The sequence below is a fragment of the Salvelinus namaycush genome, chromosome 13 (assembly GCF_016432855.1).
Source record: "Salvelinus namaycush isolate Seneca chromosome 13, SaNama_1.0, whole genome shotgun sequence".
Taxonomy (NCBI): domain Eukaryota; kingdom Metazoa; phylum Chordata; class Actinopteri; order Salmoniformes; family Salmonidae; genus Salvelinus; species Salvelinus namaycush.
The window spans coordinates 7,268,756-7,340,844 of record NC_052319.1 but is presented as its reverse complement, the minus strand read 5'-3'; positions in this window follow the sequence as shown (position 1 = coordinate 7,340,844).

The following is a 72,089-nucleotide window of genomic DNA, read 5'->3' as shown; positions in this document are numbered from 1 at the left end:
TGGTAAGGCACACCTGTCTATATAAAAAGGTCCCACAGTTGACAGTGCATGTCAGAGCAAAAACCAAGCCATGAGGTAGAAGGAATTGTCCATAGAGCTCAGAGACAGGATTGTGTCAAGGCACAGATCTGGGGAAGGGGACCAAAAAATGTCTGCAGCATTGAAGGTCCCCAAGAACACAGTGGCCTCCATCACTATTAAATGGAAGAAGTTTGGAACCACTAAGACTCTTCCTAGAGCTGGCCGCCCAGCCAAACTGAGCAATCGGGGGAGAAGGGCCTTGGTCAGGGAGGTGACCAAGAACCCAATGGTCACTCTGACAGTGCCTCTGTGGAGATGGGAGAACCTTCCAGAAGAACAACCATCTCTACAGCACTTCACCAATCAGGACTTAATGATAGAGTGGCCAGACAGAAGCCATTCCTCAGTAAAAGGCACTTGGCAGCCCACTTGGAGCTTGCCAAAAGCCACCTACAGACTATTAGACCATGAGAAACACGATTCTCTGGTCTGATGAAACCAAGATTGAACTCTGATCTGAATGCCATGCATCACATCTGGAGGAAATCTGGCACCATCCCTACGGTGAAGCATTGTGGTGACAGCATCATTCTGTGGGTATGTTTTACAGCAGCAGGGACTGGGAGACTAGTCAGGATCAAGGCAAAGATGAACAGAGCAAAGTACAGAGAGACCCTTGATGAAAACCTGCTCCAGAGCGCTCAGGTCCTCAGACTGGGGTGAAGGTTCACCTTCCAACAGGACAACGACCCTAAGCACATAGCCAAGACAACGCAGGAGTGCCTTCGGGACAAGTCTCTGAATGTCCGGGCTCTGGCTGGGCCACTCAAGGACTTGAACCCTATCGAACATCTCTGGAGAGACCTGAAAATAGCTCTGCAGCGACGCTCCCCATCCAACCTGACAGAGCTTGAGTGGATCTGCAGAGAAGAATGAGAGAAACTCCCCAAATGCAGGTGTGCTTGTACCGTCACACACAATTGTTATAAATTATTTAAAAATAAACAGTTTTTGCTTTGTCATTATGGGGTATTGTGTTTAGATTGAGGGGGAAAAAATGTAAATTCATACATTTTAGAATAAGGCTGTAACCTAACAAAATCTGGAAAAAGTCAACGGGTCTGAATGCTTTCCAAAGGCACTGTAGATGGATAATAAAATAAATAAATCTGTCCATATGTAAGAGCCTACTCCCAAAGTTTTTCAAAAAATTATAAACCGCCAGTTTCACTACGCAACTGTTTAAGCTAGGACCTCAAGTAGGAGCAATGTCAAAAAAGATAAGACCGATAACTAAGCAATGCACACTGAAGTGAGCCCCCTTCAGTCGTCAGGGATATTAGTTTAAGCCCGGCTAATGGCCCAAGCAGACTGAGCGAGTCACAGCCCTGGACAAAAGGAGAAGATCGGCTTGGTATCAGCTCCATTCTCTTAAACCCGAGGAAACAAGAGGAGTCGGGGAATACACCAGCTAAATCACTCCACCGGAACAACCAGCCACGGCCCAGTAACACTGCTTCTGTGCTTATGCCAAATTGATCATGAGGGAATGGAACAGCAGAGAATCCGCTCTGTGATTACTATGTTACTTCGCTCAGAGGTTAATTGGAGATTTTGTGCGGGAGAGATGGGATTGGGTGTCTGAGTAACACTTGATAGTATAAGGAAAATACTGTTATTCTAGTCTGCCTGTCAGTCTTAAAATATAAAATCAAAATGCAGTTTTGCCGTAATAGCGAAGTAACAAAGTCTGTGGTGCCAGCTATGCCCGTGGTATGCCTGCTTCTAGTCTGAGTGGCAGTCGTCAAGGCTAAGTACGCAGTGATGGAATCGGCTAAACTTTGCTCATTGAGATAGTAAATGAATGATAGGAAATGAAAGAGACTGGGTGTTATGTCAGAAGTTAATGGTTCTCTGAAGAAAGACAGATGGCTTCGGAATGTGTTGGGGGGGGGGGTGAGAGGAGAGCAACGTGTGAAACAGGGGAGACAGATGGACATCCGTAGATTAGATGGAGGGGTTGAGGTCAGGAGGTAAAGGACAGATTCTTTTAAGGGAGTAATAAAAGGTGTGCTATCCTGTTAACCTCTTTATTAGCTTCCTGTGGAGCCATAAACTGTAAGGATGGGAGAAGGAGGAGTGTTTTAAGTAGGAGGTATATAACTGTGATGTGAGAAATGTTTTGCTGTCTGATTACAGCTGTACAGAACCTTTGGGAAGAATTAAACTTGGGTAAAGCTTCTCTAGTGTCCGTGGGTTATTTACTCTGAAAAATAAGAACCTAACAGTAGTCAGTGGCAAACGACCCAAACAGCTCTCGGTGTGCGCACACACCAACACACTAGGCGTTCGTATGACACCAGGGAGAGCTCGTTTTAGGCTAACTATTAGCACTTTGGCTGCATTTTTGTCTCGAGCTTGGGAACTAACGAGTCACCCTTTTATTTACCCACCACGGTGAGCACTGAATTATAACAGCGTAGCCAGCGCCACGTTAAGCAGCCTGCCTTTCGAGACTGCTGCAGATTAGAGGCAGCATGTATGCTGTAGTTCACCCAGAGAGAAGAGATGCAGTCTACCTGTGTGGAAAAAGAGAATGCTTTATCAAAGCAATGGGCCTTCTCACTTGCTGGTTGGCTGATCCAGTCTAGTGTTGAGATGGACTAGGTCAATGTCCACGAGGGAGAATCCCATTTTCACTCGCTGTTCTATACTATGCATCACTTTTTGTGTACTGACGCATGTTGCAAGTTTGCATTTGGCATCTTCTCAAAGGACATGAGAAGATATGGAATGACACTAGCCAGTTTAATCATAAACAAACTGCATAAGTGTGGAGAGACATAATTACGAGGGTGGGGGAGCAAGTGTGAGATGGAGTGCCATGGTGAGGAGGGATGTAAAAGACGAGCGGGCGCTTGGCTTTAGCAAAGCACCAGCACTGCGCATCTGTCATCAAGATCCAAGAGGCTCATATTTTTTAACTTGCAGGGCCTTTTGTGCTGCCTTCTCCCAGCTGAGGAGTCACAGCAAAAAAAGCTCAAATCCCATGCTCTCCCTTAGCCAGAGAAATCAATCACTTCAAAACTCTGGGAGGCCTACATTTGGTACGAGATTAAAACAAGCTTTAGAGTGAACGTTTCAACTTTTATGGACGTGATTTGGACATATGTACAGTCCAGCAACAATCACAACAATACTGGTTAAATCAATATGGCGTATAGGCTATTGCATAACAATCCCAGTCGGAAAAAGGGTACAGCATTCACATTAAATATTTGGGGGTTGTACCCTTGTGCAGCAAGAAAGAAAAACAGCCTTTGAAAGTTTAGCTTTCTATTCCGCTAACCAAGACCTCCACAAGACACTTACAGTCCCCATCCAACCAGACAGAGCTTGAGAGGATCTACAGAGAATAATGGGAGACACTGGCCAAATACAAAAGTGTGCCAAGCTTGTAGCGTCATAACCAAGACTCTAGGCTCAAATCGATACCAAAAGGTGATACAACAAAGTACTGAGTAAAGGAATACTTTGAATACTTATGTAAATGTGATGTTTTTTTAAAGTACATTTGCAAATATTGCCATACAGTCAGTGTGGTGTTGGAGAATGACTGATATTCCCTTTTGACATTGCCATTTCCTTTGAGTGTTTGCTGAGGCATTAGTGTTCTTCACATGGCGAGTTGGCCTTCTCTTGAACTAAAACTAAGCCATGTGATGGACACATGGAGAAAGGACTTCAAGCCTAAGGTAATGGTAATTCCTCAAAGCACTAATCTAACATTTACTATGAAATGCTGGTCATCCAATACAGAATAGGTCAAGAGGAGAAACCTTCACCCAAAGTCACAATGAGAGCTGTCCGTAAATCTCGCTCACCACTCAGTGCCAATGTAATGTCACCGTGGCTCTAGGCCTTTCCGAAGAGCAGGGAGGGGGACAACGCCCAGACGTCAGATGAGACATGCACTAAGCCATCGGGGCGAGGTCTGACTTTGCAAGTGCACACTAAGCCATTGTGTGTCAGACAGACAACTTTTTAAAAAGGTCAACTGCCCCTTAGAACCAACTTCTCTGGTTTTAAACGTCCTACTTGCCACCGATAGGAGTCAGAAACATTCATTCTAGTGTCAAAATTGGACTGCAAAGTGTAAATAGGAAGAGGTTTGTCATAAAGTCAGTCTTGTCCAAGTAAGTGAGTTGGCCATGACTTACTGGAGGGTTGGGTATGGATTACGATCATGCCCAGTGCCCACTAACGACAGAAGCAGCAGTGCTTGTTGTGCTCCATAAGCTGTGCATGCTCTTTCCAATCATAGCAGCCAAAACCTCCAGACAGGGAGACAGACCTGCCCAATATGCAGACAGACTTGCTCACATAAGACAACAAGTTGCCAATGTTATGTTGAAATAACCCTTGGCCCTAAGCCCTTCATGAAGTGACCACTTGCAGATATATGTTTGACAGTGTCAAATCGCGAATTGAGACGATCAGTGCGCACTTGTATCCCAACCAACTGCAACGTGTGAATATTCCAGAACCCATTTGTGAGCATCTTGTGTACCCCTGCAGCCTGTTTTTAATGGGATTCCTTATGGAATACTGCCAGACAGCTGGTAATAGATGTTGAGAAAGTTGTAATAAACTACAACGGCACCGAATCACGTGTTGCCACTCGCCAGCGACGTGATAAGTTGATTGTGGCCTGGCTGCTCAATGTGCCTGCTAGCTACGACTCGTTAGATTTATTGACAGAGAACTTGGCTAGGTAGGAAGTGATTTTGGGCATTGATAAACAGCGTGTAGCTTGTGCTTTATTTATGATAGTTTGCCAGCTTGCAGATGAGGTTGTAGACATATTATTGTTCTCAGAAATCAGTCCTGAGCGTGCAGCCAGACTTTCGACTCGATAGACTGCATCCGGTGCACCGACTAGTTTAATGTACTTTTTTTTTTACTTAGGAAATAGTGCACCAAACACACTTTAGCTGGATGTAAATTTGTGCGACTAAGAACTCATCGGCAATAACGTATAAATGACAGATTTCATGATTGATCTTATATTAATTCTGACTATTTTAAGGGAGTGGCCATGTTGTTGCTACTACGGTGACAAAGGATTAAACCTATTTTAAAAATCAACTCTTCAATTTCATTGAATATAGCTATGATCCCCCCCCCCCCTTATACACTGCTCAAAAAAATAAAGGGAACACTTAAACAACACAATGTAACTCCAAGTCAATCACACTTCTGTGAAATCAAACTGTCCACTTAGGAAGCAACACTGATTGACAATAAATTTCACATGCTGTTGTGCAAATGGAATAGACAAAAGGTGGAAATTATAGGCAATTAGCAAGACACCCCCAATAAAGGAGTGATTCTGCAGGTGGTGACCACAGACCACTTCTCAGTTCCTATGCTTCCTGGCTGATGTTTTGGTCACTTTTGAATGCTGGCGGTGCTTTCACTCTAGTGGTAGCATGAGACGGAGTCTACAACCCACACAAGTGGCTCAGGTAGTGCAGCTCATCCAGGATGGCACATCAATGCGAGCTGTGGCAAGAAGGTTTGCTGTGTCTGTCAGCGTAGTGTCCAGAGCATGGAGGCGCTACCAGGAGACAGGCCAGTACATCAGGAGACGTGGAGGAGGCCGTAGGAGGGCAACAACCCAGCAGCAGGACCGCTACCTCCGCCTTTGTGCAAGGAGGAGCACTGCCAGAGCCCTGCAAAATGACCTCCAGCAGGCCACAAATGTGCATGTGTCAGCATATGGTCTCACAAGGGCTCTGAGGATCTCATCTCGGTACCTAATGGCAGTCAGGCTACCTCTGGCGAGCACATGGAGGGCTGTGCAGCCCCACAAAGAAATGCCACCCCACACCATGACTGACCCACCGCCAAACCGGTCATGCTGGAGGATGTTGCAGGCAGCAGAACGTTCTCCACGGCGTCTCCAGACTCGGTCACGTCTGTCACATGTGCTCATGTGCTCAGTGTGAACCTGCTTTCATCTGTGAAGAGCACAGGGCTCCAGTGGCGAATTTGCCAATCTTGGTGTTCTCTGGCAAATGCCAAATGTCCTGCACGGTGTTGGGCTGTAAGCACAACCCCCACCTGTGGACGTCGGGCCCTCATACCACCCTCATGGAGTCTGTTTCTGACCGTTTGAGCAGACACATGCACATTTGTGGCCTGCTGGAGGTCATTTTGCAGGGCTCTGGCAGTGCTCCTCCTGCTCCTCCTTGCACAAAGGCGGAGGTAGCGGTCCTGCTGCTGGGTTGTTGCCCTCCTACGGCCTCCTCCACGTCTCCTGATGTACTGGCCTGTCTCCTGGTAGCGCCTCCATGCTCTGGACACTACGCTGACAGACACAGCAAACCTTCTTGCCACAGCTCGCATTGATGTGCCATCCTGGATGAGCTGCACTACCTGAGCCACTTGTGTGGGTTGTAGACTCCGTCTCATGCTACCACTAGAGTGAAAGCACCGCCAGCATTCAAAAGTGACCAAAACATCAGCCAGGAAGCATAGGAACTGAGAAGTGGTCTGTGGTCACCACCTGCAGAACCACTCCTTTATTGGGGGTGTCTTGCTAATTGCCTATAATTTCCACCTTTTGTCTATTCCATTTGCACAACAGCATGTGAAATTTATTGTCAATCAGTGTTGCTTCCTAAGTGGACAGTTTGATTTCACAGAAGTGTGATTGACTTGGAGTTACATTGTGTTGTTTAAGTGTTCCCTTTATTTTTTTGAGCAGTGTATATTAGTGTAATGAAGTGAAAGAAATTGGCAGATTATTATCAATGATTTACCAACATCTGTAACAAGCTCTCCAGTGTAGGAAATCCTCATTAGTACCCTAGTTTATAGAAAGAGCAATAAGCAGTAGTAGTACTGACCCTGAGAGAACCCCAGTAGGTCTTCATCCCTACTGATGCTACTGCATTACGCCACAGTCTATTTCGTGAGTAGTCTGATATCCTGTTTGAAGTCACTGGCATGCAAAAAAAAAAAAAAACATTTTAGGACAATGCCCAGCTACCATAAAAAGAGCTAGTCTAAGCTGGGAACACGAGAAGTCTGCACTCTACATTATCAGTTGTTGCATTTCGTCAACAAGACAATAAATAAAACTACCTCAAGTGAATTGGTGGATATATTCACATATTTCAGTCTCTGCATTGTGTGTTTATTCACTCTCGATTCTAGTTTATTTTTTTTAAAGGCTAGGAGGTGGATTATATTTCTAAAAAGAAACAGTGGGTGTCTGAAGCTGTTTGGTTAGCCTAGCAGTGAGCAAAGCTCTTTACTGCGCTACGACAGTGAATCATAAGAGGAGCCATTTGGCTTTGGATCATGACTCGCTAATCCCAAACAGCTAACCGGTAATGAAACTGAGGCACCCGGACGGTCAAACCCCAGGCAAAGTGCGTTATCCTGCCATTTAAAGGCAAACACACCTTCCTCGGCTTAACCAAGTACTAGTTATACTCATTTACCAGGGTTATCCCTTTACATTGAGGGATGTGGTGCGTGTATGTCCAATGTGTAGTGTGAAGGTCACTGTGGAAGCCTCGTCGTCTCCACCTTTACTCCCCAATGCCCTTTCTGTTCAATTGTGACACCGTCTATCTAGGCCATCAGGTTCTGCTGGGGTAGAGCGGTGTCACCTCTCCTCATTAAACGATAATCACCTCATTAAGTGGCTTTTGTATGATGTGCTTTGTATTCTGATACAAATCATGCACACGGTACCTTGCCCTTTGCCTGGATAGAGCACCGAGAACTGAAAGAAAGGGCTAATACTGCTCTGGTCAACTGTCCTTGTCACAACTAACTGATGAGGAACCTGATGGAAGCATACAGTTTGCATCTGTAAAAGGGCCACTTACAGGTTTTCCATTTACCCTTTTGCTGTAGGCCTAATTCAGAGAGCGATTAATTTCATTGTGATAAAACTGCATAATGTTAACCGTATTACACTTAGTAGAATGAACAGTAATATAGAACTACATTAGGTTGTGTGAATTGTACATGGACGATAAGTAGTTGCGTTCTTGTGACAACGCCTTCTAAGTTGCCCTTGAGGAGATTTAATATAGTCGTATTGTATTCAACACACATTGCTGGCTAAAACAAACGCAAACAACCATACCTACAAGCGAAAAAACATTATTGCCTTTGGTTGGAAACTATCAGCTCCTTAATTTAAAAAATGTCCTAATAGAAAGCCCAGCACTGCAGATCACACATTAGAACGTGAGAGATCAGTTAAAGGTGCTAAAATATTGCATACTCCTCCAGTGCTGCAAAGTAGTAACTTAGGCACAGCTTTAAACACCACTAGATCTGTGACAAAGAAGCCGTTGTCTAGAGAGTCAAGCTTAGAGGCCCTGGTGGTGAAAATGGAGGGGATGGGTTGTTTGGTCTCCATGAATTTGACGCTCATTTAGCACCTTTCAATGATCTCTAGCTACGGCCAGCGCTGATTCGCCATCGCGTTAGGTTTGTTAAAATAAAGCCCATGGTGCCTCCCGAGTGGCGCAGCGGTCTAAGGCAATGCTTGAGGCGTCACTACAGATCCAGGTTCCAGATCCGGCTATGTCGCAGCCGGCCGCGACCGGGAGACCCATGAGGCAACGCACAATTGGCCCAGTGTCGTCCGGGTTAGGCCAGCCGGGATGTCCTTGTCCCATCGCGCTCTAGCGACTCATGTGGCGGGCCGGGCACATGCACGTTGACATGGTTAACAGTTGTACAGTGTTTCCTCTGACACATTGGTGCGGCTGGCTTCCGGGTTAAGCGAGTAGTGTGTCAAGACGCAGTGTGGCATGGCAGGGTCGTGTTTCGGGGGACGCACGGCTCTCGCCCTTTGCCTCTCCCGAGTCCGTATGGGAGTTCCAGCTTTGGAACAAGACTAACTGCCAATTGGATATGACGAAATTGGGGAGAACAAGGGGGTAAAAAATAACAAAAATTAAAATAATAATTAAAATAGAGCCAATTGTGCGTGAAGATGTCAGAGACCAGGGGGGAAGGGAATGAGGGCGACACCATAGGCCATTGGGTTGATTACGTTAGCAAGTTCCATGCCTAGAATAAGACCTTCATATAGCCTTCATATAGTGCAATACTTTTGTCCAGAAACTTATGGTTCCGGGCAAAGGTAGTGTACTATAGAGTACTGTCTGTCATTTGATATGTGTTTACGTAAAGGTTATTTAAAATGGGCCCAATGCCTTCTCTCTGATGGGCTCCGATCATTGCTAAGAAGGACAAACAAAAAAAGTTGCTTGGAGCCATCTTCCTTTCAACTAGACATGATACTTTTCAACATTTTACTTTACCATAGTTAACTTAAAATCCTGCAGGCAGCCTATGAGTCTTGGTGCCCTTGACCGCAGGAGAAGAGAATTTGAGGCCGGTGCAGCTCGAGCTGAGAAAGCAACAATAGCATTTGTGAACCAAACTGGGCTCAGAGATTGACATAACCTAGAAAAACAAACTACAGAGCGTACATGAAAGACCTGGGGAAAGGGGGGGGAGGGGTGCTGTCAAACCCTTGAAACGAAAACATAAGTAAACTCGGAGCTATAAAATCGATAAACGTTCTAAACCAGGCGGACAAGATATATCGGTAACGAAACAGGAACCGGCTGCTCGTCCGCAACGCACTTCTCATTCTTCTGACAAGGTTTATTCTCCCCATTACATTATCACAGCCAATTCAGAAACAGTATCTCCTCATTGTGACATGACCCTGAAAACACACAGATAGAGGGAGAGCAGCTGGAGAGCACCAAATAAACTGAAATGACACAGAGAAGCATCAGGATTGACCATCACAATAATATCCTTTAGACAGACGTCATGGTATTTTGCCTGTAAGAAGCTAATTCATACAGTCCCATTTCTAACACAAATAAACCTTTTTAATCTCTCCTAAACTTGCCGACATGTGCACGAATGGGAGTATGTATGAACACATACATGTCCTAAGCAACATCATAAGACTAATAAAAAAATGTATTTTCAAAAGAACAGCATATTTTGAACATGAAATCAATAGTTAGAGCCTTCAGAAAGTATTCATACCCCTTGACTTCTTCCACATTCTGTTGCGTTACAGCCTGAATTCAAAATCGATAAAATCATTTTATTCTCATTCATCTACACACAATACCCCATAATGACAAAGTGAAAACATAGTCAATTTTTTTGCTAATTTATTGGAAATGAAATACAGAAAATCAAATTTACGTACAGTAAGTATTCACACCCCCGAGTCAATACTTTGTAGAAGCACCTTTGGCAGTGATTACAGCGGTGAGTCTTTCTGGGTAAGTCTCTAATACCTTTCCAGACATGGATTGTGCAACATTTCCCCATTATTATTTTCAAATTTCTTCAAACCTCTGACAAACCGATTGTTGATCATTGCTAGACAACCATTTTCAGGTTTTGCCATAGATTTTTACATAGATTTAAATCAAAACTAACTTGTTCACTTCGGAACCTTCACTGTGTTTTTGGTAAGCAACGCCATTGTAGATGTGGCCTTGTGTTTTAGGATATTGTCCTGCTGAAAGGTCAATTCATCTCCCAATGTCTGGTGGAAATCAGACTGAACCAGTTTTTCCTCTAGGATTTTGACTGTGCTTAGCTCCATTCCGTTTATTTTGTGTCCTGAAAAAAACTCCACAGTCCTTAACAAATACAGACATACACAAAATGGAGCCACCACTATGCTTGAACATATGGAGTGTGGTACTTAGTAATGCGTTGTGTTTGCGCCAAACACAACACTTTGTATTCAGGACAAAAAGTGAATTGCTTAGCCAATTTTTTTGCACCATTACTTTAGTGCCTTGTTGCATGTTTTGGAATATTTTCATTCTGTACAGGCTTCCTTCTTTTCACGCTGTCAATTAGGTTACTATTGTAGAGTAACTACAATGTTGATCCATCACAGTTTAATAGCGGTGATGGGGAAAAATGAACTAAAGTCACCATTGGCCTCATGGTGAAATCCCTGAGAGGTTTCCTTCCTCTCCGGCAACTGAGTTAGGAAGTACGCCTGTATCTTTGTAGTGACTGGGTGTATAGATAAAGTAATTAATAACTTCACCATGCTCAAAGGGATATTCAGTGTCTGCCCCCCCCCACCATCTAACAATAGGTGCCCTTCTTTGCGAGGCATTGGAATACGTCCTTGGTCTTTGTGGTTGAAATTCACTGCACGACTGCTGGGCCTTATAGATAATTGTACGTGTGGGGTACAGAGATGAGGCAGTAATTTTTAAAAATCATGTTGAAAACACTATTGCACACAAAGTCAGTCCATGCAACATATGTGACTTGTTAAGCAGATTTGGACTTTGACATTATGGGTTATCGTTTTGGTCACTGGCCTACACACAATCTACATTTAATCAATTTTTAAATGTATGCTATAACAACATTTGGAGAAAGTCAAGTGAAGGCACTGTAGGTTGTTCATTAACCATTAAAAAATATACTTACCCTGATCAGTAAACTCATATTTTTAAAGTAGGCTAATAATATAAAAACAGAACAGAATAAAATAAAATACAATTAATATTTTTCCAACACTTGTGTCTCTTTCCTACCCTCACTCCGCTTTGTTACGGAGCAGGATCTTACATTGAGAGCATCCTCATTATGATACCAATCTATATTTTCAAAAGCATGGGAGTCTCGTGTTCATATTTCACAACCTCCCCCGGGATTTTGGAGTTTACGATACATGATCGAGCAAAATAATAAATCTACACTTGATTTAGGCTATGTTACTGCATGCTAAATGTTTCTGATCAGTGACAGATGGTATAGCTTTATCTATTCGTTTTCACATATCCACTTATTTGCCCAGCAAGATAATTAACAAAATATACAGAGGAAGATTCAAGGATTAAAGACAAAAATCACAAGTTTTAGGTCGGGGTAGGTCTCGGCTACTATGTAACTGCGAGTGAAAAACTAAATAATCTTGTTACGATGCATAACATGTTGGCAAAATGTTCTGATCAGTGCTAATACATTAGCCAACTAGACAATGTGATCATGAGCAGCACTCACCTCAACTTAGCTAACATGTCCACAGCCTATTTGTAGCCTAACCAATAGCCAAACGGAGGATTCTGTGAAAAGACACATTTCGACATGAATTGATTTTATCAAGACAACTCCCCATACTTCTCTCAAAGCAGCACTAAATAGTTGACCACATGTGTATAGGCTATTGCTTCAAATGCATTATGACAATCGGATGACTTTGGGAGTGTCAATGAACAACAATTTGATGCCTTCAATTGCATTAGCCAACTTTATTCCAATATTTTCTGTGATATTTATTCCCACAGTAATTCTTTATGGTTCTGAGATAATGTGTATTGACATTATGTAGGCTACTGATCATTTTAGATAAAGAAAAACAATAAAGCATACCTATGGTGTATTTAAAAAGAGATGACACGTTGTAATTCCCAAAAAATTTGAGTCTTCATCAACCATCTCACTGACCACCTTCCTCTGATCAAGCCATTACAAACTTACCCTCTCCATCTTCGGAGGATGCATGCACTCAAAGACTGCATCTAGGGAAGGGAGATACCTAATCAGTTGTACAACTGAATGCATTCAACCCGAAATGTGTCTTCCGCTTTTAACCCAACCCCTCTGAATCAGAGAGGTGCGGGGGGCTGCCTTAAAGCAACGTTAATTTAAAAAAAAATATTCTAGCCCAAAAATCTACAAGCCTCTTTATGACTATAAATGGCATCGACTTGAAAAGCACCCAAAAACATTGAGAACATTAGATTACCTGATGGCATGGCTGGTTTTGATAAAAATACCTGCATTCCAACCACTTAAAGTCATATGTTTGTAATTGTCCATATTCAAAAACACAGGCAGTACATCCTTTTGCATTTCACCTCAGGAATTGCAAACGGATGTCAGCCGACACGGGCTTTGGAATGTATTGCACCGATAATGGAACATTTAAACTACCGAACCCAGATGCCTCTTCTCTGACACAATTTTGTAGAGGTACAGGTTTAGGATCGACTACTATGTATGACAAGAACACTCTACTCTCCTATCAGCAATAGAACAAGTAAATTAAATATATCTACACATGCGCCACAAGGGAATTGAATGAGTTATTGAGATACATAGTCCCGTCTATCATGTCAGCAATACGAGTTTGTCCTGGAATGCGTCAAATTAGACGGAGGCATCTAGATGTGTTTTTTCCCGGAAACATTTCAAGACCTTTCCATCTAAAAAAGACCGATGAGCACCACCGTGTGAAGTTCATAGGAGCATGCAGTATTTCCGCTACAGTCATTTTGCTGTGGCGCTGCTCCACGGCAAAATCATTGCTGCTAGAACGGTCCACATTTACTTTTCCTCTGCAAACAAAAACGAGCAATGAATTTAAAAAAAAATCTGACAACCCCATAATAGTTTCTATTTATCTTATCGGTTTGTTGTGTGTTCCACGTAAGATAAATATTCCTCTCGAGGCACATTCAAGTTACGAGTGCCATAGGGATGGAAACATGCATTCTGACAAGCAGTCAATGCACAACAATTCATGCAATTGCGAAAACAGCCATTTTAATGGCCTTTATTTATTTATTTTAAGAGGGGGCTACAAGCATTCCATTCCTAATGTATGTATTTCTCAACTCCTAAATATGGGCGAACTGCACCATTTTAAACCCAGAGTTTTTAGCAGAAGCAAGTTACAGCTCTGTAATTCACCATTAGTGCATAGGGGAGAGTGGGGGGAACAAGGGTCAATTGTAGGGTACCTTGGGGCAAAATGGGGTGGGGGAATGGTGACAAATTGTTTTCTGTCAGAAGTACAGGCGTGTTACCACAGGTGGTGGGTTACATTTTAAGGCAGTCATTGTAAATAATAATTTCTTAACTCACTTCCCTCGTTAAATAAAAAAATACAATAAAATAAAGTTTCCCTTACAGGTAGGCCTACATTATATTCACTGTTTATGCATGTTTTTGGTACATTCAATTCATCAACAGGATGCTAACTAGTTAAGATCACATTCGAGATCTGTTTAATGATTGGCCAAATAGGGTAAATTCAGATCAGCAACCCCATGCTTCAGCCTATTTATTTATAGCCACTATGCTACATTAGTGGCTGAACGACAACATGGATAACATACAGCTGGCTGGGTTGTCCGTGCATCGGCAAGATAGAACAGCTGCCTCCGGTAAGACAAATGGTGGCGGTCTGTGTCTATTTGTCAATAACAGCTGGTGCAAGAAATCTAATATTAATTAAGTCTCAAGGTTTTGCTAGCCTGAGCTCGAATATGCCATGATAAGCTGTAGACCACACTATATATTTTCGTAGCTGTCTATTTACCACCACAAACCGATGCCGGCACTTATACAGCTTGAATTTCCCGCGCTGCCTTTACAGCGGAATGTTGTCGAGGGGTTCCGCTAGCGGAACGTGTGTCCTAGAAAGGTTAAAAACTGTCATATCTTATGTTTCAACGAGTCATGGCTGAACGATGACATGGATAACATACAGCTGGCTGGGTATTCGGTGCATCGGCAAGATAGAACAGCTGCCTCCGGTAAGACAAGGGGTGGCTGTCTGTGTATTTGTAAATAACAGCTAGAAATCTAATATTAAGGAAGTCTCAAGGTTTTTCTTGCCTGAGGTAGAGTATCTCATGAGAAGCTGTAGACCACACTATTTACCAAGAGAGTTTATCTATATTTGTCACCACAAACCGATGCTGGCACTAAGACCGCACTCAACAAGCTGTATAACGCCATAAGCAAACAAGAAAATGCTCATCCAGAGGCGGCGCTCCTAATGGCAGGGGACTTTAATGCAGGGAAACTTAAATCTGGTTTACCTATTTTCTACCAGCATGTTACATGTGCAACCAGAGAGGGGGGGGGGGGGGGAATAAATGTGTTAAATAAAAATACTCTAGACCACCTTTACTCCACACAGAGACCCGTAGAAAGCTTTCTCTCACCCTCCATTTGGCAAATCTGACAATAATTCAATCCTTCTGATTCCTGCTAACAAGCGAAAACTAGAGCAGGAAGTACCAGTGACAAGCTCAATACGGAAGTGGTCAGATGAGCTACAGGACTGTTTTAATTGCACAGACTGGAATATGTTCCAGGATTCTTCCGATGGCATTGAGGAGTACACCACATCAGTCACTGGCTTCATCAATAAGTGCATCGATGACGTCTTCCCAACAGTGACCGTACGTACATACCCCAACCAGAAGCAATGGATTATAAGCAACATCTGCAATGAGCTAAAGGGTAGAGCTACCGCTTTCAAGGAGTGGGACTAACCCGGAAGATTATAATGAATCCCGCTATGCCCTACGACAAACCATCAAACAGGCAAAGCGTCAATACAGGACTAAAATTGAATCCTACTACACCGTCTCCAACGCTCGTCGGATGTGGCAAGGCTTGCGAATTTTAGACTACGAAGGGAAGCAAAGCCGTGAACTGCCCAGTGTCATGAGCCTACCAGATGAGCTAAATGACTTCTATGCGCGCTTCGAGGCAAGCAACACGGAAGCATGCAAGAGAGCACCAGCTGTTCCGGACGACTGTGTGATCACGCTCTCTGAAGCCGATGTGAGTGAATTAGGATCACAATTCCAGTGGGTCCAAAGTTTAAAAAGGCACAGTCAAATTAGTGCATGTAAAAAGCTTGGAAAATTACAGAAAATGTCATGGCTTTAGAAGCTTCTGATAGGCTAATTGACATCATTTGAGTCAACTGGAGGTGTACCTGTGGATGTATTTCAAGGCCTACCTTCAAACTCAGTGCCTCTTTGCTTGACATCATGAGAAAATCAAAAGAATACAGCCAAGACCTCAGAATAAAAATTGTAGACCTCCACAAGTCTGGTCCATCCTTGTGAGCAATTTCCAAACGCCTGAAGGTACCACGTTCATCTGTACAAACAATAGTACGCAAGTATAAACACCATGGGATCACGCAGCCATCATACCACTCAGGAAGAAGACTTGTTCTGTCTCCAAGAGATGAACATACTTTGGTGCGAAAAGTGCAAATCAATCCCAGAACAGCAGCAAAGGACCTTGTGAAGATGCTGGAAGAAACAGGTACAAAAGTATCTATATCCACAGTAAAACGAGTCCTATATCGACAACCTGAAAGGCCGCTCAGCAAGGAAGAAGCCACTGCTCCAAAATCACCATGAAAAAGCCAGACTACGGTTTGCAACTGCACATGGGGACACATTTCGTACTTTTTGGAGAAATGTCTGATGAAACAAAAATATAACTGTTTGGCCATAATGACCATCGTTATGTTTGGAGGACAAAGGGGGAGGCTTGCAAGCCAAAGAACATCATCCCAACCGTGAAGCACGGGGGTGGCAGCATCATGTTGTGAGGGTTCTTTGCTGCAGGAGGGACTGGTGCAATTCACAAAATAGATGGCATCATGGGGAGGACAATTATGTGGATATATTCAAGCAACATCTCAAGACATCAGTCAGGAAGTTAAAGCTTGAATGTGAATGAATGTGATGAACGAAATAAAAGCTGAAATAAATCACTCTACCATTTATTCTGACATATTTCACAATCTTAAAATAAAGTGGTGATCCTAACTGACCTAAGACAGGGCATTTTTACTAGGATTAGATGTCAGGAATTGTGAAACTGAGTTTAAATGTATTTGGCTAAGATATAGTAAACTTCCGATTTCAACTGTAATTTCAAGATGACTGCTGCCTACATTCCAGTTAGCGTTGTGAAGCATAAACAAAATAAAACACGGAATATGTCTATACACACACACCGAAAGCCGGGACTGCACAGATCATGAGGATGTCTTATTTGTCTGCCTGTGACCTACCATTATTGATCACCAGCCAAGAGTCAACACGTTTTCACCAAACATCTTACAAGGTAAGCTTCGATGTGGCCTGTGCTTCAGCTATAGCTACATGAGGGGTATGAAATGAATCCTTAGGTTGGTAGGAACGAATCTAGCCTAATGCCAATGGATGACTTAATGGCAACATCGAATGTCCACCGAGTGACTATCTTGGCGCATGAAAAATATGTTGCCTCCTTACGCGCAATAGGCATCCATTACACAGGGGATTTGCTACAATGGCACCTTGACAGTCTTGTAGCCAATGTGATAAGCTTTCCAGGGATATGCAGTTGACCTGGGTGGGACAAAGCAAGGTCTAGAACCTTTTATGCGTAACTGTATTGGTCATTGTTTTTCTTCATGGTGATGGAAAGTCTACAGGTACAAACCTAGATGACCAGCCTATGTACAGTACAGTAATGTACATTTACATTAAGTGGTTTGTAAGGATGGCAAATGAATACCGCACAAAAAAGTGGTTATTTTCCATGTTATTTGATCAATACTTTTTTTTATGTGGATGTTTAGGGTTTTTGCCCATAACTTTGCACCTTTTGATGTAAATGTTTGAGTACAGTGTTTTGTTCTTTCTGGATTCCATTAGAATGATGATTGCAGCGAAAGGGAAAGAGCAACTCTTACAATTCCAACTATTGAACCCTGCAAGACACTGTTCTTAATTATACAACTACCTTTTTTGCCAAAGCTGAGATGCTGAAAACACTACAAGATGTCTATATCGGTCCTCTAATATAGGACTAGTAAAAGGCCCAGTGCACTACTTTTGTGAAAAAAAAGCTTCATTAATTCAGATTTTTCAGGGGGTGCTCAGCACCCCTACTTCCCGTGGCTATGCATGGGAGCAATGCAAACTGTAGGTTGGGATTTTTACCTGGTTGACAACACAGCAGTTTATTGGTATGTTTTGATATTTCTGTATATATAAAAAAAATACAAATAATCTACGACGAAGTTGTCTCTTTGACAATGGGGGTCAAAAGGAAAGAAAGCTTTTCCCAAATTTGTGGGCGTGGTCTAAGGGAATTCCATATTACGGGAATATCAACTCAGATTATTGGTTTACCTTGTCATCAATGACATGCGGCCCATTGTTTACATTGTTACCTGGCAACAACCACAAGGGCATTTCAAAGAGTTGTCAGTCAAGGCTAGCGCATGAATATAAGCTCCCAGTCCCCTCAGCCTGTTTTTTTTCAGGTTTCCTGATAGAGAGGAGAGAAAAGATACCATTTCTTATGGGTGATGTTTTGGTAAATGAAAGGCTATTTTTATTCAGGAAATAGGATGGCTGTGCGGGATCTTTAAGTGATCAAAATGTACAATTCTGTTGAGAACTCCGACCCAATTTTGTGATTATTTTGGCTTTCACCTTACCGTTTTTGGACCAAATGTATTCGCTATAACTTCTTATGATTGACAACTTTCGGACAAGATATCACCCATGGCTATCCAACTCGATGGATTCTCATTTCACCGAGCGGACAGGTCATCGGATTCAGGGAAATCCAGAGGGGGAGCGGTATGTCTCTTCATCAACAACATATGGTGTGGAGACTTTAGTACAGTGAAAGTCTCAAACAATTGTTCACTCATCTTGGAATACCCGATAGTGAAATGACGACCCTTCTACCTCCTGAGAGAGTTCCTGTTATCGTGACTGTTCTCCACCTCAGGACAACAAGCTGGCACTTAAACTATAAACAAGCAGACTATTAGAGAAATGATCCTCTGAATCGGAGACTATGTAGCAGGACTGCTTTGCACTGACTGGAATATGTTTCCCGGACTTTCCCGGTCGATGCGCTAACCACCTCAGTCTCGGGTTTCATCAGGAAAATGTCGCTGACGTTGTCCCCACAGTGAAGGGTCGCTGCTTCCCCAATCAAAAGCCCTGGATTAACACAGACGTATGCCCTAAACTAAAGGACAGAGCTACTGCACACAGGGATATCGCAGCCAACCCCGAGGCTATGGCTGAGGACAGGAACACGTACAAGAAGTCCCGCTACGACCTCTGCAGAGCAGGCAAAAGGACAATAGGAACAAGGTGGAATCCTATTACAACGTCTCCAATGTTCGACGTGGCAGGGGCTACAGTCCATTACGGATTACAAAAGGTAGATCTAGCCGTGATCTATCCAACAATGCCTCTACCAGACGAACTCAATGCCTTTTATACACGCTTCGACAAAAACACAGCCGTGCAAGAGGGTCCCCGCCATCTCAAAACACTGGGTGATCTTGCTCTCCGAGGCCAACGTGAGTAAAGTTTTTAATCTGGTCAACACTCAAGAATATATTTTCGTTTCAGGCTCCTCCATCTCCACTAACTGAAACTAATTGTATGGATTTTTTCCCTAATAATAATGTAAAATTAACATCTGTACAGAAAGACTCATGTGAAGGCCTAATTACAGAGGAGGAACTACTTGATGCAATTGGGGCCTTTAAGGATGGGAAAACTCCAGGACTGGATGGCATACCAGTGGAAGTATACAAACATTTTTTTGATATACTCAAAGGACCATTATTAGCTTGTTTTAACCACTCCTATATAAATGATAGATTATCAGACACGCAACAAGAAGGTGTGATATCATTATTACTGAAACAGGACCCAAGTGGTATATATAAAGATCCAGTCCATTTAAAAAATTGGAGACCTCTTACACTTCAGTGTTGTGATGCAAAAATCCTAGCAAAATGCTTGGCGCATAGAATAAAAAAAGTTTTGTCAGATATTATTCATCCTAATCAGACAGGTTTTTTACATGGACGATACATTGGAGATAATATAAGGCAAGTACTGGAAACAATAGAACACTATGAAATATCGGGGACACCAGGCCTGGTTTTCATAGCTGATTTTGAAAAGGCTTTTGATAAAGTACGACTGGAGTTTATATATAAATGCCTAGAATATTTCAATTTTGGGGAATCTCTTATAAAATGGGTAAAAATTATGTATAGTAACCCTAGGTGTAAAATAGTAAATAATGGCTACATCTCAAACTATCTAGAGGAGTAAAACAAGGTTGTCCACTATCGGCATATCTATTTATTATTGCCATCGAAATGTTAGCTGTTAAAATTAGATCAAACATTAATATTAAGGGATTAGAAATCCAGGGCCTAAAAACTAAGGTGTCATTGTACGCTGATGATTCATGTTTTCTTTTAAAACCACAACTAGAGTCTCTCCACGGCCTCTTAGAGGATCTAGATACATTTGCTATCCTCTCTGGATTAAAACCAAATTATGATAAATGTACCATATTACGTATTGGATCACTAAAAAATACACATTTTACATTGCCATGTAGTTTACCAATTAAATGGTCTGACGGAGATGTGGACATACTCGGTATACAAATCCCAAAAGAAAGAAATGATCTCACTCCAATAAATTTTTATAGAAAGTTAGCAAAAATAGGTAAGATCTTGCTACCATGGAAAGGAAAATACCTGTCTATTTGTGGGAAAATCACCCTGATTAACTCTTTAATCATATCACAGTTTACCTATTTGCTTATGGTTTTGCCTACACCTAGTGACCTGCTTTTTAAATTATATGAACAAAAAATATTCAATTTTATTTGGAACGGCAAGCCAGATAAAATTAAAAGGGCCTATTTATATAACGAATATGAATTCGGAGGGCAGAAATTATTAAATATTAAAGCATTAGACCTCTCACTAAAGGCATCAGTCATACAAAAGTTATACTTAAATCCAAACTGGTTCTCTAGTAGATTGGTACGAATGTCTCATCCTATGTTCAAGAAGGGCCTTTTTCCCTTTATTCAGATTACACCTGCTCACTTTCGGTTGCTTGAAAAGGAAATAATCTCCAAAATATCTTTATTTTTTAAGCAAGCCTTAGAAAGTTGGTTGCAATTTCAGTTTAATCCACCTGAAAGGACGGAACAAATAGTACAACAAATATTGTGGTTAAATTCAAATATAGTAATTGATAAAAAAACTGTATTTATCGAAGAAATGTTTAAAAAAGGTATAATTTTAGTGAATGATATCATAAATAGGACTGGTGGAGTAATGTCACACATGCAGCTAACACAGACATATGGAAATGTCTGCTCTACCCAAAATTACAACCAATTAATTGCAGCATTACCACAAAAATGGAAGAGGCAGGTGGAAGGGGATAAAAGTAAGGAACTTGTATGTCGGCCTTATATTAAAGAACATAAATGGTTAAAGAAAAGTGTGATAAATAAAAACATATACCAATTTCATTTAAGGACCAAAAAACTTACAGCTGTGCCATATAAATTACAAAATAGTTGGGAAGAGATTTTCGATGTACCCATTCCATGGCACATGGTGTATGAATTGATACGCAAAACAACGCCGGATTCAAAACTTCGAATTTTTCAATTTAAATTATTGTACAAAATTCTTGCAACTAATAGAATGTTATATATATGGGGGATACAATCTTCCCAGCTCTGTAGATTCTGCTGTGAGGAGGCAGAGTCATTAGACCATTTATTTTGGTATTGTCCGCATGTAGCTCGTTTTTGGTCACAGGTCCAGGAATGGTTGAAGAATTGCAACATTTGCGTAGAACTAACGCTACAGATAGCAATACTGGGGGATTTGAAAAGCCATAGTCAATCAATCAATAATATAATAATTATTTTAGCAAAAATGTTTATTTTTAATTTACAATCCGTGGAAGCTATGAGAATAGGAAGATTCAAATCTTTTGTGAAGCATCACAGCACAGTTGAAAAATATATGGCAAATAAAAATCCGAAATGGATGATGTTGGAAGATAGATGGGAAAGGTTGAGTGGAGCTGAAGGGTGGGACTAATAACAAGATAAACAATGTAGGGCATACGGGATCTGTGAAATGTGTATAGGTGCGGAGCTATTGTGAAATAGCACAGTTACAAGTGGAAATCAAACTGGATGGACAACAGAAATAGAGGAAGGACTAAGAACAAACAAGAGAGAACTATTATAAAGTAGACTGTGTCTGTAAAATGTGTATAAGATGTATAAATTGAAGGTAAAAACAGAAATGTTTATCAGTTTACTCCAATTGGGGGATCGGTGGTAGGGTTTGCGGGGAATAATAATAAAGGTATACTCTTTAAAAAAGTATGTATGTCTATGTAGGTATGTGTATGTATATATGTGTATATGTATGCATACGTGAATGGATATATATATTTACCCAAAAAAATATGGGGGATTGGAAATGATGCAGACAATTACATTGGAAGCAACATTCTTTCCGCAATATTAAGCTGATCCACCCCCCCAAAAAAATAAAAAATAAAAAATAAATAAAAAATAAATAAAATAAAAATAAAAAACACTCAAGGACATGGGGCCAAACAGTACTCAGGGTGTGTTCTTCAAACATGGGCAGACCAGCAGGCAGGCATCCTCACGGTCATTTTCAACCTTGCAGAGTCTATAATCCCCACTTGTCTCAAACTGACCATCATTCCTGTTCCCAAGCACTCTAAGGCGACCTGCCACAATAACTACCTGTAATATCTGTAATCATGAAGTGCTTTGAAAGGCTGGTCATGGCACACATCCCCTCCGTCATCCTAGACCCACTCCAATTTGCACTACGCCCCAAAAGTTATACAGACGATGCAATCTCAATTGCACTGCCCTAGCCCACCTGGACACTAAAGCTCAGCGTTCAACACCATAGTGCCCTCCAAGCTCGGGACCCTGGGACTGAACTCATCCCTCTGCAACAGGATCCTGAACTTCCTGATGAGCCCCAGGTTGAGAGAGTTGGCAACACCTCCAACACACTGACCCACAACAAGGGCCACCCCCAGGGGTGTGTGCTTACCCTCCTTCTGTAGTCCATTTACCCACGACTGTGGGGCCACGCACGACTCCAATGCCATCAAGTTTGCTAATGACAGCCTCCCCGAGTGGCACAGCGGTCTAAGGCACTTCATCACAGTGCTAGCTGTGGCACTAGAGATCCTGGTTCGAGTCCAAGCTCTGTCACAGCCGGCCGTGACTGGGAGACCCATGGGGTGGCGCACAATTGGCCCAGAGTTGTCCGGGATAGGGGAGGGTTTGGCCGGCAGGGATGTCCTTGTCCCATCGCGCTCTTGCAACTTCTGTGGCAGGCTGGGCGCATGCACGCTGACACGGTCGCCAGGTGTACAGTGTTTCCTCCGACACATTGATGCGGCTGGCTTCCTGGTTAAGCAGGCATTGTGTCAAGAAGCAGTGTGGCTTGGTTGGGTTTCGGAGGACGCACGGCTCCCAACCGTCGCCTTTCCCAAGTCCGTACGGGAGTTGCAGCGATCGGACAAGACTAACTACCAATTGGATACCACGAAATTGGGGAGAAAAAGGGGTAAAAAATAAATACAAAAAAATAGACATAAAAAAAGTTGTTAATGACACATGGTAGGCCTGATCACTAATGGTGATGAGACAGACAACTTACAAGGACGAGATTAAAGAACTGTCAATGTGGTGCCAGAACAACAACAACTTCTCCCTCACATCAGCAAGACCAAAGAGCTGATCATGGACTAAAGGAATCAAGAGGGGGTAAACACCCAACCACAGGGCCACAGTGGAGAGAGTCAAGAGCTTCAAGTTTCTCGATGTTCACATCATTGGCGACTGAACATGATCCTCACACCAGAACAGTCGTGAAGAAGGCACGACAATGTGTCTTCTCCCTCAGGAGGCTGAAACGATTATGCATGGCCGCCCAGATCCTGGGGAAGACTCTACAGAGAGGGTGGTGCGGACACCCCATCACTGGGGGAGAGCTCCCAGCCATCCAGGTCGTACATGCCAAGCGGTGTCTGAGAAAGCAGTGTTTTCCACAACTACATAGGGTAGCCAGCCAGGTGTCCCCCCGGGTTTTACATGTTTTGCCCAAGGAGTATTTTGGTGGCCTCTGGAACTTCTAATGCCTTGATTCCATGCGAAATTGAATACTTTAAATTGCATTTACCTATCAGATTGGGAAAATGTGTTGTGGTATTGTCTAGAAAGATATGACTATACAGTTTAAATTCAGTGTATTGTTAGTTGTTTTGGATATTTTCTAGGCCTATATGATCAGGACTATTTTCTAAGAGAACATTAAACCGTCATCCTGTCTTCAAGATTAAAGTCTTATTTACAGTTGTACTGAAAGATATGAATTGCCACAATGTTTGTTCTTCAAATTCTGTTTTTAATTAAATCAAATTAAGTATATAGCTTACATTGTTTTGAAAATAAATGCAATGTTGAATATAAAAAAAAGGTTTAGCAGTATTTTTTTTTTACCAAAATATGTATTTTATTTTGGGGTGCCGTTACCCTTTAACCTCACGCCAAATATCTCTAACGGTCACCCTAGCGTCAGAATACACTCACTGTTCCAAAATATGATTGTTACACAACAGGACAGTAAACCCACGCTGCCCTCAAACCAAAACGCTGCCTGCTAATTGTCTATATGCTATTTTTCTATTATATTCTAAAAAGTTTTATTTTCTTACAGTTTGAATTGAGGTGTGTTGCGCCTAATAAAATGTACATAGAAGTGGCCCATTCCACTGTTGCGAACAATTTATGTTTGAGGCTTTACTGAACTTTTCAATGAGAGCCCAAGCACCTCCCCAGAGTTTCCCAAGATCAAGTATGCAGACATTTGCGCAGTCTAGCACAAATGTTTTCGCCTGGCACATTTTCTGGCTGGCACACGCATTGCCTTAATTGTTGTTTTCCTTACAAATAATAACTTTGGACATGTTTGCGTTCCAAGAAAATAAGTGCCTTGTCTTCTGTAGCATACACACACACACACGTATGTATGTAGCATAATGTATTTACTGTTTATTCACATTTTCAAGTACTGGTGACAAATCATGCATTCCGATTCTTGCATAGATTTTATTTTTTATTTTACCTTTATTTAACCAGGTAGGCTAGTTGAGAACAAGTTCTCATTTGCAACTGCGACCTGGCCAAGATAAAGCATAGCAGTGTGAACAGACAACAACAGAGTTACACATGGAGTAAACAATAAACACGTCAATAACATGGTAGAAAAAAAGAGAATCTATATACAATGTGTGCAAAAGGCATGAGGTAGGCAATAAATCGAATAATTACAATTTAGCAGATTAACACTGGAGTGATAAATCATCAGATGATCATGTGCAAGTAGAGATACTGGTGTGCAAAAGAGCAGAAAAGTAAATAAATAAAAGCAGTATGGGGGGTGAGGTAGGTAAATTGCGTGGGCTATATACCGATGGACTATGTACAGCTGCAGCGATCGGTTAGCTGCTCGGATAGCAGATGTTTAAAGTTGTTGAGGGAGATAAGTCTCCAACTTCAGAGATTTTTGCAAATCGTTCCAGTCGCAGGCAGCAGAGAACTGGAAGGAAAGGCGTCCAAATGAGGTTTTGGCTTTAGGGATGATCAGTGAGATACACCTGCTGGAGCGCGTGCTACGGGTGGGTGTAGCCATCGTGACCAGTGAACTGAGATAAGGCGGCACTTTACCTAGCATAGCCTTGTAGATGACCTGGAGCCAGTGGGTCTGACGAACATGTAGCGAGGGCCAGCCGACTAGGGCATACAGGTCGCAGTGGTGGGTCGTATAAGGTGCTTTAGTAACAAAACGGATGGCACTGTGATAAACTGCATCCAGTTTGCTGAGTAGAGTATTGGAAGCTATTTTGTAGATGACATCGCCGAAGTCGAGGATCGGTAGGATAGTCAGTTTTACTAGGGTAAGTTTGGCGGCATGAGTGAAGGAGGCTTTGTTGCGAAATAGAAAGCCGACTCTAGATTTGATTTTGGATTGGAGATGTTTGATATGAGTCTGGAAGGAGAGTTTGCAGTCTAGCCAGACACCTAGGTACTTATAGATGTCCACATATTCTAGGTCGGAACCATCCAGGGTGGTGATGCTAGTCGGGCGTACGGGTGCAGGCAGCGAACGGTTGAAAAGCATGCATTTGGTTTTACTAGCGTTTAAGAGCAGTTGGAGGCCACGGAAGGAGTGTTGTATGGCATTGAAGCTCGTTTGGAGGTTAGATAGCACAGTGTCCAAGGAAGGGCCAGAAGTATACAGAATGGTGTTGTCTGCGTAGAGGTGGATCAGGGAATCGCCCGCAGCAAGAGCAACATCATTGATATATACAGAGAAAAGAGTCGGCCCGAGAATTGAACCCTGTGGTACCCCCATAAAGACTGCCAGAGGACCGGACAACACGCCCTCCGATTTGACACACTGAACTCTGTCTGCAAAGTAGTTGGTGAACCAGGCAAGGCAGTCATTAGAAAAACCGAGGCTACTGAGTCTGCCGATAAGAATATGGTGATTGACAGAGTCGAAAGCCTTGGCCAGGTCGATGAAGACGGCTGCACAGTACTGTCTTTTATCGATGGCGGTTATGATATCGTTTAGTACCTTGAGCGTGGCTGAGGTGCACCCGTGACCGGCTCGGAAACCGGATTGCACAGCGGAGAAGGTACGGTGGGATTCGAGATGGTCAGTGATCTGTTTGTTGACTTGGCTTTCGAAGACCTTAGATAGGCAGGGCAGGATGGATATAGGTCTGTAACAGTTTGGGTCCAGGGTGTCTCCCCCTTTGAAGAGGGGGATGACCGCGGCAGCTTTCCAATCCTTGGGGATCTCAGATGATACGAAGGAGAGGTTGAACAGGCTGGTAATAGGGGGTGCGACAATGGCGGCGGACAGTTTCAGAAATAGGGGGTCCAGATTGTCAAGCCCAGCTGATTTGTATGGGTCCAGGTTTTCCAGCTCTTTCAGAACATCTGCTATCTGGATTTGGGTAAAGGAGAAGCTGGGGAGGCTTGGGCGAGTAGCAGCGGGGGGGGGGCGGGGCTGTTGGCCAAGGTTGGAGTCGCCAGGAGGAAGGCATGGCCAGCCATTGAGAAATGCTTGTTGAAGTTTTCGATTATCACGGATTTATCGGTGGTGACCGTGTTACCTAGCCTCAGTGCAGTGGGCAGCTGGGAGGAGGTGCTCTTGTTCTCCATGGACTTTACAGTATCCCAGAACTTTTTGGAGTTAGAGCTACAGGATGCAAATTTCTGCTTGAAAAAGCTGGCCTTTGCTTTCCTGACTGACTGCGTGTATTGGTTCCTGACTTCCCTGAACAGTTGCATATCGCGGGGGCTCTTCGATGCTATTGCAGTTCACCACAGGATGTTTTTGTGCTGGTCGAGGGCAGTCAGGTCTGGAGTGAACCAAGGGCTATATCTGTTCTTAGTTCTGCATTTTTTGAACGGAGCATGCTTGTCTAATATGGTGAGGAAGTAACTTTTAAAGAATGACCAGGCATCCTCAACTGACGGGATGAGGTCAATATCCTTCCAGGGTACCCGGGTCAGGTCGATTAGAAAGGCCTGCTCGCAGAAGTGTTTTAGGGAGCGTTTGACAGTGATGAGGGGTGGTCGTTTGACCGCGGACCCGTAGCGGATACAGGCAATGAGGCAGTGATCGCTGAGATCTTGATTGAAGACAGCAGAGGTGTATTTGGAGGGCAAGTTGGTCAGGATAATGTCTATTAGGGTGCCCATGTTTACAGATTTAGGGTTGTACCTGGTGGGTTCCTTGATGATTTGTGTGAGATTGAGGGCATCTAGCTTAGATTGTAGGACTGCCGGGGTGTTAAGCATATCCCAGTTTAGGTCACCCAACAGAACAAACTCTGAAGCTAGATGGGGAGCGATCAATTCACAGATGGTGTCCAGGGCACAGCTGGGAGCTGAGGGGGGTCGGTAGCAGGCGGCAACAGTGAGATACTTATTTCTGGAGAGATTAATGTTTAAAATTAGAAGTTCGAACTGTTTGGGCATAGACCTGGAAAGTATGACAGAACTTTGCAGGCTATCTCTGCAGTAGATTGCAACTCCTCCCCCTTTGGCAGTTCTATCTTGACGGAAAGTGTTATAGTTGGGTATGGAAATCTCAGAATTTTTGGTGGCCTTCCTAAGCCAGGATTCAGACACGGCAAGGACATCAGGGTTGGCAGAGTGTGCTAAAGTGGTGAGTAAGACAAACTTAGGGAGGAGGCTTCTGATGTTGACATGCATGAGGCCAAGGCTTTTTCGATCACAGAAGTCAACAAATGAGGGTGCCTGGGGACATGCAGGGCCTGGGTTTACCACATCACCCGAGGAACAGAGGAGTAGTAGGATGAGGGTGCGGCTAAAGGCTATCAAAACTGGTCGCCTAGAGCGTTGGGGACAAGGAATAAAAGGAGCAGATTTATGGGCGTGGTAGAATAGATTCTGGGCATAATGTGCAGACAGGGGTATGGTGGGGCACGGGTACAGCGGAGGCAAGCCCAGGCACTGGGTGATGATAAGAGAGGTTGTATCTCTGGACATGCTGGTCTCAATGGGTGAGGTCACCGCATGTGTGGGAGGTGGGACAAAGGAGGTATCAGAGGTACGGAGAGTGGAACTACGGGGTCCATTGCAAACCAAAACAATGATAACTAGCCTGAACAACAGTATACAAGGCATATTGATATTTGAGAGAGACATACAGTAAGGCATAAAGTGATTGCAGGTCTTGATTGGGAGAGCTAGCTAAAACAACAGGTGAGATAACAGCAGCTAGTCAGCTAACACAGCAACAGCAGGTAAAAATGGCGACGACTAGGCAGAGAGGGTCGGATTAACTACACACAGAGCCTGAGTTTAAAACAGAGCCGACAGATAAAACACAAATAAACAGAATGGAGTACCGTGAATTAATGGACAGTCCGGCAGGCATCAGCTATGTAGCCAAGTGATCAGTGTCCAGGGGGCAGCCGTAGATGGAGCAGGGAAGCCGCCACTAAGCTAGCACGCGGCGTTTAAAGTTAGTAGCCCGGGGGGTGGTCTGCTCAGACGGAGGGGGTCTGCTCAGACGGAGGCCGGTTGAGGGCACAGCGGATGGGGTATTCGTCTGCAGACCAGACGTGGTCGTGTCGACATAGAATCCAAGCCGGATGGCGATGGCGAAAGAGAGGTTGTAATTGTAGAATTGTGTTTGCTAACTGGTGCTAGCTTCGTGGCAGTGGCGCTAGCTGCGCTAGCTGCAAGCTAACTGTGAGGATCAGAAGTAGTGGCTCAGGGATTACGGCAGGAATCCGGCGTTGTTGTCGAGAGACAGTCCGATGCTGGTAAATTGGTGAGTAATATCCAGGCTAATAACAGGGATGGTGTCTGTGCAGAAGGTAAAAGCTGCTAGAAGCGGCTAAAAATGACTAAATAGCTTGTAGCTGATTAGCTACTGGGGGTTCTTGAATGTGTTCCAAAGTTAAAAAATAATAGCGATTCCGTATCACATTGGGTGAGGTAGGTTACCGGAAGGTATAATCGAATTAAAAATCGAAAAGAGATAGATTTTTTTTTTAAATATATACAAGAAATACGAAAAATACAAACGTACACGAGAGGACTAAACAAACACGTCTACACTGCTACGCCATCTTGGATCTTGTGATTGTAATGGATGTGTATGTAAAATACTTTTTTGAAGGTTGTACTGATTATGATGAGCTAATGCTAAGCTATTTGCCAGCCATGTGTGGCACTGTATTTGTTCACATTATACAATATATTCTGGGTGTCACGTAAATCTGTCAGACCAAATATGTTATAACAGAATGAGGTGAGGGATGACTCACTAATCTTTCAAGTCAACATCCAGAAGTGAAAAAGGAAATGAATGATGCTAAGACACACCTCCAACATTCATACTGGACCAACCAAATCTGGTCTTGTTTGGGGGCGGAGCTAGAAGAAAATGTAGTGGGAGATTTTACCGTAATTCTATTACCAAACTTTGCATCTGCACAGTTCAAGGAAATGTTTTTGTGAAATTCTGTGTAAATTGTTCAAAGTAGTCATTGTGCATAGAGTTGTATGGTTTGCTATACTTTCAAATCAATGTTTTTTTCCCAAGCATAATTCCTTTACCGTGGAATTGCCCTACAGCATTTAACAATGTTTCAAATTCACACCATTGCTTCCCCACAAGAGCCAAAATGAGGACTCATAGACCCAAAAAAACTCTGTGGTGTCACAAATCCGACACATTTTAAAAACAGATCAAATTAAAATGTTCCCCGAGTGAACAAAGTGCAGACACATGCCCTCCAGACCAGCATGTACCTGCCACTCGTTTTACAGAGAATGCTGCCATTCTTTTTGTTTTCCCCCCTATCCAGTCAGTGCAGTACTGTTGCTGTTTTGGAGTGAATTAGAGACACACCTGACCCTGGGATCGCTCAGCGTTATGAATGCATGGTGCCAGCGTTCCCGACCAGGTGGAATTCCAACTATTCCAGACACAGCAGTCTTCCTACTTTTAAGGAAGGGATGTGAGCAATCCCCATGGCAACCTCGAAATTCAACATCCTGGATTTGGTTCCAAAGCAGAGGAATGTGAGTCAATAATATTATGGAGAAGCTTCTGTTCATTTCTACTTAATTTACTATTGTCCTCACTAATAGGCCAGGAATGGACGTACAGCAGGAAGCATAACAGTTGACAAGGTAGAATGTGGATGTAGGTAGAAGTTGCCTCTAACCACTGATACAGGGTCAGATTCTTTCGTCGCTCTAATTATGTGTTACAATTAGGGAAAGGGTAAACTGATCCTAGATCTAATCTGTGCATTACAGCAAACATACCTCAGTCTAGCCTTGCACACCCCACTTGAGAAGCCACAAACAACTAATCCGCCGCATACATTCACCCATCTCCTAAATCCTTACATCGGGGCATTCCAACAGTCAGCCATACAGCACCAAAAGACTGTTTTCGCTTTGTCTAGCTTCTTCTATCCCCTCTATATATAGCCATATCACCAAGGGCTTTACACAAGAGCCATGCAGTGTGTAGAGGAGAAAGAGCACCGCCTTTTCATGTGACACAGTGAGTCATGACACCCGGCTGTGCATTCAGCCTGACACGAGCCGTGTCGGGGGAGAGAGATTCAGCACACTCCTGGGCTAGGCTACATTCGAAGGAGGCTGCCACAGCTTATTGGCAACTCAACAGAAGGTCTCCTTTACCCTCTCTCCATCCATCTCCTTTCCTCTCTGCTCTCCCTACTCTCAATTTCCCTCTCCGTCCTCTTCCCCTCCCTCCTATCCTGCCGCAGTCAAGAAATTAGGGCGCCATGACTTATGCAAGAACTGCGTTAAAGATGACGAGAGGCCATGTTTACGACGGCATTACAAGGAAAAACGCTGCAAAACATTCTTTTGACTCACAGTACCAAACGACATAGCTGAGGCTCACAGAAGGAGCTTGAAGGCCATCCTTGCTCGGAGTGACATCTTAAGAGGACTGACCTTTTTTTCCTAAGCATAACGTGACACGCGTCAGAGATGGAACCAAGATGGACTTGAGTGGATAGACATTGGGAGGATTTTGTAGGGATGGAGAGAGGCATATTATACACCATGTGTATACACCATGTGTATAATAAGGACATATGCGAGTACAGGACAAGTCAACAACATTATTTGGGTATGCGTTAACAGAATCTGAGCTTTTAAATAAAGGGAGATTTTCACTGGACAGTTACTTTAACAGAGTCAAATAGTGCACTGTTTAGAGTGGACAGAAGCCGACTTGAGAATTGCCCAGCAGGCTGTGTGATTGTGGCTTGGCCTGTTTGTGTACAGATTGAGATAACTCGATTACATACCGAGTCCCAGACGGGCGGCAGATTACTGGCCAGAGATGACTGCTCTGTGGTGGTTATGTTGGGGAGATGAGATTGATTGATATGAACTGTATTACACACCGAGTAGAGCTGTGACTTGGAATTTGAGGTTAAGGTAATTGGCCAGGCCAATGTACATGGGGTGGGGGGTGGGGGGGTCCAAAAAGGGGAGGTCACAATTCTGTTTGTACACTTGTTGACGTGGATATGTTTCTTAATAAAAAATAATCTATGAAACAAGCCATTACACTTCGTTATTATCATGGCATTCCATTGTTATTCAGGTTATTACTTAGAAATATGAATCAACAAATGTAGAAAATGCCAGGTTGGAAAGGATCTGTTGCATTTTCGTATTGACAACATTAACAGAGTCAAAATAAAGATATGCCTACCTTTTCCTTGCCCGTTGGCTTTTCTACATATAAAAACATAAAAATTACAAGAGGGGATTTTTTTTGAGACGAAAAAAATGTAACCACCTAAGCACTTGACAATAGGCCTTCTACGAGATTAAATCATGACAGGAGCGTTTGATTCTTAAAGAGACGGAGTCCAGACAGGCTACTTTAGGAAACGGTCTAAATGAACGTAGGCCTTTTGAGAGAATCAGGAAACTCACACACGCACACCCCCGTAAAAGCACCCGCCAAGAAAATATATATCTCCTTTCCTTAACCTCGTTTAAAAACAATATGAAAGTAGGCTATAAGATGACTTGACAAGGAAAGTATGAAGGGGACAGTTATGCTATAGTATGAAATGTACAAATCCATATCCAATTTATCAGTGATGCCGATTATCGAGGGGGAGAGTTTTGGAAAGATTTTTCAAAAGCTGAGGAACTATTATAATTTAAATGAATATTTAAAATAAAATAAAAATGTAAAAGGACTTTGTTAGCTTACACTGAAGTGAAGGAAGAAAAAAAATAGCAGAAGGACAACCGCGCACTTTCCTACATTTGCAAGAAGGCTGGGTACTTGCTCAGGCACGTGTGCGCACGCTCAGTCAACATAAACAGGACAGAAAAAACAAATATGCTCATTGCTCACATGACTGCGTAAATGGTATAAAATAAACCAAAACTTGTTTCTCATAAGTGTAGCATGTTGTGAACTCAGCAAACAATGTTTCCAGTCCTAGAACGAGAAGGTAAATTGTTCTAATTAAAAGCTGCAATATGTAACTTCTGGGGCCAAATTCACATAGAAATGTGTTATAGCTCTGTCATTGAAAGCAGGTCTAAGAAGCGGTCGATCTGTTCTATGTGCACTATATCTATGCTTAAGATTCATTTTTGCGTCTTCTACTTTCAGTTTGGTACACCAGCTTCAAAACATCTGAAAATACAATAATCTCCTCGTGGATTGCAATGTAATCGGCCATAATCGGCATCCAAAAAGGCACTTGAAAATGGGCCCTAATTAAATCGGCCGATTAATCGGTCAACCTCTAATTTGAACCGAATGTCGGTCAATTAGTGGCTGACATTTTGTTTAATTGCTCAGCACTACCAGTCTCAAGAGTGGAGGAAATGGCCAGATGCGGGACGGTGAGAAAAGCAGACTCTAGAAGCATGTTGGTATGAAGGAGAGGGTGTCAGATAACTTGGAGGATCATTGTGTGTAGGCAGGCAGGGATCCGTTGAAACCGAATGCCCAGACATGACTAGCATGTTTTCACAGCTTCTCTATGAATCCTGCATTATTCATGGGGCTGGCTCCTCATCCATCGCACATACATGTACCGCCACGTCATGACAGGAGCTGTGTTAACAGGGTGATATGCACACACACGATGGTGACAAGGTGTGTGGTTCTTTCAGTCTGCTCAGAACTGCCCGGGAAGCGGCGCAGAAGCTGGGCCGACAGACATGTCGGCAGAACTAGTCTTAACCTGGGGTGATGTAGCTTTCCACACAGCCTGCCTGAAATCCACTAAAAGTGCTGTACAGGGTATGACAGGTAGTCATAGCGAGAGAGGGGAGTATATGCCTTGCTCTCCATGTATACAATAAGTTTGTATTTGAGGGCTGTACTGCAATGTAAAGGTCTGACGGGTAAACACTGTCGTATGACTCAGACGCACCCCGGGATGGAAGTTGTCCTTTGGCACAGATCTGGGATCAGCTTATCATCCCTATACCATTAGAGAAGAAAACTTCAAAATTGACTTTAGATCTAGGGGGCAATTTTATCCTACACCACCGACCAACAGGGCCAAAAACATAGGACAGAACAGGGAGGCCTAAGTCATAGCCAAGACAGTATGAACTAATAGCCTACCGTAAAACTTCAATTAAAACAGTCTCAAATGGCCGCTGGTCCCTTAATAGCCGGACAAACTGCACACATTTGAGCAAATAAAACATCAGTTTTAAATAAACACCGGTCTAAATGAATTGTTTATGAGGTTACCATGAATTGTTTGAGGTTTAATTTGTTACATTAAATAATTTAGTAATGCCTCCAAAAATGACAATCATCCGTTTTTAATCGCCATTAAGAAACCTCTAGCAATTGGCTGCTAACAGCTGAGAAATCGTCTGATCGCCCTTTAGTGGCAAAAGTAAGAACTGACGAAAATGCACAGTCAAAGAGAATAAGTATTATGTCAAGGATGATAATACATTAGTGCAGGAAATTTTAAAAAAGTATAAAAAAATGCTGAAAACTTGTTTGAAATTTGAAAAAGTATTATGCAAATGGCCAAAAGCTGTGTGCATTAATGAAATAAACGCCTGGCTCAAATAGAAGCCTCTAAGTGCCTGTTGTGTTCAGTGATATCAAATAAACGCCTGTGCCATTAATAGAAGTTTTACGGTATATATCATTATGAATTTAAAAAGGGACCAGAGGGGTGGGGGAGAGAGAAAGGGTGAGGACTTGCCTACCATACCCTCAGATGTTTCCCTATGGCGGTTGATATTGATCGCCTAACCACCTGGCTACGAGTTGTGGTGACCTGGGTGGCACAGCCATAAACCGCTGACCGCCAAGCCTGCGTCATTTGGCAGTGACGATGGACGTCGCCGGGTTAAGCCAACAATCTCACGCAAAGCATATTAGCTCTGCGCGTGCGCGTCAGGGGGCTCGTTCATGTGGAAGGAGTGGTGAAAAGCAAAGGTGCGGCCCAATCAAATCTTTTTGGTCGCATACACATATTTAGCAGATGTTATTGCGGGTGTAGCTAAATGCAAAGCAAGCTAGCTGGGAGACAACAGGTTGATTTACATGACATAAACAGCACCCTTTTTTGTGTGTGTGGTGGTAGATCAGCTTTAATATTGCAGATAGATTGTGGCTTCTATCAATGTAATTGTCTGCATAATTTCCAATCCCACATATACAGGTTTTTTTTTTGGGGGGGGGGGATAAATATTACTTGAAATATATATGTATACTGGTTGCTCAGGAGGGAAAGGAGAAGTCAGATCTGTGGAAGACATTTGACTTTGTTGTGGAAACTACTGGAGATCCAGAAAAAGGAGGGTATAAGAGCAAGTGTTGCTTGAGGATTGTGTGCCAAACAGTTGCTGCTAGACAACAATTTTTTTCTGGTCATTTGGAACAGTGTAAACACTAAATCAGTGTACCAGAGAGTCTGTTCTAATGGAAGAAAAAAATATATATATATCCCTTTATTACAGCAGACTAGAAACAGTTGCATGCATTTGTGAATTGCGGTTGATTCATTGTTTAGGCTAATTATTCAAAGCTCCCTTTGTTACTTCATTTGAAAACAAAAATCCTTGACAGCATGAATGTCTCGTATGCTGTGTGATGGCATGAACGAATTAATGATCGATCGATCCAGTAGCCTATATATTGAAATATAGGCCTAACTAAGTTACGCTATTAAGACTAAACAGGACGCGCTATTAAGCCTAGAGCTCAATGGTGGTTATACAAGGCTACTAATGTTGACATGACTTACTATTATAACGATGATCATAATAACTGTAATAGTAATGAGATCAAGAAAAAGGAGGGTATAGGAGCAAGCGCTGTGTGCATATTATGTGTGACAAACAGGTGCGGTTAGATTACCGTATCATTTTTACTGCCCGTTTGGAACAGTGTAAACACTAAATAAAATTAAGTATTAAGTCTGTTCTAATGAGAAGGAAAAAAAACAGTAACGCCTTTATTACAGCATGTGAAATTAATTTATACGACATTTTGCCGTTGCATGAGGCTCGGTGCTCACGGAATCAGTAGGCTATTGAGTGTTTGTTTAAAAACAGGCAACAGAAGCAAGACCCGTCTTAATTCTGTAAATATAAATGGATGATTTATAAAGCCAGGCACATTTAACAGTTAAGCTATTGATTATAGACCTAATTAAGTTGGTTTCCACTCTCCTCAAATTTCTTAGACAATTAGTTAAAGGCAGGCAAAGGCAAGGGCTGTTCCCTTGTCTCTGCTGCTTCTGCCTGACGCCACATTGTTCTCAATATGCTGGTTAACTTTGCTGTTATGCACATTGCAACATGGGGAAAACGCACTAATTCTATGGCGCACTGAAGATTATGTTTCAGAACCGCGGACAGCAACCGTATCTAACACAGGATAAATCACATTTGTTATAAAATATTAGATTACATAGTGTTGCACCATTATTTTTGCATAATATAACCACATAAAATGTCAGTATCAAATGTCTTAAGAGTGATGGACTGTGTTAACCCAGTGGCCGCCGCAATGTCCACTGAGAAAGGCGTATCAGACTGGTGTCTTGTGCACCATGACTCCTAGCTGCCATATATAATTTTCTATTGTGCTGTTTCACAAAAGCTCTGAACCCATCTATTCTCATAGTTTCTACAGATTGTAAAATTAAAATAAACACCTTCACATTATTCTATTATTGATCAATTGACTACGACTTTTCAGAATCACCCAGAAGTGCTATCTGCAGAGTAAGCTACAGGTAAATGTTGCAATTTTTCACCCATTCCTGAACCTGCGATTAAAGACAAGCTACATATGGACAGTACCAAAAACAAAAGTGATCTAATGATTTTGTCTCTTCCCAGCTAAATCTGCAGAGCTGGGATGGTTGTATCCCCCACATATATATAACATTCTATTGGTTGCAAAAATGTTGTATAATAATCTACATTGAAAAACACCAAGTTTTGAATCCGGCGTCGTTTTGTGTATCAGTTCATAAACCATGTGCCATGGAATCGGTACATCGAAAATTTCCTCCCAACTATTTTGCAATCTGTATGGCAACCTGTATTGTCAGTAATTTAACAAAAACAAAATAAATGTTTAGCAATACCAATTTATTTGTAAAATTTTTTAAGACTTAACATTTATAGTACCTTCCACATAATATGGGTAACTTGGGTGAAAAACTAGGTCTATTAAACTGAAAGCCATCCCACAACATGTTAGTCCCTAACTTTTGGTGTGATAGTGTATGGGTAAAAGGCTGATATTAGCCAGCCCCAACTGGCCTGGCTGTGGACTGGAAGGGTCTGGGTGGCAGTGGAACAGAGGGCTCTTGGTGGAGCGACCCTGTGTGCGTGTGCCCATGCACTTTGATGTTGCAGCGAGTAGCTGACGCTAACCAGCTCGGTCGTGTGCGTTAGCCCTTTCCCCTTGTCCTCTGAACGTCCATCTTCAGTGGATGTTAGAGGTTACGAAACCGCTTGCATAAGAAAGGACATGTCAAGAAGGGCCCTCGCTATACCACAGGGACCCAACACACACACAGTTATTTGTTCTAATCTCTGGAGGGCTTTCTCTTGTCTCTTGCTTAAAAAAATAATGATGCAACTAAGTCTCAACATTCAAATGTATTCAGCATGAATGGCTACAACCTGCAGCTTCCTGCCCTGCACAATTTGGTGACGGGGGAGATGGGACGGCACTGATGCGCCCTCCGGGGAGTGCAGGATGGGGTCCCGTCGAGCCCAGCCTAACCCCGACTGCAACTGCCCCCCTCCGCACTGACAACGGGCCTTTAAAACATGTCCCTCCCTCCCCAGAACACACACTGCAACGCAATTAGACTACCTCCACACACAGAAACGCCCCCCAGACCCACCGAAAATCCAATACTTCCAGCCCAGTAAATTCACTCTTCAAACCAAACCACTGCATTTAACTTCCGTTTGAGTCACCCCTTGACCCAAACAAAACGCACCACCGATGAACAATCCAAGAGTCAATGACTTCAGCTTAGATGACATGTGAGGGAACTGTAGCTGTACACAACGGTGACTTGTATGTGTGGTCTGCTTAAAGTTGGATGGTTCTGGTTGTCGGACACATGGTAATGTTAACCAGCAACCAGATTAACTTATTGAACTGTTCAGATCCTGTGCCATATTTGAGCATACCCTTTACCTATAAACCAGCTTTTTTCAGAAGAACAGATTTTTTTTTTTTAGGGCCACTTACCGCCCTGTGACCCAATTAGGTTTCAGTCATGTGAGAAGCTATTGCTCCGTTATGAATTTCCCTCAGTCACCCCTGCAGGAGGTGAAAACACAGCAACACCCTGGCAGCATTCAGATCCAGCTAAAACTAGCCCCTTAGAGAATGAAAACGATCCCCTCATTCACGTGAAGAGATTTCATTAAGCCTCAATGCCCATTTTCCTCAGAAAATCAAAGGAAACATTTATTTTGTTACTTGTCGCTGGTCGAGAGATCTATATATATATATTTATTTTTTAATTTATTTTTTAAAATACACTCGGTGGAATGAAGAGTGTAAATTCAATCCTGAAGTGCAATGGGGATGAGTGCTTTAATCAATGTTCTCCCAGAACCTTTAAAAAAATATAAAAAATACACAAAACACGTCAGAGGATCGTTTATCTGAGATTTCTTACGACTAAAGCTTCAAATACGAGCAAGGTGATTCATTTGGCTCCTTCTTCCCCGCTCCAGAGGAATTTCCTTCGAGATTTCCTTTTCCAAACCCAGTACACTTCAAATCAACTTGGAATAGTACGGGGTTTCTTTGAACAAATGGATATGCCACACTAGAACTGATCAACCCATACCAGAGCAGAGGCTTGCAGACATAAAGAACACGAAGACAGACAGCCTTGCGAGTGTGACAATGAGGCCCTGCCTTGCTTCATTCTAAGGCTCATTATTTCTGTGCATCATACCATATATCAAATTATTTGCTGGGCAGGGCCTCTTAATAAGGGTACAGTGCTCCACGCAGATGTTATGTAATTCAAATTAATGCTGGTAGCTTTCACTACGCCAGAAAGGAAATTGCCAGGTGAAAGTGCCTCTTGCCTTGCTCATTTGATATCTCTGCAGGCCCATTTGACTCGAGGCCATCGTTGTGTCCCTGCACTGGCTCTCCTGATGTGCCAAATAAAGCATATGGCAGTCATAGACATCACGAACACTGCAATGACGTTATGTTAAGCCGAAGGCCTAAGTCATGTTATGAAAGCAGATCTTCAGAGACATTTCTGTGTCGTGAAAGTGTTCAAATATTGTTGTCTTATTCGCATAGAAAGGTTACATGGAACTGGTCTCCCCATATAGTCAGGGTGAAATAATAAAGATACTCGCCCCACAAGGGTGGAGTGGGGTATTTTTTGTCACTAGCGGACATATGCGAGACAGGAAGGTCATCCATACCCTAAACACCAGATCGATTGACAGGCCCCCTGTCATTATGGTTCAGGCAACATAGGCCTACCTAATGAACAAAAACAAACGAATCAAAGCACTGCTCATTATGGGTTCAAAACAAACACCTTCAAATGAGAAGATAGGAAAGAGGTAAAAAAATCTTCTTTTTTTTTTTAATCACCCAGAACTTTAGACTAAATGAAACACCTGATACTTGATGTTGGGGTTCCCTGCCCTTGTGCGAAACGCCACTACATCTGCCTCATAATAATTAAGATGTCTAACAATGAGCATGAAGCGGGTCTAATGCGATTATCAGCAGGCTCTGTGGTGATATGCCAGTCAAGGATTGGAGTGAGTGTGTGCGTGTGGGGGGGGTCAAAGGCGAACCATTCCCCCAATCGCTGAAACTCTACGGCAAAGCAAAGTTGCCAGGATGTTTGTTGAAAGTCATCATTGACAGCACGTTCATGTATGAACGTTCTGCCTTTTTGTGGCTGAACCATGTGGCTGCAGCACCAGTCACTTTGTGCTTGCCATGAGCCATGTAGCCATGTCGTGCCTTTAACAGATCGCAAAAGAAAACAGTGTGGCTTTCCGAGGTCATGTGGTGATCAACTTCAACTCTAAATGACTACCAATTAGAGATAAACTAGACATTCCAATAGAGGAACGATATTCATCCACAGTTTGGATGAAAGATCAGTGGTGGAAGTGTAAAAGGTTATTGGAAAGAAGGTGAAAAGGTCTGTCAACAGTCAGTAAGAAATCAGGGTTCTTATCTCTCTGGCTTTCTTGAAAATATAGCCTGACTAACACGAAATTAACAAGGACAAGGCCAGTGTCCTTTTATGGTTGAAATGAGCATAGCCAGGCCACCGTAATTCCCTGTTTTACATAGTGATGCATTTCATTAGTCTGCACGTCATCTTCACGCAATATCGTTCCACTACTGGACGGAGAGCCGAGGGTTTCACACTGCAAGACAAGATGGAGGAGAGGCTAATCTCTCGTCAGCGATAGCATTCATGACCTTTTCATTAAATAATTTGAACTTTGCATTCAAGAAGGAGAAACATTGTTTCAGGTTACAAAACATGTTTTGTTTAGTTACTTTTTTCAACAGAGCTAGGTGCTTATTATCTAATGTGTTAGGTAACGAAATCCGACTTTTTGGATATAATGTATAAAAATTATATTTGTCTTGGTAAAATGTATTTTATAACACAAGGAAGTGAAATTTAATCACCAAAGTGCGTTTTCACCCACTCTGGGCCGTGGGTGGACACCCTATACACTGAGTGTACAAAACATGAACACCTGACCAGTTGAATCCAGGTAAAATCTATGATTCCTTATTGATGTCACTTGTTAAATCCATTTCAATCCGCATAGATGAACGGGAGGAGACAGGCTAAATAAGGATTTTAAAGCCGTGAGACAATTGAGACGGATTGTGTGTGTGCCATTTAGAGGGTGAATGGGCAGGACAAAAGATTGAACTGCCTTTGAACGGGGTAGGTGCCGGGCACTCCGGTTTGTGTCAAGAACTGCAACGCTGCTGGGTTTTTCACACTCATCAGTTTCCTGTGTGTATCAAGAATGATCCACCACCCAAAGGACATCCGGCCAACTTGATACAACTGTAGGAAGCATTGGAGTCAACATGGGCCAGCATTCCTGTGGAACGCTTGACACCTTGTAGAGTCCATGCCCAGACGAATTGAGGCTGTTCTGAGGAGAATGGGGGGGGGGGGGGGGGGGGTGCAGCTCAATATTAGGAAGGTGTCCTTAATGTTTTGTACACGCAGTCTAATATAAATAGGCTTAACTGCCAATGTGTATTATTTAACATTACTGCTCAATATTAACAGCTCTATAATATTAACAGCTCAATATTAGGAAGGTGTCCTTAATGTTTTGTACACGCAGTCTAATATAAATAGGCTTAACTGCCAATGTGTATTATTTAACATTACTATTAAAAATAGTACTCACTTGTAGGAATGGGTAATTGTTTACAAGTTGCTAGCTATCCCATAATGCCTTTGCCAAAAACATAATATGTTAATCTTGTTCTGTGGTATGGTAACTTCCTGTCTATTGACTGACTCTGGCTACACTAAAGATGACGCAAAGTTTGAAAAGATTCAAAGTATGCGGCATCCGTTTCGCAACGGAGCCTTGAACCACGGGGGGGGGGGGGGGGGGGCTGCTATACCACGCCGTTGTGGACGTACCCATTGAAATGAATGGCATCTGGCACAGACGGACTGCTCAGATGTAATGTGAATAGGGCATAAGGCTACTAATGTAGCAATGATGCATTTAATGCATCTGAAATTACATCATAGTCCTCGGACTACGGAGTGCTGACTGAAAGGGCCAGGGTCCGGAGCGGGCGAGTGAATGAGTGATGGCTGATGTAATGTGCTTGAGCAGCAGAGGCGGCTGCTGCCTGCTTCCCATCAGCCACTACGGGGTTAACGGAGGCCCTCGCTCTTGGTGGTGACGCTGAGCAGCCATTTGTTTGCCTCCGGGAGCTCCCCCTTCGCTGTAACACGCCAATAACCGAGGTAGAGTGGAAGCTAAATGAAATGGTCCAGCAAAAGTGTCCTGGGCACCGGTTTGGCAAGGTATCCATGGCTCAGAGCCTATGCACCCTCTAAGCATGGAAAACTGTCACAACAGCAATTAGTACCTGGCTGCATCAAATGTAATGAGATGAAGTGGAGGTCGATGAGGACAAGCCCACCTAAGAGGGTTTAGTAAAACAACGCGTGTTTGGACATGATGATTGACTCTTGTGCTGAATCTGGCAACAGTGGTGTGTTTGCTGACACCCTATCAATTGATAGTGTTTGTGATTGCAGTAGGCAGCCCTCATGGATTACTTACACCATCATCTTTCCAACTTCAATTAGGCAGACTATTCATTTTGTGGGATTATTGGTTGCCTACATCTACTTTTCCCACATTGCCCTAATGAATTGGTTAACTATTCGACGTCTACTTCAAGCACCCATTTGTCCCAAGCAAAGTCCACAGGCCTATTGAATTCAAAAAGAAAACCTAACATTTCTTGAACAAGCATAAATCGTAGGCTATACGTGAGTCAGTTACATCACATGGTTAAGCACAACGATCGATGCACAACCGTGATTTGTAATGGAATGTAACCAACCACATTTCAATTTGGTGCTTTCGTTTTATTCATAGAGAGATTGGATATTTCAAAATGTAGCCAATTTTGTTAAAAGGCCATGACTGTGGCTTTTCAAAGGCTATACATATATTCTGATGGCTTGGTACTTTACTTCTTTGGCGAAATCTAGAGACAATCAACGTTTTTCATCAATTCTCACCAAGCGAACTGTCCAAATGACTAATATAACGCTGAACTGAACAACCATGCATTCTGTCAACTAATCGTGCCCCCCTTCTCCCAAAACGTTACAATGCATCCCTTTCATCAAACTCCGTCTCGCACATGCGGTCTGCCCACTATATTCGCAACTGGCTAGCAAGCACGACAGTCCAAATTGACACTGCCGTTGACTCGGGAAAGATAACTCAAGAGCCATGTTTGCACGCGATCTAGAAGAAAATATTACATAAACACACCCGGAACCCAAGCAAAATAGCCTGTGTTTTCATCCATACCATCCGTCACACTGAGAAGCCGTCAATACTCACAGTATGTGTCGCAATTTAAAAGGGAAGCTTGCAGAGCCGTAGAAAGAGGTGCTAGCACAGACCTCCTCCTGTCCTCTGTTATATGAGTTGCTGGAATTGAATGAATTGGCGTGAAGGCGCCGCTCGTACAGTTGCACTCACCGCAATACAGATGAACTGCGGCTTAGCCCACTCTCGCGGTATCGGTTCTCGGAAGCAAGCCACGTGGGAGGATATTGGATTTTCATTGGATGCCCAGGCTATCGAGACTAGATACTAAAATTTGACAGATCTGATTGGACAAACTCTTGAAGGAGGCAGAAAATATATGAGCACCGATTGGGTGATACTCTTCATTGAGGGAGTTCGATTAAGCTGAACTGCGGTGCACCGGGTTGTGGGATGTAACTGTGAATGTGTAAAAGCGGCGCACTGTTCAAATCGAACAGTATTCTGCGCCGCTCGTTCATGTCGTCGACAAGGCAGCATGATTCATCGTTCATAAACATACATCTCTTTTCCATAATATACAGTATATGTTCGAAAACTGGTTTTCATTGTGAAGGCAGATCCCTTTTTCATGCGAAAACACATAATCCTACTCATTACTCAACATGCTTAACCTACATTACTTTTGTTTTTAGTCAACTTCCCCATCAGAATTATTATTTGGGGGGGGAAAAAAGATTCCAGGCCACTCATCTATATCAAATCAAATCAAAGTTTATTGGTCTTACACAGATTTGCAGATGTTATCGCAGGTGCAGCGAAAAGTTTGTGTTTTTACCTCCAACAGTGCAGTAATAATAACTAAAAATACAAAACAATATGCACATAATCCACCAAGTATAAAGAAAGAAATTCTAAAATATATCAGAGCTCTGGGGGCCCATGCCCCTGTCATCGATGTCTTTTTTTATTTGTATAAATCATTTAGACAGTAACCCTCCAAAAGTTATCAATTAACATTTTTAATTTCTATATAAGTACTAGGAAGCTAAGTGTTTGTTTCTTGGGATTCAGGAATGCGACTGAAAAATAAAAATAAAATAAATAAATAAACTGATTGAAAGTGTAAGGGGATATCAGTGAACAAATGCTGTGGTCAAGGCTACGACGGGGCCAGTGCTGTGAGTGGAGCTTACTCAGGTGTTCAAAAGCGCATATCAGACTGAGAGCCTAATGCTTCTTAAGTAGTTTTTTTATGAGTTTTAGTTCAGAAAATGATCTCTCTGCAGAAATGACAGTTACAGAGATGTTAACCCTAAGGGCGGGGGGTTCTACTAAGCTAACATATGGAATTGTTTTAAGATGGCCATACCAAGGATCATTTAGATATTTGATTTTGAGTTTTAGGACCCTTTAAGGTCTCAAAAAATATATCTAAAAATTATTTGATGGAATATTGAATTTGATCTTACTGCTTTCAGCCCATAGAAACCCATTGGATAACAGCTTCATACATGGATAAACAGATAGTCAAAACAAATTGAAAGGAAGTTTGTTCTGAAGTGTATGTCCTATATCTGAGAGATATATCTGAGAGATATAGGAAAGAAACTATACATTTAGATGTATTTAACCCCATATTGTAGGCACTAAACTATCTCCATACTGTACTTCCATACATTTTCTTAACTGGGACCCGACTACCTTCAGACTAGTCTTGTGAGGCTTGTGGGTGTATAGAGGAAAACGGAGATAATCCATTGTGTTCATGAGAATATCAAAAGCCCCTTATCTCTGGTATACAGTATCTTGGCACGCATCATTCAACACTAAGTTTAAATTGTGTGCTGTGCAATGGACATATAATGCACAATGTCTCAGGAAAGACTGTCTGGGTTGGCAATACTCAGTATATAGAAAACAGTCGGGCCTGCGACCTGGACCCACAGGCCATGCTGAAAACATTTACACACATAGAGGGGGACTTCAGGACGAGAGGTCGACCGATTCTGATTTTTCAACGCCGATACCAATTATTGGAGGACCAAAAAAAGCCGATACCGATTAATCGGCCGATGTTTATATATATATATTTGTAATAATGACAATTACAACAATACTGAATGAACAATGAACACTTTTACTTTAACTTAATATAATACATAAATAGAATCTATTTAAATAATGCAAAAACACAGTGTTGGGGAAGAAAGTAAAAGTGCAATATGTGCCATGTAAAAAAGCTCATGTTTAAGTTCCTTGCTCAGAACATGAGAACATATGAAAGCTGGTGGTTCACTATTCCCAGTTAAGAAGTTTTAGGTTGTAGTTATTATAAGAATTATGACGCTTCGAATATTTCTCTCTATACCATTTGTATTTCATATACCTTTGACGATTGGATGTTCTTATAGGCACTTTAGTATTGCCAGCCTAATCTCAGGAGTTGATAGGCTTGAAGTCCTAAACAGCGCTGTGTCTCAAGCATTGCTAAGAGCTGCTGGCAAACGCAGTAAAGTGCTGTTTTAATGAATGCTTACGAGCCTGCTGCTGCCTACCACTGCTCAGTCAGACTGCTCTGTCAAATCATAGACTTAATTATAATATAATAAACACAGAAATACGAGCCTTTGGTCATTAATATGGTCAAATCCGTAAACTATCATTACGAAAACAAAACTTTTATTCTTTCAGTGAAATACGGAACCGTTCCTGTACGGCGTCTGTGTGTAGCTGGTGAGATGAGTCAGGCACAGGACAGCAGATATGAGTAATGAAAGCAATTTTACTCAAATATATCACAATACACGTCGTATAAATACAAGGCCACAAATACGGACCGCAATACAATAAACAATTACTCACAAACAAACATGGGGGAACAGAGGGTTAAATAATGAACAAGTAATTGGGGGATTGAAACCAGGTGTGTAAGACAAAGACAAAACAAATGGAAAATGAAAAGTGAATCGGCGAAGGCTAGAAGGCCGGTGACGTCGACCGCCGAACGCCGCCCAAACAAGTAGAGGGACCCACTTCGGCGGAAGTCGTGACAGTTCTGTATTTTATCGAACGGGTGGCAATCCTAAGTCTAAATATTGCTGTTACATTGCACAACCTTCAATGTTATGTCATAATTATGTAAAATTCGGGCAAATTAATTACGGTCTTCACACAGTTCACAACGAGCCAGGTGGCCCAAACTGTTGCATATACCCTGACACTGCTTGCACTGAACGCAAGAGAAGTGACACAATTGCCCTAGTTAATATTACCTGCTAACATTAATTTCTTTAACTAAATATGCAGGTTTGATTTTAAGAAAAGTGTTGATGTTCATTATTAGGTACATTTGTGCAACGATTGTGTTTTTTTTCGCGAACGCGCTTTTGTTACATCATCACCCGTTTGGCGAAGTTGAAGTAGGCTATGATTCAATGATAAATTAACAGGGACCGCATTGATTATATGCAACGCAGGACAAGCTAGTTAACCTAGGAATATCATCAACCATGTGTAGTTAACTAGTGATTATGTGAAGATTGATTGTTTTTTATAAAATAAGTTTAATGCTAGCTGGCAACTTACCTTGGCTCCTTGCAGCGACAAGTTCCTTTTGACGCTGCACTCGCGTAACAGGTGGTCAGCCTGCCACGCAGTTTCCTCGTGGATTGCAATGTAACCGGCCATAATCGGCCGATTAGGCCGGTAAACGATTGTTATGAAATCTTGAAATCGGCCCTAAATAATCAGCCGACCTCTATTCAGGACACCAGGTGAGTCTTTCAAGTTGGATTTCATATGATTTAATTGAATTGACCTTGACTTTTGCAGCCCATTTGTGTAAGCTATTAGCCAGACAAAACCCGTTGAGTTCAACAATAATTAGTGGTTGAACTCATCTTCAAGACGACTCCTTTTTTCCTCATCGTTAGGCTATTTGATGTGTAATTTTAAAACGTGTATAAATAGTAGGTACGATATATAGCTATAGATTGTACAGTGCATAATCAACAATTCCTAGTAAGCTAGTGTTTTGACGGTGCACTGAATGTATAAGTTGGCTTTAATATAATGCTTTTAAGCACAACTTTCTATCCAAGCTGGGAGAGAACACAAGGACAGCACATGTCATGCAGGTGTATGTAGCCTATACATGACAATTGTATATTAAAAAAACATCTATTGGTAGCTGATTAGTAGGCTGTTGCATCAAACATTTATTTTACAATCTGCAATGGTTTAATTTCTAACTTTAATTATATATATATTATATTAATTAATTATATTATATTATCTGTGCCCTGACACCACAGATATCCTATTATCGATTAGATAGGCATGTAGCTGCATCGACATTGTTGCAATTTCAGCACCATGGACAACGATTGGTTGTCTATACTTCATTATAATTTTTTTAGGGAGGGGGGTGAACTCCGACCTTGTGGGGGTCTTAGGGGTCAGGCTGAATTTCTTCAGCCTCCTGAGGTTGAAGAGGTGCTGTTGCGCTTTCTTCATTACACTGTCTGTGTGAAGGGACCATTTCAGGTCATCAGTGATGTGCACGCAGAGGAACTTGAAGCTTTTGACCCTCTCCACTGTGGCCCGTCGATATGGATGGGGGCGTGCTCTCGCCTGTAGTCCATGATCAGCTCCTTCGTTTTGTTGACGTTGACTGAGAGGTTATTTTCCTGTCACCACTCCGCCAGGGTTCTCACCTCCCCCCTGTAGGCTGTCTCGTCATTGTTGTTAATTAGGCCTACCACTGTTGTGTCGTCAGCAAACGGGATGATTGAGTTGGAGCTGTGCATAGCCACGCAGCCGTGGGTGACCAGGGAGGCTGAGCACGTACACCCTTGTGTGGCCACTGTGTTGAGGATCAGCGTTGCGGAGGTGTTGTTGCCTACCTTCACCACTTGGGGTCGGCCCGTCAGGAAGTCCAGGACCCAGTTGCACAGGGAGGGGTTCATACCCAGGACCCTAAGATTAGTGATGAGCTTCGAGGGCACTATGGTGTTGAAGGCTGAGCTGTAGTCAATGAACAGCATTCTTACATAGGTATTCGTCTTGTCCAGGTAGTGTAGGGCAGTGTGCAGTCCAATGGCGATTGTATCGCCGGTAGATCTGTTGGGGCGGTATGCAATTTGTAGTGGGTCTAAGTTGTCGGGTAAGGTGGAGGTGATATGGTCCTTAACTAGCCTCTCAAAGCACTTCATGATGACAGAAGTGAATTCTACGGGTCGATAGTAATTTATTTCAGTTTCCTTCGCTTTCTTGGGTAAAGGAACAATGGTGGACATCTTGAAGCAAGTGGGGACAATAGACTGGGATATGGAGAGATTGAATATGTTCATAAACACTTCAGCCAGCTGGTCTGCACATGCTCTGAGCTTGGCTTGGGATGCCATCTGGACCGGCAGTCTTGCAAGGGTTAACAAGCTTAAATGACTCACTCACGTCGGCCACAGCAAACGAGGGAACACAGTCTTCATGAGCGGAGGGGGCCCGATTCTAGATAGAATCTAAAACTAGATAGAAAGTATGTAGAAATTATAATGGACCTGCAGTATATACAGTATATACAGTACTTTCAAATAACAGCCCTTTTTCTGGCCCACAAATTGACTTTGACAAACAAATCATTCCCCAAAAAATCTTTGGGGATCTCCGTTGAATATCGAAATCCCAATGTGACCCTCGAGCCAAAAAGTTTGCCTACCCTCGGGATAGATGTAACAGGCATGGTGATATTGGTATATTAGTTAGGCTACACTGTAACAATGATATTTGACACAAATGTCAAATGAGGCCTAAGTGTGGACGTTTATTCATATTTGACCTAGGTAAATTTTCATGAAATAGCCTCTGTAGATTTGAAAAGACATGGAATTATATTATGAGAGGGGGCGAATGGAGCTGTTAAATTCATTGAATTTTAATCAGCTCATGAGCAAATTGAAATGTGTCACTGGGAAATTGTTGGGCAGTGTCATTCCACCCAGCCAGTTGATGTGGAGGCCTACTCTAGAGAACTGAATAGGCCCACTATCACGTTAAATAAGCTATATTGCTTGTATTGCAGATGTGATTTATAGGTTGAAAAGTGGCTATTTTCAAGAGACTCAACATTACATGCTATTAAGTTTAGTTACCTGATTTTGAACAACATTGTCAATATTTTGCCAAATAAGTATTTATTATAATTCATATATTTGTAGTGCTAACATCAATTTTATGGCCAGACAAAAAAAGTGTAAAACAAATCTAAATATATTTTAGATTTAGATTCTTCAAAGTAGCCAGCCTCTGCCTTGATGACAGTGGCACACTTGATGGCTCACTCTTGTCATTCTCTCAACCAGCTTCATGAGGAATGTTTTTCCAACAGTCTTGAAGGAGTTCCCACATATGCTGAGCACTTGTTGGCTTCTTTTCCTTCACTCTGCCGTCCAACTCATCCCAAACCTTCTCAATTGGGTTGAGGTGGGGTGATTGTGAGGGCCAGGTCATCTGATGCCGCACCATCACTCTCCTTGGTCAAATAGCCCTTACACAGCCTGGAGATGTGTTTTGGGTCATTGTCCAGTTGAAAAACAAATGATAATCCCACTAAACGCAAACCAGATGGGATGGTGTATCACTGCAGAATGCTGTGGTCGCCATGCTGGTTAAGTGTGCCTTGAACTCTAAATAAATCACTGACAGTGTCACCAGCAAAGCACCTCCATGTCACCACACCTCCTCCTCCATACTTCACGGTGGGAACCACACATGCAGAGATCATCTGTTCACCTACTACGCGTCTCACAAAGACACGGCGGTTTGAACCAAAAATCTAAAATTTGGACACATCAGACCAGAGGACAGATTTCCACCGGTCTAATGTCCATTGCTCGTGTTTCTTGGCCCAAGCAAGTCTCTTCTTCTTTATGGTGTCCTTTAGTAGTGGTTTCTTTGCAGCAATTCGACCACGAAGGCCTGATTCACGCAGTCTCCTCTGAATGTTGAGATTTGTCTGTAACTCTGTGAAGCATTTATTTGGGCTGCAATTTCTGAGGCTGGTAACTCTAATGAACTTATCCTCTGTAGCAGAGGTAACTCTGGGTCTTCCTTTCCTGTGGCGGTCCTCATAAGAGCCAGTTTCATCATTGTGCTTGATGGTTTTTGCAACTGCACTTGAAGAAACTTTAAAAGTTCTTGAATTTTTCCGTATCAACTGACCTTCATGTCTTAAAGTAATGATGGACTGTCATTTCTTTTTGCTTATTTGAGCTGTTCTTGCCATAATATGGACTTGGTCTTTTACAAAATAAGGCTATCTTCTGTATACCACCCCTACCTTATCATAACACAACTGATTGGCTCAAACGCATTAAGAAGGAATGAAGTTCCACAAATGAACTTTTAACAAGGTACACCTGTTAATTGAAATGCATTCCAGGTGACTACCTCATGAAGCAGGTTGAGAGAATACCAAGAGTGTGCAAAGCTGTCAAGGCAAAGGGTGGCTACTTTGAAGTATCTCAAATCTAAAATATATATTTTGATTTGTTTAACACATGATTCCATGTGTTATTTCATAGTTTCGATGTCTTCACTATTATTCTACAATGTAGAAAATAGTAAAAATAAAGAAAAACCCTTGAATGAGTAAGTGTGTCCAAACTTTTGACTGATACTGTATGTCAAAGTGTTACAAATACATACGTCTAAAACAATATATTTTGAAAGCACTTTGTATTTGTGGGTTTCCCTAACCTTGCCAACAGACAAAGAGCTGTGAGTGGTTCACCAATCAGGGCCTTGATGGGCTCGGCAAGGGATGACGTGTAATGAAACACGTTTTTTGGGGGGAGAACGTCTCTTTGGGACCATCAGGCAACTTCTTAATTAAACGCTTCTTTAGGGACGTCACCGAAACAAGCCAGAAAATAGACAAAAACCTTCAGGGGACCATGACAGAACGTCCTATGTTTTAAATGTACTTGGACACATGAATGTTCTTGCAACGTTCCCATGAAACGTGTCTAGAACATTAATATATTTAATCTGAGAAAATGGTAAGCACGTTCTGGGTACGTTTTGTTTGACATTAAGGAAATGTTCTCCTAACTCTCACTCCAAAACATGCTAAATAGGTTCTAAGGAGGTTTTTGTTAACATACATAGAATGTTCCCCCAACTAACGAAAAACTGGACACTCAAACATCAGGGGAACATTACTGGTAACAAAACAAAAATGTTCTCTGTCCCTAGAATTGTTAGCTGGGTTTGTTTTCTCTGACATGTTTGTGTCACCAGGGGCAATGTGGAATCCAGACTGTGATTGGGATTGTCTATAGACCCATTCACTGTGTAACAGTATATCTAGGACGAGGATTAAGGCTTGAAACAACACTGTCATAGTGTGAATGTAGTTCACAAAGTCATTTAACTCAGTGACTCACAGAGGTGGGACCAAGTCATTGTTTTACAAGTCACAAGTAAGTCTCAAGTCTTAGCACTCAAGTCCCAAGTCAAGACAGGCAAGTCCGAGTCAAGTCTCAAGTCAGGACTGTCAAGTATCAAGTCAAGTCTCAAGTCCTAAACTTTGTGTTTCGAGTCCTAAACAAGTCATAATGTGCTCTTCACCAAATGCAATACCATTTCATATTTTTAACAAGAGTAATAGTTAGTGTATTACATTTACGCAAATCATGAATGCTTTTAAAAATATATATATATTTATTACTTTCCAAATAAACGTTATATTTCCATGGAAATACATTTGTAGCCATGAGAAAGACCCCCCCCCCTCAACTATCGAGGATCGCTATGGGGCGCTATCGGACAATGTAGGCTTGTACAAAATCACCCAACCTTGACACACACACACACACTCTGCGTGGTTACAGTAGGCTAACGTATGTCAATGGTTTTAGTAATCCGTTAAATGAAGAGTTGATGCGCTGCACACTTTTTTTAATAGCATCATTTTTTATATTTGGGCTTGGGGAGGGTATCAAGTCAGGTCGAGTCAAAAGGTTCAAGTCCAAGTCAAGTCACGAGTCATTGGTGTTAAAGTCAAAGTCGAGTTGCAAGTCATCATATTTGTGACTCGAGTCTGACTCGAGTCCAAGTCATGTGACTCGAGTTCACACCTCTGGCGACTCAGCCTCAAACTTTTGGCTAAAGCCTCTGGCCCACTTCTTGTCCCCATGGGAAGATCTATGTAGGAATGTACCTCAAGCAGCATCTCCAAACTCCTGGACTAATGTCAAGAAGTTCAGGACTGTGTAAAACAGAAAAAGAATTGATTGCATCCCTGACATCTTTGTTGTAGATTTTTTTTTTAAGTTTTCACATTTGCATCTACAATGTAGAAAAAGATCATGATCATTAGAAAGCAAATTATGGACTCCTCTTTAAATCTGCGTATTTCTCCAAAGCTCAGTTGTCTGCTGTCATGATCCTCCTTATGGCATAATCGCCTTTTGGACATGCAATATGGGGAGAGAGGATTTCAAGTGAGACAAAGAATATTCTCCTGACAAAACTCCTACATCCCCAAAATTGAGAATTAAACAATATTTTTGAGTATGTGGACCGGTCCGTGGACACTTAAGGAACAGTCATGTCGAGTTTGTTTCATTTGGTGACCTCTGTAAAGGTTTTCTTCCAGGGGTGAAGGAGAGGACCAAAATGCAGCGCGGCTAGTGTTAAACATGTTTAATACAAACACAAGTGAAACACTACAAACAACCTACAAAATAACAAATGTGCAAAACCGATACAGACCTATCTGGTGCAGAACACAAACACAGAGACAGGTAACAAACACCCACCAAATCCCAACACAAAACAAGCCTCCTATATATGAGTCTCAATCAGAGACAACGACTACCATCTGTCTCTGATTGAGAACCCACACTAGGCTGACATAGAAACAGACAAACTAGACACACAACATAGAATTCCCACCCAGCTCACGTCCTGACCAACTAAACCAGGGGTGTCAAACTCATTCCACGGAGGGCCTAGTGTCTGCAGGTTTTTGGTTTTTCCTTTCAATAAAGCCCTAGACAACCAGGTGTGGGGAGTTCCTAACTAATTAGTGATGTTAATTCATCAATCAAGTACAAGGGAGGAGCGAAAACCCGCAGACACTCGGCCCCCCGTGGAATGAGTTTGACACCTGTGAACTAAACACATACAAAACAACAGAAAACAGGTCAGGAACGTGACAACCTCATGAAAGACAGGAGACACAGATTACTGTAGCTTTGTTTGTATACGCTTATCAATTATGGGGTTTGCATCTGAATGTTTTATAAAATAAATGATTAAGCATGAGAATACTTTTGGAAAGATAACAATGTGATCTTAGTCTTCTAAATGAGAATAGTTTTTCCTAGTAACTTATGATCAGACAGTGGCCACGCCCCTGTGAGCACAAACATTATACCCATACGTCATGGAATGCCCCTTTCCACAGAGTTAATAAAAAGGACTCGTGACAAAATTTACATTAGACCAGAAAGCATGGAGCTGTCGCTACATGTTGAAATGGTTGGCAATTTAAATAGAGTCAAGAGAACGAAGGGACAACGTCCCCACGTTGGAATGGCTACCACTCTATAGACCAATCAGACTAAGCGTCCGGCGTGAGCCGGATGTTGCAAAATGGTTTAAACTACAACTCTACCAAAGGACAAGACCAGAGAACGTGGAGATCTTCCCCACGCTGAAACGGTTAAGAAATCTACAAACTAAAGACCAATTATTCAGTCTGCAGCTGTTTAAACACTTTAGTCTGGTAAACGCATCCGATCTAAGAACAATGGTACTCTGAAAGATACATTCTCAAGAACGAAATACTTTGATCTCTGGTGGATAAACCAGAGACTTTCTGTCGACGGACCGGCGATCGCAGAGGGACAACAAAGGCATACACTTGTAAATATGTAAATTGCCATTTCTTTTCAAATGAGTGGTTGTTCATGTTCAAAGTATTAGCATTTCCATGAGTGTAGTTATCGACTGTATGGACGTGGGTCCACTCTGAGATTCCCGCTCTTGAGCTGGCCCCACCCCTGTCCTTTGTCTACCAAGCCTGACAAGCTAACTGAGGCACCCCCGGTTCCATCGACGACGGCACTAACAACAAACAAGGCCTCCCTGAAGCTTCCACTTTTGGTGTCTGCATTCTGTGAGGGTTGATGCTGGAGACAGGAAGCAGATACATGGAGAATGTTTAATAAATAACAGATATGAAACAGGACAGGAACAGCATCTGGACAGGGGACAAAGTAACGACATCAATGCTGACAAAGCAATGCAACAGAGGAAACAGACAGATAAAGGGGAGGCAATCAAATAATGATTTCAGGTGGTTCCAATGAGGCGCTGGTGCACTTAACGAAGAGGACAGGTGTGCGTAATGATAGGCGGTCTGGCGCCCTCGAGCGCCAGAGAGAGAGTGGGAGCAGGCGTGACAGTTCTGTACTTAGCAGTGAGTGAATACAACTTGTCTTTCCTCATCTGCCTGAATGAATTCCTTGGTGTGTTAATTCCTTGTGCCTGTGTTTGTGAACTAGAGCATACGCTCATAAAAAGAAAGACAGAGAAAGAGAGACTTTGCCTGTTCAGAGTTGGAGACTTAGTGCAGCACCAATCGTAGTGCAGCACCAATCAAGAAGTACTGTCAAATCAATGGTCTCTCTCTTACTCTTACTCTTACTCTTCTCTCTTCACTCATTCTCTCTCTCTCTTTCTCTCTCTTGTTCAAGGTTTAAAGGGTTTAAACGCTGACATTCCCACAGTATGACTCAAAGTCTAATTGGTCGAATTGGACAGACATTTTACAGAGTTTCATATCATTGCATCAGAAGGGATGTTGATTGAGTGTTAACCTTTTGGTCACTAGTGTTATGACTGCTAAGTGGAACTCTTTGAACACTTGTTTCCATTGTCATGATAACTTTGTTTACCTAAATGGATGTTCAGGCCTATTGGGCAATGTGCAAAAAGCACAGAATGACCCCACTCAAAAGGTAGTTCATACTATGCTTAGCAATGTTAATAGCACCTTTAGAAAAGAGAGGATCATGCACCTTGGTAATTTAAAACGAGCGTATTTTTCAAGCATATCAGTGTTTTGGAAACATATCTGGCTGATAATAGCCTACTCAGTTCAGTATGAACATGTTTTACAAAACAGTTGTCATGGAGACTGTAATCTATAGATATTACAGACTAAAGATTATAATCTATACATATCCTGTAATCATAAAGTATTGACATATTTGTTAATATGTCCAATATAGATGCTCACAAATGAGATTGTATGTGTACTGTAATTGGCTGTGTTTAGGGGAAGAATTGTTGTGCATACAGCCTTGCTTAATCTTCCCCTATGCTTTCTTACGACCTGCCCGATACCTTTTAGCACTCTCGTGGAGTCACTCTTTTTACCACTGCACCACATTTGTCATGTATGAGACCCCAGTCCAGCTCCCGCCTTCGTTCATAACAACACATTGAATCCTGTGGAGGAATAAAATAGAACCCTTTCACGTCTCACAGACTTAACATTGCACTGCTAAATGGGTACATGGCAACATGTACCTATTTAGCAGTAGGGGTGGTGGTAAAAATCAGCTGGCCAGTGTCGTGTCTTTACTATCATTAAATTGAAGACTTATAGTTTTTATCAAAGATTCTCTGTAATTAGTATTACGGGATTAAACTGATTAATCATGTAACTGTAATTAACTAGGAAGTCGGGGCACCAAGGAAAATATTCAGATTACAAAGTTATAATTTCCTAATACCTTTTCCGATATTTTATATCTGATCAATTCGTCTTCGAATTAATGAATTATTTACTTAACCTCACGTTAGTCTCATTCCAAACTTTGTAAATTGTTGGTTATCTGCACGAACCCAGTCTTCACTATGAGTCATCCATACATCAATTGTCTTAAATCATTTATTTACTAACTAAGTAATTCACAGAAATGCATAAACAAACAGTAAATAGTTACAAGGAAATGATAACGGAGTTTCCCTAGTGGGATAAACCGGTATCGCGGCTTAGTGGACAAAAAGGGAAGTGGGGGTCAACAGAGATGAGACACTACAAAGTTGATAATTATAACAATTGAAATGCTAATCCTTTAAACATTAACGCTCACTCATTCAGGAACAACTGCAATCAATATATATATTTACGCTCAGTGTGTCGTCTTGAAAAGTTAGTTTCTGTTGGAGAGTTTCCGTCCTCTCTCTCTCTCTGTCGTGGTTAGAGTGGATAGTTCAGAGTGACATTCACTCATGTCGTTATGGATAGATGTTTCGGCGGTCTTTGTTCTTCGCATTCAATGATACCGAATTCCTAGCTGCAGACTAGTAATTAATATCAAAGACTTGTTCTTATTCTGTCGGTATCGATAGTCTAAGAGTTTAACCACGTGGGATGGTTAAAAGATTCAGCAGTCTGGTCTCAAACCTTGGCCCTCTCGTTATCGAGGTAAGCTGGTCTGCAACATTTGTCCTCTCGTGATTGAGAGAAACATGGTCTGGTGATAGAAAACCCGAGTGGGGGTTTTATTCGGAAGTTGCAGAAAAGGGCCTGTCCCAGGATGCCCGACCCTAACTGGTCTCATGGGCTTTCCTCTGATTTAGTTAAACTCAAAAAGGGAATTGGAGTTTCCTTCATTAAACAGTCCAAAATCACATTACACAATTTTACAAACAGTATCATCCTCACTCATTCATCTTATACAACAATTAGATGTAAACCTCATATCTGAGGCTATTATATAAACAGCGTTATGGTAATGTGGCCGCACCGTCTCCCATGAGCTTCCCCAAGTTGTAACAAACGGACCAGTTCATAGCTGAATTCTTCACCAATCTTTTATACCTTCTCCGGAACATAAATGTTGTTCGGACCTCAAGTTCTGTGAGGTGGAAGAAATTCCTTTGTTCTCTATGAAAACTCACTCTGTCTCTATACTGTGTGGCCATGAGGCAGGGTCTTCCCTAGGAATTTACGACCTCTCTGACCACAGCAGCCTGTGTAGGAGGCAGGGAGAGGCAGGGAGAGGGGAATGGGGCTTGCTGTACCCAAAGAGGGCAATGTCATGACACCAGTTACAGTGCAGAACCCGTCCCTGAAAGCTAGGCTCTGGCCTTCTCTTCAGGAGAATACAGAGGAAAAATAAGTATTTATAATTATACTGTCCTCCCCTCCCTCTCTTCCCTCTGTAATTAAATCTAAAGATGTGATAATGAATACTAGCAGAGGTTTACTCCAGGACTGATCGCTAGCTTGGTCCCAGGTCCGTTTGTGTTATATATGGAACGACTATGGTCATTGTCATGCCAAACAATAACAACGACCATAGGAGTTGGCTTTGCAGCACAAACACACATCTGGGACCAGGCTAATGTATGCTGCTTCATCCACCAGTGGAGAGCAGAAAATCCTTGCTTTAGGCTGCTGAGTCACAGTCTAAATATATACCCTTGTCCTGAAACCAAAGGATGTCTTGATAGAGAAGGCTGTGTTGGAAGGTCTGGGCTCCCACTGGAGAGGAACTCCTCCTCTAGCATTGACAGAGTAGGTGGGAGCGTTTCAGAGTGCTTATTGTAGCTGTAACACTCTTAATCAAAAGGTAATGGCTCTGGCATCAGCACCTCATGGGGAAACTGGGATGGGAGGGGTATGAAGAATGTCAGATAGAGACTAATGGCATAAAGTTGATCAGTGTTCTTAAATCCAGTTCCTAGGGACCCACATAGTGTGCAGGTTCTTGTTCCAGCCCAGCACTGAGTTAGCAAATCAAGGGCTTAGCGAATAGTTGATTGAATCAGGTGAGTTAGTACTGGGTTGCAACAAAATCCTTCATACCCCGTGGGTCCCGAGGACTTTGAGTGAACGACATTAGGTAGAAGTTGTCTCTAACTGCTAATCCAGGATCCTTTTTTAAAAACGTATTATCCCTTATGGGTGATGGCAAAGGACTGGGGCAGAGGATGCCGATTGTAAAACCTATAGGTGCCTGAAAGAAACCTGCAGAGAAAGGGAGAAGAGAAAGGACGTCACCTCCAAAGCAAGCAGAGTTTTAATTGGGTGAAAAGGAAATATTAAAGAACCCGAGAGCCCGTTGTGGAGGGTAATTGATTCATAATGGATTAGCAAGGAAGACCGCCGCAGCAAAGGAAAGAGAAGTGGGAAAGTGGTTGGGGGGCTAAATGTGTGTGTGTTTTGAGTTTAAAAGTTTATTCGCAACGTAGACAGGATACAACAGGTGTAAAACATTACAGGTTAATTCTTACTTTGAGACCTCTTTCCCAACAATGCAGGGATAATAGGGATGTGGCGTTCACACATTTTCTTCAGCCTGTCAAGCAAATAACTGTCGGTCTCACGGTGTCAGGGCGTGAGTTTGGTTGGTCAGGGCGTGAGTTTGGGTGGGCATTCTATGTCTGGTGTTCTATGTTGTCCTTGTTTTGTATTTCTGTGTGTTTGGCCTGGTATGGTTCTCAATCAGAAGCAGCTGTGTATCGTTGTCTCTGATTGAGAATCATATTTAGGTAGCCTGTTCCCACCTGTGTTTGTGGGTGGTTGTTTTCTGTTTAGTGTATGTCACCTTGCAGAACTGTTCGTTTATCGTTTTTGTTGTTTTGTTCTAGTATTCGTATTAATTAAAAGGAATTATGAATACTTACCACGCTGCACCTTGGTCTTCTCCTTCTCCTCTATACGACGATCGTTACACACGGTAATTGACCGTTGATTAACACAGGCCTTTGGAACATCTACAGTACTTTTTAAAAAGTTTAATAAATGTAACAGATCCATTATTTATTTTAGACAGGTCTAAAGAAGCATGACATGAAGAAAATGTAGTCTATTTCAGAAGAACAGAATAGCATACTGAGATGTCCTTATGGTAGGTCCTGATCTGACTATGCCAAATGGCTGTGGGCTACACTAGTTCATTTAGCAGACAAGATTTGCTTTGAATTCCGTGGCATTATTTTATAGTATGAAGATCACAATTGAACAAAGCTGAATAAAATAGAAAGGTTTTTTCTCCAAACGATTTGAGGGAATGCACACATGCAGCTATTCTGTGTTGAGCGGTTAACAAAGAAATAGGTATTCCTATATGCTTCATTTAGAGTTATTAATGTAACTTTAGTTGTTCTACAAACATTGGGCTATATGTTTTAATACATTGTAAGGCTGCATGATGATTTGAAAAAAGTCGCGAGAAAGACTTGAGCAGGCTGTACACACTACATCAGTCCCTCATTCACAATTTGACAAGCACTTGATAATGCCTAGAATTTCACGGCGGCATCCCCTTTGTGTGGCCGTAATGTACCCTAAAAAAATACATGCCTGTGGCAATTGTGCCCTTCTCCCTGAGTGCTGCACACTCTAAAGCATCTCTCACTCACATGGCTCTCCATCACGTGATCGGGTCTTTCTCACAGGCTACTGTAACAATAGTGCTAGTACGAACTCAAACCTAGGCGCAGAGAAACACAGCAAGCAGAGGTAACGGTAAATCCAGAACTTTTACTTAGAGTCTTAACAGAAACAAGGCAACCGCACAAGAGCACACTAATAAAACATGAGTCCTGAGCAAAGATACAGGCCAACTGAGGAACCTAAATAACAAGGCAACCATATGAATAAGTAATAATTAGGGTAACCTGGAAACTAGAAAGCAGAGTAAGGGTGCCCTCCACTGGTAACCTAACCTAACCCCCCCCCCCCCCCCCCCCCCCCCCCAACCCCCCACACACACCTTAAGGAACGGCTCCTGACATTCCACTAGGGGTAGCTGAACGGCCATGGAAATCCTGAATGAGTCCGGGGTCCAGAATGTCCCGAGCCGGAACCCAGGATCGCTCCTCAGGACTGTAACCTTCCCAGTCCACGAGATACTGAGTCCCACGCCGGAACTGGTGACTGGAGAGGACGCGTCGCACAGTGTAGGCTGGCTGTCCCGCTATCATGCGAGGCGGAGGTGGAGGACGAGTAGCCAGAACCAGAGGACTGAACACCACAGGCTTGAGTCTAGAGATGTGGAAGGTGGGATGTGGAAGGTGGGATGATAGGCCACTGGATTAATGTGCCGTAGAACCTTGAATGGCCCAACGTACCGAGGTGCCAACTTCCTTGATTCCACGTGCAGAGGCAGATCCCTAGTAGACAACCAGACCATCTGGCCTGGACGCAGGAGAGGACTCGAACGGCGATAACGGTTGGACTGTCGTTGAACCCGAGCTGAGGACCCAAGGAGCGCTGACCGAGCCCTCTTCTAGGGCCGGCAGCAATGAGAGATGAGACGTTGAGCGGATGGAACCGCCACTTCAATCTCCTGATCTAGAAACCGAGGAGGCTGGTATCCGTACAAAACCTGAAATGGTGACAGGCCGGTGGAGGAACACTGGAGAGTGTTGTGTGCGTACTCCACCCAGGGAAGATGCTGACTCCAAGTAGCATGGTTGGTGGACACACAGTACCGTAACACGGTCTCCAGATCCTGGTTCACCCTCTCCGTTTGACCATTGGACTGAGGGTGATAGCCTGAGGACAAACTGGCAGGTGACCCCAGAAGAGTACAGAACTCCCACCAGAATATGGAGGCAAACCGGGGACCCAGGTCGGAGATGATGTCAGGAGGAAGTCCGTGAAGGTGGTAAACATGCTGAATAACCAGCTGAGCAGTCTCACGGGCAGATGGAAGCGTAGGCAGCGGAATGAAATGTATCGCCTTGAAAAAGCGGTCCACAATGACCAGGATGACAGTGTGGCCCTCTGAGGATTGAAGACCCGTGATGAAATCCATAGAGAGATAAGACCAGGGTTGAGAAGGTGCTGGCAGTGGATGAAGAAGCCCTAGAGGCTGCTGACGAGGAGTCTTGTTCCGGGCGCATGTCGGACAGGCAGCCACAAAGATCCGAGTGTCCGCCTCCGCCGAGGGCCACCAAAACCACCTCCTCAGAAAATCTAGCGTTTGCTGCCCTCCCAGATGAGAGCTGAGACGTGACGAGTGAGCCCACTGAAGTATACCTTGGACCATGCCTCAAGAGGAACAAAAAGTCTGTTAGATAGACAGCCATCAGGAACTGCCTCCCACATGAACTAGAATGGGTGCCGAAGAAAACCGACGTTTCGGGTCCTGGAATGCCTTCGCAGCAGCAAGATCCAGCTTACATGCCCAGCCGAGCCGTTGGTGAGCGCTGTCAATGGCACAGCCACAGAACTAAAGTCTCTCACAAATCTCCGGTAGAAATGAGAAAACCCCCAAAAACGCTGGACTTGCTTGACTGTGCTGGGCTGCGGCTAGTTGACCACCGCTTCTCCCTTTTGGGAGTCCAGTATCACAATTCCATTGGGTCAGAAGTTTACATACACTAAGTTGACTGTGTCTTTAAACAGCTTGGAAAATTCCAGAAAATTATGTCATGGCTTTAGAAGCTTCTGATAGGCTAATTGACAACATTTAAGTCAATTGGAGGTGTACCTGTGGATGTATTTCAAGGCTTACCTTCAAACCCAGTGTCTCTCTGGGAATCATGGGAAAATCATGGGAAAATCTAAAGAAACCAGCCACGACCTCAGAAAGGAAATTGTAGACCTCCACAAGTCTGGGTCATCCTTGGGAGCAATTTCCAAACGCCTGTACAAACAATAGTACGTTCATCTGTACATACAATAGTACGCAAGTATAAACACCATGGGTGTCACGCCCTGACCATAGAGAGCCCTTGGTTCTCTATGGTGTAGTAGGTCAGGGCGTGACAAGGGGGTGTTCTAGTATGTCTATTTCTATGTTGGTGCTAATATGGTTCCCAATTATATGCAGCTGTTTATCGTTGCCTCTGATTGGGGATCATATTTAGGTAGACATTTCCCCACCTGTGTTTTTTGGGATATTGTTTGTGTTTAGTTGCCGGTGTGCACGTCATTACTTCACGTTTTGTTGTTTCTTTATTGTTTTGTTTGTTTCACGAAGATTAAAAATATGTGGAACTATACTCACGCTGCGCCTTGGTCCGCTCATTATGACGATCGTGACAATGGGATCACGCAGCCGTCATACAGCTCAGGAAGGAGACGCGTTCTGTCTCCTAGAGATTTGGTGTGTACTTTGGTGCGAAAAGTGCAAATCAATCCCAGAACAACAGCAAAGGACCTTGTGATGATGCTGGAGGAAACGGGTACAAAAGTATCAATATCCACAGTAAAACGGGTCCTATATCGACATAATCTGAAAGGCCGTTCAGCAAGGAAGAAGCCACTGCTCCAAACCGCCATAAAAAAAAACAGACTACGGTTTGCAACTGCACATGGGGACAAAGATTGTACTTTTTGGAGAAATGTCCTCTGGTCTGATGAAACAAAAATGGAACTGTTCGGCCATAATGACCATCGTTATGTTTGGAGGAAAAAGGGGTCGGCTTGCAAGCCGAAGAACACCATCCCATCCGTGAAGCACGAGGGTGGCAGCATCATGTTGTGGGGGTGCTTTGCTGCAGGAGGGACTGGTGCGCTTCACAAAATAGATGGCATGATGAGGATGGAAAATTACGTGGATATATTGAAGCCACATCTCAAGACATCAGTCAGGAAGTTAAAGCTTGGTCGCAAATGGGTCTTCCAAATGGACAATGACCCCAAGCATACTTCCAAAGTTGTGTCAAAATGGCTTAAGGACAACAAAGTCAAGGTATTGGAGTGGCCATCACAAAGCCCTGACATCAATCCTATAGAACATTTGTGGGCAGAACTGAAAAAGAGTGTTTATTTATTATTTTATTTATTTATTTTTATTTCACCTTTATTAAACCAGGTAGGCTAGTTGAGAACAAGTTCTCATTTACAACTGCGACCTGGCCAAGATTAAGCAAAGCAGTTTGACACATACAACAACACAGAGTTACTCACGGAATAAACAAACATACAGTCAATAACACAGTAGAAAAAGTCTATATACAGTGTGTGCAAATGATGTAGGATAAGGGAGGTATGGCAATAAACAGGCCATGGTGGCGAAGTAATTACAATATAGCAATTAAACACTGGAATGGTAGATGTGCAGAAGATGAATGTGCAAGTAGAGATACTGGGGTGCAAAGGAGCAAGAGAAATAAATATATACAGTATGGGGATGAGGTAGTTGGATGGGCTATTTACAGATGGGCAATGTACAGGTGCAGTGATCTGTGAGCTGCTCTGACAGCTGGTGCTTAAAGCTAGTGAGGGAGATATGAGTCTCCAGCTTCAGTGATTTTTGCAATTCGTTCCAGTGAGGGACCAGTGAGATATACCTGCTGGAGCGCGTGCTACGGGTGGGTGCTGCTATGGTGACCAGTGAGCTGAGATTAGGCGGGGCTTTTCCTTAGCAGATACTTGTATATGACCTGGAGCCAGTGGGTTTGGCGACAGGTATGAAGCGAGGGCCAGCCAACGAAAGCATACAGGTCGCAGTGGTGGGTAGTATATGGGCCTTGGTGACAAAACGGATGGCACTGTGATAGACTGTATCCAATTTGTTGAGTAGAGTGTTGGAGGCCATTTTGTAAAATGACATCACCAAAGTCGAGGATCTGTAGGATAGTCAGTTTTACGAGGGTATGTTTGGCAGCATGAGTGAAGGATGCTTTGTTGCAAAATTCGATTCTAGATTTAATTTTGGATTGGAGATGCTTAATGTGAGTCTGGAAGGAGAGTTTACAGTCTAACCAGACACCTAGGTATTTGTAGTTTCCACATATTCTAAGTCAGAACCATCCAGAGAAGTGATGCTGGACGAGTGGGCAGGTGCGGGCAGTGATCGGTTGAAGAGCATGCATTTAGTTTTACTTGCATTTAAGAGCAGTTGGAGGCCACGGAAGGAGAGATGTATGGCTTTGAAGCTCGTCTGGAGGTTAGTTAACACAGTGTCCAAAGAAGGGCCAGAGGTATACAGAATGGTGTCGTCTGCGTGTGTGAGCAAGGAGGCCTACAAACCTGACTCAGTTACACCAGCTCTGTCAGGAGGAATGGGCCAAAATTCACCCAACTTATTGTGGGAGGCTTGTGGAAGGTTAAACGAAAGGTTTGATCCAAGTTAAACAATTTAAAGGCAATGCTACCAAATACTAATTGAGTGTATGTAAACTTCTGACCCACTGGGAATGTGATGAAAGAAATAAAAGCTGAAATAAATCATTCTCTCTACTATTATTTTGACATTTCACATTCTTAAAATAAAGTGATGATCCTAACTGACCTAAGACAGGGAATTTGTATTTGGATTAAATGTCAGGAATTGTGAAAAACTGAGTTTAAATGTATTTGGCTAAGGTGTATGTAAACTTCCGACTTCTTCTGTACAAGTGAAGATAGACACATCCGCGACACAACTCCCCACATCCTTATCCTATTCCGAGGTGCATATTGAAGATATTGGAAGAACTGTCCAAATGTACTTTTCATCCGCCAACAAGGTGAGTAGGCCTAACGGACAGCAAAAGCATTAGCCTATGTCAATCTACTATCCCCCATAGTACTAAAAGTCGACCTATTCTGTGCAAAAAATGAATATTCCAAACATAGTCTGGGACAGTTGTGGGATGCGATAGTTCCCAAATTAATACTACCACTAGCATCAAAATAACTTTTTTACACAATGTGGCTGACGCAACAGATCAGAACGTTTCCCTTAAAATTTTGAAAACTGCAAATGCAATTATGCATGTAATTCTTTTATTGTTAAGGTGTATTTTTATGGTGAACATTTTCTTCCCCAAACTTAACTCGTGCGCTGCTTATGTATGCCAGTTAGGCTCTACAACCCTTGTAAAGTGGATTAATGTGCTTAATTTTAAGAAGTTATTTGGACACTTTAGTTGTGATACAAACCTTATCAAAACATATAGTCCTATGGTCTAGGCTACATGAGGTGTGTGACTATGATTCAAAAAAGTCACAAGTGATAATATATAACCCATTAGACTATTCTTAATGTAATCTAATCTTTGCATATACTAAATCATTTATGTGCAAAATTTGTTTTGGTATAGAATGAACCATTATCATTCTTCTGTAAGGAAACAGGGGCTTCGGGAAAAAATACATGTCATCTATGCACAAAAAATAGCGAATGGAGGATGCTTTTCCCGTGGTTCATTTTCATGCCAGCCAGGTACAGTAGGCTATACTCCTGTTGTAAATATAAGCAATGTGCTTAATATTAGGAAAGTTGAGAAATAAATACAGTAGGCCTAGCCTATACAAGGCTGATGGGACCCACCTCTTTTTAGTAGAGGCCATCACTCTGTTTTCTCGTACAATTGCATAGCCTATAGAAATGTTGCACAACAGGAGCTCATGGGCTCTCATGAAATGTTTGATTAGATTTTCGATTACATTTGCATTGATGTCAGAGTGATTAGAGGGACAATAAAGTGCTGAGTAGCAGGCAGTTAGCAAGTTTGGCAGGCTACTAATGACCAGCAGCAGCATAAGAGCTTGGAGAAGCCTAATTACCGTGACTAAACGGTCATGTGGAATTTGACTGCCTTAATGACTCGTGACCGGCGATGTGACGGTAATATGCTCACCGCAACAGCCCTAAGTGATAATAGTATTTATATAGATATAGACTAGAAGAGTTACTATTTGCTGGGGTTGGTAGAAAACGTATTCGTTTTAGGTTTGGTGGCATAGTTCTGAACTCCTTGAATGTATGAAACTGGGTGGAAAGGGTCACAGGTCATCAGACAATATGCCATCAGTTATCTCAAATATGAAATTTCCATTTATTGATGGGTGGACATCCTTTCACACAGGCCTCTTGGTCTTCAAAGGGTGTTTACGTTTTGAAGGACATTTATTGTGAGATTGGCTTGCACACATTTCAGGATATTAAAGACAGCTATTCCCTGCCAGGATCCTCATACTTTCTGTATCTGCAGTTAAGGTCAGCAATGAAAGCTTACTGTGTACCCTGGAATTTGCCCTTGCCAGAACACCCAATGGCAGGCTGGATAGGTGCAGACAGGAGTTCTAGAGGGCTAGTAGCAAAGATATATGACTCACTTACAGAGAAGACATAAGGAATGAGCCATGGAGGTCGTATGGCAGACCGTCGGAGAGGATGGGATTAACACCTGATTGGAATAGGGTATGGTCAAATCTGAGCAAGATATCTAAGAATCTTAGCCTTCAGCTCATTCACTTCAAGTTCACAGAGCATATGCAATTCCATGTAAACGTTTTCGGATGGAAATAATAACCAACCAAACGGCACACTCTGTACAAATAATGCTGAAGGTACTGTTATGCATACGTTCGGGATCCTTCAGTTTTACACACATTTTGGAGTAACATATGCTTGGTGCTGTCAAGATTGATGAGGGTAAACCTTATCCCAGATCCTTACCCGTGCCTGTTGAATGATGACTCATCTTTATCTTTGGCACTTATTCAACGTACGGTTTTACTAGCCGAATTTACAGCAGGAAAGAATGCATTTTTGCAGTTATGGTGGAACCCGGGGCTGGTTCTTGAAATTTACTGGATTCATGTTTTCCAGAATATTGTTAATTAGGAGGCCGTCCACAGCACAGGCATGGGCAGGGATATCCTCTGCCTTAAGGGACCATCTGGTAGGGTGACTTACCTCTCTTTTCTTCCCCTTTTTTGTTTCCTTTGCCTCTAATATTTGAGAAGTTTGCTACGAGCTGTTGGTTGGAGATGGGTGGGGAGGCTTGTCCAAATCTGTACATTTAACTGTGTTTTTCTTTTGTGATTTTTCATAGGCTGGAGCCGCTTGTATAACATTGTGTGATGTTGACTCTGCTTGTTATGTCTGTTTTGTTTGTTGATTTATTTACATTTTTTTATGTTGTGTGAACTCGAATAAACATTTAATCACAAAAATTATAATCATCTAGATAATAGATAATACAAATAAATAAATAAAAACATACAAACTAAGATGTGAGAAACACAAGAATGCAAGTATATACAGGTATGCTGACATTGAGGGAGAGGTTGTTGTCCTGCCACCACACGGCCAGTTATCTGACCTCCTCCCTGTAGGCTGTCTCATTGCTGTCAGTGTTCAGGCATAGCACCGTCGTGTCGTCAGCAAACTTGATGGAGTTGGAGTCGTGCAAGGCCACACAGTCATGTGTAAACAGGGAGTATAGGAGGGGGCTAAGTACACACCCCTGGGGGGCCCTCATATTAAGGTTCAGCATGGGGGAGGTGTTGTTGCCTACTCTCACCACCTGGGGTCATTCCATAAAGGAAGTATTCAGTCCCAGGTTCCCGAGCTTGGGGAGCATTATGGTGTTGAACACTGAGCTGTAGTCAATGAACAGCATTCTCACATAGGTATAGGGCAGTGTGGAGTGCATCTCATCTGTAGAGGCAGAATGCAAATCAGAGTGGGTCTAAGGTGATGTGTGCCATGACCAGTCTTTCAAAGCACTTCATGATTACATCGAAATTTGTATCATTTAGCAGACGCTCTTGTCCAGAGCAACTTACAGGAGCAATCACGGTTACATGCTTTTCTTAGGGGCACATCGAGAGAGTTTTCACCTAATCGGCTCGGGGATTCGAACTAGCAACCTTTCGGGTACTGGCCCAACGCTCTTAACCGCTAGGCTACCTGCCACCCCAATCACAGCTCTTAGTACTACAGGGCGGTAGACATTGAGTTCTTAAGAACAGTAATGATGGTGGTCAGCTTGAGACGTGGGGATTACAGACTGGGACAAGGAAAGGTTGAAAATGACCTTGAAGATGTCTGCCTGTTTTTGTCGAAACGTGCATAAAATGTATTGAGTCCATCTGGTAGAGAGGCATCGGTGGATTGATCACGGCTAGGTCTAACTTTTAAATTCCTAATGGACTGTAGCCCCTGCCACATCGAGTGTAATAGGACTCTACCTTGTTCCTATACCGTCCTTTTGCCTGTTTGATGCCTCTGCGGAGGTCGTAGCGAGACTTCTTGTACGTGTTCGTGTCCTGAGCCGTAGCCTCAGGGTTAGCTGTGATATCCCTGTGAGTAGTAGCTCTGTCCTTTAGCATAGCGCATACCTCCATGTGAATCCAGTGCATTTGATTGGGGAAGCAGCGAACCTTCACTGTGGGGAAAATTTTGATGATGCATTTCCTGATGAAGCCCGAGATGGAGGTGGTTTGCTCATCCCGAAACATATTCCAGTCAGTGCTATCAAAGCAGGCCTGCAACATAGCCTCTGATTCGGAGGACCATTTCTCTACGGAGCATGTCACAGGTACTTCTTGTTTGAGCTTCGGTTTGTAAACAGCAGGAGTATATAGACATTATCTAATTTATTGAATTGGGGATGAGGGAGGGTCTTATATGCTTGCTTGTGGGTTGAGTAACAGTGATCTAGGACTTTATCACCCCTAGTGGCGAAGGAGACATGTTAAAGGAAGTTGAACAGCATGGTTTCCTTCTTTAATTTATTGCCTCGTACATTTCGTTAAGTGCCAGCTTGTTGTTGTTGTTGTCCTGAGGTGGAATATATACAGCAGTCACGATAGCAGATTTCAACTCTCTCGGGAGGTAGAATGATCGGCATTTGACCATCAGGTAGTCCATGACGGGGACTGCTATCTATAACCTAAAAGGGTTATTCAGCTGTTCCCATAGGAGAACCCTTTAAGACCTGTTTGGGATAGGGAGCAGCATTTTCACTTTTGCATGAAATGCGTGCCCAGAGTAAACTGCCTGCTACTCTGTCCCAGATGCTAATATATGCATATTATTAGTAGCATTGGATAAAAAAAACACTCTGAAGTTTCTAAAACTGTTTGAATGATGTCTGTGAGTATAACAGAACTCATATGGCAGGCGAAAACCTGAGAAAAATCCAACCAGGAAGTGGGAAATCTGAGGTTTGTCGTTTTTCAAAGCTTCTCCTACCGAATACACAGTGTCTATGGGGTTAAGTTGCACTTCCTAAGGCTTCCACTAGATGTCAACCGTCTTTAGAAACTTGTTTCAGGCTTCTGCTATAAAGGAGGGGCTCATGAGACCTGTTTGAGTCAGTGGTCTGGCAGAGTGTCTCAGGCTCGTGACGCGCGCTCCCGACAGAGTTACCTCTCGTTCCAGTGCTTTGCTACAGACGATGGAATTCTCCGGTTGGAACATTATTGTTGATTTATGTTAAAAACATCCTAAAGATTGATTCCATACATTGTTTGATATGTTTCTACGACCAGTAACGGAACCTTTCAAGTTTTTGTCTGGACCTAGTGCTCATGAAGATGGATTACTGGGCTGAACACGCTAACAACTAGTGGCTATTTGGACATAAATGATGGACTTTATGGAACAAATCAGTCATTTATTGTCGAACTGGGATTCCTGGGAGTGCATTCTGATGAAGATCAACAAAGGTAAGTGAATATTTATCATGTTATTTCTAACTTCTGTTGACTCCAACATGGCGGAAATTTCTTTGGCTGGATTTGGCTGGATTGGGCTCTGAGCGCCGTACTCAGATTATGCTTTTTCCGTAAAGTTGTTTTTAAATCTGACACAGCGGTTGCATTAAGGAGAAGTCTATCTTTAATTCTGTGAATAACACTTGTATCTTTTATCGATGTTCATTATGAGTATTTCTGGGATTTCTGTGGCTATCTGCAAGATCACCGGATGTTTTGGAATCAAAACACTACTACATGTAACGCGCCAATGTAATCTGAGATTTTTGGATATAAATATGCACATTATCGAACAAAACATACATGTATTGTGTAACATGATGTCCTATGAGTGTCATCTGATGAAGATCATCAAAGTTTAGTGATTCATTTTATCTATATTTCTGCTTTTTGTGACTCCTATCTTTGGCTGGAAAATGGCTGTGTGTTTTTTTGACTTGGCTCTGAACTAACATAATCATATGTTGTGCTTTCGCTGTAAAACATTTTTGAAATCGGATACGATGGGTAGATTAACAAGATGTTTATCTTTCATTTGCTGTATTGGACTTGTTAATGTGTGAAAGTTACATATTTCAAAAAAATACATTTGAATTTCCCGCGCTGCCTTTTCAGCGGAATGTTGTCGAGGGGTTCCGCTAGCGGAATGCCTGAACTAGAAAGGTTAAAGAAACCTTTTGGTTCCAGGTAGAACCCTTTTGGCTCCAGGTAGAACTATTTCCACAAAGGGTTCCACCTGTGACCAAAAAGGATTCTCCTATGGGGACAGCCAAAGAACCCTTTTGGAACCCTTTTTTCTAAGAGTGTAGAATCTGCACACCATCTGTTGTTAATGAAAGGACATCCCCTCCCCCTCTGGATTTCCCTGAATCCAATGACCTGTCCGCTCGGAGAATGGAGAATCCATCGAGTTGGATAGCCATGGGAGGTATCTTGTCCGAAAGCCATATTTCAGAAAAACAGAGAATTATTGCAGTTATGAGAGTCCCGTTGATCGCAAATCCACGACCGGAGGTCATCCAAGTGGTGGCCGGTTTTCTCTTTGCCTTAGTCTCAACAGGACACCCGATCTCTTGCCGATTTTTTGCATGTGCTTCATCTTTTAAATTATCATCTTTTTTTTTTTATTGAATGAATATTCGAAACATACAATATACTTGCAGTGAAGCCACTCAACAACTACATCATACCAGTCATCCAACAGATTCCCATTCAGAGCGACACACAGAAGCATCCAGGGTCAATGCCCTGCTCAAGGGCATGTTGACCGATCTACCACCAGGCCAAAAAACGTGAACCCGAACCCTCCAACCCGCTTCATCTTGATTAGCCCGAAGATTGAATCGGAGGTACATAAAGAGCCCAGGCCGGATGAGTCGAAGTCGTTGAAGCCAAAACTGAGGTTAGTAACTGCCGATGTGATGTTCAAAAGTTTTTGTTGATTATTAGAAATTATAGAGGATACCGCAAGAAGGTTGGTGGCAACTTAATTGGGGAGGACGTGCTTGTGGTAGTGATTGGTGTGGAATAGTACCAATATCAAACACATGGTTTCCATGCCATTCCATTCGCTCCGTTCCAGCCAATATTATGAGCAGTCTTCCCCTCAGCAGCCTCCTGTGACAGATACATTTAGGGCAAAGAAAGTACAAAAAAAATGGTGTATGTGTGTGCATGCGAGAGAGAGAATGTCAGTTTGCTGGAGGGTTGAAGGATGGGAGGAATATGTGCATGTGTAGGAAGGAGAGCAGGAAGTGGGGTTGTCTGGAAGAGGAACCGGAGCTGCCTCTTGGGCACATTCATGTTGAATACAAACCTCCACCAGTAAACAGACACGCATGCACACACAATTAGCTTATCTTGTGCCTACTCTGTGATGTGATATTAATACAACATTCAGCTAGCTACACCAATGGACGGTAAGGTGAAACCACCTCTGCCCAATTGCTTCTCACTTCTTCATTCAACTGAAGATGATACAAGTCCCTGGTGCGCCCTGAAATAACCTCAGTAAGCATTTCCAAGATTTTTGTAATAGCTGAAATCCAAACTGCCACTGGAATGCGAAGGCAAAACAAACACTAAACCACATTGCTTCATCTTGGTAAACACTTGAATAATTTAGAGTAGGCGGTGAAGTGGGGATCCTCTCTCCACACGGGAGAACCAGAGAATCCACTCTGAATGACAAGTTAACCCCAAGGGCCCAGAGAGAGAGAACTTGTCTAGGAACCCCCAGCTGTACCCAGGAACATCAACTCAACCAAGGAGAAAAGACTGGAGCCTAACCACGGAAAGGCCTCGCAACTAGCAAACATTCTCCATTCTTATTTGGACTCTCCTATGGAGATGAAAAAAGTCCCGAGCTCTTCTGTCAGACGCCAGATTGTTTTTCTCTCCAATACACAATAGAATGAGAGGGAACAATACCAATCCCAAGCATGCAGTCTCTGCAATCCAGTCTGTTTCTCTTTGACAGATTGTGGTGTGTGTGTGTGTGATTGAGTGTGTACGTGTGTGTGTCTGCTTGAATTTGTTTATGTATTTGTGTGTGTGATTTTGTATTGGGAAACAGATTCCCCTGCCTGAGGTGAAAGGGACC